General features: G+C 49.5%; 1 protein-coding gene across 1 annotated transcript; it reads right to left on the reverse strand.

The window, feature by feature from the left end:
* Window positions 1-373: 373 nt before the first annotated feature.
* Window positions 374-21,181, reverse strand: neu1 (neuraminidase 1). The gene is made up of 6 exons (XM_041212136.1): window positions 20,890-21,181; window positions 10,504-10,693; window positions 6,889-7,151; window positions 4,083-4,265; window positions 2,876-3,095; window positions 374-1,848 (listed from the first exon to the last, which is right to left on the reverse strand). The coding sequence occupies exons 1-6, from the start codon at window positions 21,022-21,024 to the stop codon at window positions 1,643-1,645; spliced, it is 1,197 nt and encodes a 398-aa protein (XP_041068070.1). The 5' UTR covers window positions 21,025-21,181; the 3' UTR covers window positions 374-1,642.
* Window positions 21,182-72,089: the final 50,908 nt, after the last annotated feature.

The raw sequence follows: 72,089 nt of genomic DNA on the forward strand, positions 1-72,089 counted from the left end.
GAACAATTGCTGGCTACAGTAAACAGAATACAGAAGTAAAATGTGTATTGAAACTCATTTATATTTGCATCATTGAAGAGGGTATCTGAACTTAGATTTGGACAGGGTCCTCTATCTTTTAAGTCGGACCCATTCCCTGTCCCAATATTGATAAGGATGTTATCCCCATTTGGAACAATATATCTGGAACAATAATATAATTTTTTTCAGTGGACATGTTAAAAATATTGCCCTCTGATTAAATATAAAAATCTGAACTGCCTAGTCAAATAAAATGTCACTTTTCCTTATGGGTTATGTTTTCTTTTCCCCCTTTTGCCCTCAGATAGATTTTTGCTGAATGCATCGACGTGGTTGGGGGGGGGGGGGGGGGGGGGGGGGGGGGGGGGGGGTGGGGAGGTTGCACGGTGGGGGAGTATGGTACCTCAAGCACTGGCAACATCCTGATACCAAAATAGGTAATCATCACATGCAAGCTGAGACAGCAATGTCAGAAGATATACAAAATGGAGGTAAATGCAGCCTGAAACTCACTGCGCTATCATTTGGCCGCTGTACACATCTAGGCAAGAACTAATCGGCCTATAGTTTGGAGCAGAAACCATGGCTGATAATTTGTATCTCTTGCTAGCCTGGATGCACTGCAGCCCAGAACCTCTAACCATTGCCCTGAAGCTCATTTTGTTCAAGTATTTTCTCCGTCATATATACAGTACTGTATGTGCAAAAATACACCCCCACTCTTTGCCAAATATCCCTCCCCACATAGAGCTAAGAGGACAGGCACTAGCCAGAGTTGGAGATTTAAAATATACAAATATTTATTCTGAAGAGTCAGCCTGCTTAGCAGACCTTCACCTAAGGAGCCCAGCCTCACGTCTGTAGACCACAACAATAGGGAAATGAGAAAAGGTCACCTGATCCAACCAGCTGTTATTTAAGCTGTATAATGTAACCTTCCACTTTGATCTTTCTCCTACATAACTCAGAAGGATTGTCTTGAGACCAGATGATCCAAACATATTCTTCCTAAAAGAGCTCTCCTACTGGGCTTTCACTCATGACTCAACCTGGGCTCACCTTCAGTAGAAAAGACCAAACACCTCATTCTTATTAAGTCAGAGGCCACAATGATTCTCTCTCTCGCCTCAGATTTCGACATACTGACATGTTCACCCAGCTCAATTGAACAAATTCTTACAAATTTTACTTTTAAAAATATTTTAAAAAGTGCAGGTTTACCAGCAGCTTCAATACAGTCCACATGATGATGTACAAAAAAAGGGCAGGTTTTCGAAACCTGATTGAGATTAGGGCTGGCCACAAGTGCAAACATTTCATGCTGCAAATCCATTGCAGATGGTGACAAGTCTATGTCTCATGCTCACCATTAAGTTGAGGAATAAATACTTGTTGCACAGTGAGAGGATGGTAAAGAAATTTGGAGTTTTAACATGTTAATTTCAACTTAAAATACAGAAAACCTATTTTAAGTAATGGAAAACTATGAAATTGTGTAGTGGTATAAAAAAAGTGTTTCTTTTTCCCAATACGTTGGAGCCTGTGTTTCACTAAGACTTGGTTGGATCACACACCCATTATTCATGGATGTTTTAAGGCAACGAGAAAAGGAATCAGGCTCTTATTTGATACGAATCTTCACAAACGATATGGATTCTGTTATGGCTGTAAGCCCCTTCTCATAAACCAAGTAGATGTATTGTTCGTTGTTTGTATTGTTGGAGATAGTCATAGAGGAATAACCACTCGGGCCATGCCAGATCATCATTTTGTCCTTTACCCATGATCTTCCGTCATCATAACTCCATCTAAGTGTCAGATCTATACCTAGGGATTAAAAGAGGGGGGGGGAAATGTAAAATGAATTCAAAGTTGTGCATCCTATAATTACAACTGAGGTACAATATTGTTGACTATTTCCTAGATTTTGATGGAACAGCATGCTTTGGTGAATCTTTTCTCAAAAAAATTTTCCTTGTAAATTGCTGGAAGTGTGAGTGGCTAATGGTGAGGCGAAGGCATGGGAACGTTGTTGAACGATAGTCTATTGGTCCTATCTCCGTGCAAATTAGACTTAAAAGATAGAGAGAAACAAACAGAGGAAATAGTGTAAATTAGAATTAAATCAAGTACAAAAAAAGGAAAGGTTGGATTGACAATGTGAGAGAAGGGAGATAGAAAAGTGGGGCAAGAAACTCACTTTAAACTAAAAAGTCAACAATTCACCATGTATAGGAATGATACTCCACTATTTAAAATTAGTTCCCCCTCAACCAACATCATTAAAAATAGATTATCTCATTGTCTGTTGGATCTCACTGTTTGCAAATTGGCTACTGTGCTTCCTACATTACAGCAGTGATTCTGTTTCAACAGTGCATCATTGGTTGTAAGGTGCTTTGGGATGTCCTGAAATCATAAAAGACGCTCTAGAAATGCAAGTTCTTTCCTTTGCATTGATGTGGGGAAGCAAGACATTCATTATTTTGTATGGTTACATGATAAGTTGTACCGAATGGATTAAGTGAATCTAATTGCAACTGTGGCTTTAAGTTCACGCTATGAATTGGAGCAGCTCAATGATTACCATGTGGCTTCACTTTGACAGATGTTTCCTTGATCCACTTTCAGAAGGTTGGAGAATTGCACAGGGACACAAGCAAGAAACATGTATATCACAAGAGAAAGATCATTCAATTTAATTTCAATCAATACGGGATCCTTTATCCCATTAATCTGGGCTGGATCTGTGTGCTTTCCATGTACGATAGGATGCACTTATCCCCATGAGAACATACAAATAGAATCGCATCCACAACATCAATATCCCCAGTGTCAGAAGTATGGAACTCACGTTTGGATGGGTTTGCAGGATTACTGAAGAAAACAATGTTGTCTTTGGCTAAAGCTCCAGCGGCTACAGCTGGGTCTATCAGAGTCTCGTCAAAGGTCACATTTTCTATTGGCAGGGACTCACATGCATCATAGCTCTTAACTATTATCCTGCAGCGACAGTGGTAGAAATTCTGATTCCTTGCGTTAATCACCACAGAACCATCCGACAATTCATAGGGCTTTAAAAAGAGCACATGCACATGATATTTGATTAAAGTAAAAAAAAACAAAGGATCACCATTGGAAGGAGAGCAGTATCCAATTAACCCTATGTTGTGAAACTGAGTAATTGTCAATCAGAAGAAATATGAACAGTAGTCTGTGCAACCCTTGTGTCTGCTCTATGTGAGGCACACTCAAGCTTTTTGATGCAATAAAAACTACATTAAAGAAAATATTGGAATCATAAAAGGAACAAGGCATCATTATCCAACAATATTGGGATGGGCTTTTTGCTTCAATGGGTACTAATGCGAACAAAGAACATACAGCAGCTTACTCCTTTTATACGCCCTTTAAGGCAGGTTCATGCACAATATTTCTTTAAGGATAAAATGACAGGACCCATTTCAGGCCTGCTGTTCCAGGAATATGTGCAGCAGAGTCTAGGCAATGCTTTACAAAGAAATACTTATTGCGTTTGGTTTACTCCTGGCATCTTGCATTATCTGATTACAGAGAGACATTGCCTTCAGACCAAGAACCCATTAGTGGACTCTAGCCTTCCTGTTGATCTGAAGCACACTACAATTCGCTGGTGTATCTCTGTATGGTATAACTGTATACAGTTATGGCTAATCTGATCTTGGCCTCAACTCCATTTTACCTGCCTGCCCCCCAAAACCCCTGATTCTCTTGTAGGTCAAAAATTTGTCAAATTCAGCCTTGAATATATTCAATGATGCCCCTGCTCTCTGGGATAGAGAATTGCAAAGGTTAATGAACTTCTGAGAGAAGAGATTCCGCCTCGTCTTCATCTTAAATGGGTGACCCCTTATTCTGAAAAAGCCCTCTAGTTCTAGATTCCGCTTTACTCTCGGGCTCAATATTTTAAGGTTGTATTTTCCAGGGAAGGCCACATGCATTGCTCCCTTCCCTCACTCTCACAGTGTTTCCCACTCTATCTTTATGAGAAACCATCAGACCGACTGAAAGAAGGTTATTACCTGGTTTTCATCTGGATTGAAGTCAAAGAACTTTTTTGGCTGACTGTACGGAATTCCTTTCAGACTCCCTCCATTCCTCCAGGTCTTGCCGTGGTCGTCGCTGAAAAGACAGAATATCCCATCTTCCTCAATCGTCCCATGCCCACAGACAATCAAACGGCCTTTCTTTGGATTGTACTTTTTCTATGGAAAGTTACCAGAACTTTAGGGATATGCAAGCTTTGCTTACTGGGATAGAAATTAGTCCTGGGCAATAGCACAAAAGGCATGGGATTTTATGAAAAGGCTGTAATGAAACCAAATGTCAAGCAGTTTGCAAACTGTTAGTTGACACCATATCACCTGACTAACCACCCCCCACCCCAAGGTGAACTTCTAGCCCACAAATTTTAGCACAGTCTAGCAATTGCTGCTGGGAATATTGGTAAATGAACACAATTCATTTGGATGTTTCTTTGTCTACTATCGTCACTGAGGTGTTTTATTATTTCTACGCTGTAGTTGCATCTTAACTCATCTTCCAGGTGATTGTTTGATCAGACCATTACGCTTTTCACAGTGAGTACTGCAGCATTTTTGAGAATTTCTTTTCATTGATGAATTTTTGTGTTCATTAGTTGAGGGATGTGAGTAGTGTGCAAAGGACCACCTTTCAAAGTTTGGCATGTTATGAGCCTAAACAATTCTCTCTGCTCTTATCTAATGTTCACATGAGCGAGCAGTTAAATGCAAGTTTTCATTCCCAGTACTAGACCCCTTACTAATCTTGGGTATAAATCATTAATTTATTGCCAATTTGCACAGAAGTGTACCTACTAAGATTTGGGTTCAATTATTTAGTATCTTTACAGTTAGCAGACATTCAGCATCAGATTCTAATAGAGTTAAGATTAAAGGAAAGTCTGGTTGAGTTTCGCTTATCCCTGCTAGTTATATCAGAGACCAATCAGGACAGGATTGACTGAACCAGTGCAAAGGCTTTGACAAATTTTAACCGTTGAGCAAGTTACACCCAAAACCACTTGCACTCATGTTTTTTGCAATGTTTGACACTAGTTCAAGATTCAATTTGCCCACAAAACTGGGCATCAGGTCAAAATTGCACAATCCCACCAATTGCGCTGTTTCAGGAAGTAATATCAGGCATAACAGCAGGCATAGGCCATTTGGCTCTTTGATCATATCTATTATTCAATGTGAGATGGTGACCTTCTCCTCAACTCCACTATCCCCATATTCCTCAATTCTCTTAGTATCCAAAAACCTGTCAATAACTCCATGACTTGAGTACCTACAGATCTCTTGGGTATCAGAGATCCACAACATTATTGAGTGAAGAAATTTCTTATCTCAGTCCTAAATGGCAGACCCTTTATTCTAAGCTGTGATCCTTAATTCTTGATTCCTCTGGCAGAGGAATAATCCACCCAGCATCTATCCCATCAAGCCCCTTAAAAATTTTAGACATTTCAGTTAAATCACCTATAATTTTTCCAAATTCCAGTGAATAGAATCTACTCAATCTCTCTTCATAAGATAAAACCCCTCATCCCATGAATCAGTCTAGTATGCCTTTGTTGCACTCCAAGGCAGGAATATCCTTCCTTAGGTAAGAAGTCCAAAATTATGCACAGTAGACCAGGTGTGGTCTTACCAAGGCCCTAAAAAACTTCAATAAGTCTTCTTCCCTCTTATACACCAATCTCTTAAAAGGCCAACAAACTGTTTGCTTCTTAATTGCTTGCTGTACCTACATGTTAAGTTCGTGATTCTTGCACAAGGAATACCAACATTTCCTGGTCTCTCACCATTGAAAAAAAATATTTTTTTCTTCTAAATTTAACACTTCCTCATTATATTCCATCCATCATGTTCCTACCCACTCAATCAATTCAAACCCCTTTTCAGCATGTGTGTGTCCTCCTCACACTTTATTTTCCTAACTTTCTATCATCTGCAAACTTAGATATATTACAGTCTGTCTCCAAATCTAAACCATCAATATTGATTATAAATTAATAGTGTTAGGGATTGAAATACACTCACTCCAAGTAATATCCCATATAGATTAACACAGATTATAAATAGCTAAGGCTTAAGCATTTAGCTTTGCAGTACCCCACTAGTTGGAGCCTGCCAACCTGAAAAAGACCTGTTTATTCCAAATCTGTTTACTATCCTTGAACTAATCCTCAATCCATGCTGATATATTACCCCAATCCTGTGAGCTCTAATAACCTCTTAGGTGACATCTCTTCAAATTGCACTCATTGCTTAGGAAATGGGCATATTTTAAAAGCTCTCTCATCTCAGAAAAATTTAATTAACTAACAAACTGACCAGTATGCATTGAACTAATGAATGGTTCAGTATAGCTTTTTAATAATGTTTTCAGTGATTTTAAAATCAGGTTGCTCACAGGTGGCGGACTGGACATCCCTGTTAAAAAAAAAATGCTTATTTTTGCTGCTAAACCCCATTTTTAGCTGCATCAATAAAACTATACTAGGTTACCACTCTTAAGTACATTAAGGAATTTAACAGGAAGAAAATTAGAGATTACATTTTAGTACACTGCCAGGTTGCATTGGCTCATGGAAGATTTTACATTTGTGATTATGCAAATACATTTCAAACCTCCACTAAAATGTAACTTAACCAGTGCAAATTCAACTGTATTGTCAGTGTGAATTTCATGATTGAGCTCAGTGAAAGTTTTACTTCATGTGCTTATCCAAGGTCTACTGATTCTCGTTCTAATTCAAAGTATTCGAAGGCTCTACATTTCTCCTCCTATTTCTCTCACCTGGATTCCAGATCCAGGGCCAGGTGCGAACATCTTGGTACCAGTCATTTTGGACAGGTTTCTCGGTTGGCTCCAGGTCCTTCCGTCATCCTCGCTCTCAATCAGGAGCGTGCTGGAAACATTACAATGATAGTGATGGGCACATGTTGTGTACATGATAAAAATCAGATCCTTCTCTTCATCGACCAATAACACCCCCAAATTCAGGCCATCAATCTTTGAACCATCATTATCAATGAAGGTGGTGGGGCTCCAGGTTTCACCTGAAAGATGACAATTATGAAGCAAGCTGGTAAATGTCGGTGTTAGGGATTGAAATACACTCACTCCAAGCATATGGCATCACATTTTCTATTCCCAAGCCATGGACTTGACCTTAATACAATACCTTAACCTTGGGCCTTCTTCTGCACCAAGGTGACATTTCCACTTTCCACATTAGCAACTGTTACAGGTACTTGCGGGAACTGATCACTTAAGCTGTGGTGTGGGAATTGTGTGTAATAAGCCTGTACCCACTGAGGTCCTGAGACGGTCACAGCAGGCCTCATTAATAACTGTGGAGTTCAACTTCAGGCTGTTGATCACATTTATTTACAACAGTTAATTTTACTTTTCAACTGTCCGGTCACTGGCTATAACCATGTATGGTATGCTGAACTAACCCAGTAGATGGGTGAGAAAACTCACTACCTCATCATGAATTGAAATACCACTCGACCAAGGTGACTTTAAAGATTGTGGAATGTTTACTCATTATTTTTTCATCAACCATTACATGCTGCAGTATGTTTATTCACAAATATGGGAAATTAAAATGGTTTGAAGAACTGCATCTGAACAGATGATTTTGATTAAGCTTGTCCAATTGGGCACCCCATGACTTAGAAACAAAGATTCCCATCTGTAAGCCATATCTGGTATGGGCCGTTTGAAAGAACAGTGGAAGCAGATTCAATAATAACTTGCAAAAAGGAATTAGATAAATATTAACAGAGAAAGTTTTGCAAGACCGAGTAGAAAAAGTAGGAGGAATGGGAATAATTTGGTAGTTATACTTATAACGTGCTGACACTGGTATGATGGGCCAAATGGCATCATTCTGTGTTGCATGATTCTATGATTGCCCGACAAGACCTTGGTTTCCATCCTCGTCTGTTTGGTATCCTTAGAGAAGGGAAAATCATTGGAGATGCAGGATGCATGCTCTGCTGCAAGTGATTATGGTTAAATTAGTAAATTATTCAAAATGAGGAATTAGGTGGGCACAGACTACAAGTCAGCAAAGGAACTTAGGGACTTCAATGGTTAATGAATCACCAAGTTTCAACAATTAATAAATGAGCAAGTCAGAGGCTGGGAATTCTGCAGTGAGTAACATCTCCTGACTCTCCAAACCCTGTCCACCATCTACAACTCTCAAGTCAGGAGTGAGATAGAATACTGCCCACTTGATTGGCACCCCATCCATCACCTTCAACATTCACTCCCTCCATCATCAATGCACAGTGGCTGCAGTGTGTATCATATACAAGATGAACTTCTATTACCTAGAAAAAGGGCAGCAGATGCTGGGTCAAAATCCTGGAGCTCCCTTCCTAATAGCACTATGGGTGTATCTACAGCACATGGCCTGCAGTGTTTCAACGAGATGCCTCACCACCATGTTCTCAAGGGGAATTAGGGACGGGCAATACAGGCTTATCCAGTGATACTCACATCCCATGAAAGAATTTTAAAAAAGTGGTTGCCAGGGGTGGTGGTGTGCACAAGATGAAGGAGATTCCCTCAGGACACGATTTGCAATTAATTTGCAAACCGGTCTTTGACTTTGCTTTACAAAGCACAGCAGAGGAAACCTTAATCCACAACCATCCTAACATGGAGATTCTTGCAAAGGAGTAGTGTCGGGAGTGTGGGGTCAAAGTATGGCGATTGGCAACAAACAGTCCTTAGCCACTGCTGTTGCAGCACAATTGGGGGTGGGCGGGGGGGTGGGAATTGGGGTGCTGTCTGAAGTTGGGATCGTCCTAGTCTGCTTGGCTCAGTTCCACACTGAACTGTTTAGCAATTGCGCACTGAAGCCCGTGTCATTTAAGTTACTGATTCTTTCTATGGTGCTAAATTAATTTAAGAGCATATGACTTTATCAAAGACAATTGGTTACCAGAGAAGAGCTCTAAACTGTGGTATTAACCAGATTACAGTCACGAATGGTGACTGTAGAATTATGTTCAGCACAGCGAGAAGAAGAAACAATTTGTAAAGTTAGGAAAGACATTCTGTTGTATGCAAGCAGTGAGAAAGCAGTGAGGTACATATGTGATTGTTGTTTGCCGATTCTGTAGCTTTTTTGAGACATCTGTCCTCTCAGGTGAACATAGAAGATTCCGTGACACTATTTAAGAGGAGTCAAGGAGTCCTTCCTGGTGTCCTTGCCCATATTTACACCTCAACTAAACATCCCTACTGTTCATGGGAGCTTTCTGTGTGCAAATTGGTGGCCACATTTCCTATATGATAACACAGTGATTACACTTCAAAAATACTTTTTTGGCTGTAAAGCACTTAGGACACCCTGAGTTTGTGAAAGGCACCAGGTAAATGCAGGGTCATTCTTTGTTTAAAGTAGGCACCAGAAAAGACTTGAGATTATGAATCATGGAAAGTTATGGAAACTTGAAGAGTCTAACCCTCATGAGTTTAAAAAAATAATAATTTGGCATCTCACACAAGAGCACTGCATATCTCCTATATGTAACCCAGAGAGCACCAACAGGTTTGTTCATAATCAGCATATATGAACCACATCCAAACATCTTTATGTGAAAAAAATGAGTGCACAAATTGTAAACTTAATGAATATCATGTAGGCCTTGTAAAGAAAGGAGAAGATAGATTAATATGGCCACATTTAGCTCTACAACTGGAATCTGTTTAAGTGAAAATGCACTTTTACCTTTGCAGGGTATCAAGGCTCAATCTGCACTATTGCTTCATGGCAGTTTACCTGCTGTTTAAGCAAATTGGAGGAGAAAAAAAAAACTTATCCCTTCCCCCATATTAAGATAGAAGAGCTTACAGCAGCCAGTATTTACAATAATACAACCCTTGGTCAGTGCAAAGGTCGGATTTTCACCTTTCACAGTTTGTTCTATTGCCCCTACTATTCTCTGGTTTGAAGTGCCTCGATCAGCAACTTGCTTCAGTACCACATCACTTAAAAATTCAGATTCACTGGGGAGTTGGTGATCCAGTGTTTTGAATTCCTTTTGTATTCCCTGAGCACAAACCCAGTGGTTTGACTGTAAACCAGGATCAGATCAGACAGCAGTTGCTTTATGAGTGGCCTGTTCTCAAAAGGCAAGAGCATTTGTTTGTGCTACTATGGGAAATAATTCTGTAAGCTAGAGGAGTGAAAATTTCACCCAGTTTGATTAGTCAACCACATCTCCGGCTTTAAATATAATTATTTGCCAATTTTCTTCAGCGTTTGAATAGTTCAACTGTCAGAACAAAAAACTGACCATGGAATTGTGGAGCATAATTGAGGAGCTCCCTTGTTGTCAGAAATCCAAGATTAATTCTTTACTGAAGCTAAAGTTAATCAATCACCTTTATCACTAGACGTGCGGACAGCAATGAACTTAGCACCAATATCCTTCGGTGAATGCTTTCTGGCCTCTGCCACAGCAATGAGGTTATTGTGGGGGGTGACTGCAATGAGGGGGATCCTGAAGGTGTCAACATGGCCAATGATGCCACTTATCCACAGCAACTGTTCACTTTCAACTAATGGCTTGATCTGGAAAGAGAAGAAAAGGATGGAATGCATTATACAAAGTGCTAGTTTTCAATCATCCACATGACCTCCTTCAATGGGCCAAGCCTAATGGTTAAGTTGTGAGGACACATTGCACAGACTGGGCTTTTATTCCCTTGAGTATAGAAGATTAAGGGTGATCTCACTGAGCTGTTTAAGCTGATTGAAGGATTTGAGCGTATAGACATGCTATTTCCACTTGTGGGAGAATCCAGAAGAAGAAGCATTTCTTTTCGAAAAGGGTCCTGGAAATTCGGAAACTCTCTGTCCCAAAAAGTTGTCGAGGCTGGGAGTCAATTGTAAATTTCAAAATGTAGTTTAATAGATTTTTGTTTGGCAAGCGTATCAAGTGATACGGAATCAAGGCAAGGAAAAAGGAATTTAGATACAGATAAGCCATGATTTAATGGAATGGCAGAACAGTCTCTACGGGCTGAATGACAAATGCCTGTTCCAATCTGCATAAGAATTTAAAAAAAAACTTCGTATCAAGAAACAATATTTCCTAATAAAATCAGTTCAAAAAAGGTACATAGACAGATATGACCAAAAATTGTTAAAACTCTATCTTGATTGTAACTCAGTTTTGATCTTACAATGGTGGCGGAGGTGGGACCAGAAAACATCATCCTGAGATGGTTCTTTATCAGTGAGTTGGGATAAGACATAAGACAGAGGCTGAGTCAAGGGTCCTTCATTCTTCATCTAACGTGTACTACATCTGATTTGGATGTACACATGCTGATACCTTAAATCTGTTTTTCAGATGCTCTCTGACTCGCTGAACATTTACAGCATTTTCTACTTGCGTAACATGAAAGCAGCCAGCATTTCAGTCCAATGGGTGGGTAATTTTAACTTAACTTGCCAGATAGAAATCCCATGGGATCAGGCGCAATGCTGGTTTTATATCCCCATCCGAAAATACTCAGTGAACATTAATGAACAATAAAATTTGGCAGAGTGTGAAAATATTATTGTACTTGGATCCCAAGGTGGGCAGCTGGGGCAAAAAAAATTCCCCATTATTTCAACCAATCTTGCTCATGGCATTTTACAAAATTGACAAAAGCAGTTTTACCTCTAATGTGAAGGTTATTCAACATGATCTACCTCCAAGAGTCATCAGAGTAGAAAAAGATATTATCGATCAAGAATCAGATACTGTAAAGATGATCATCATTTTATTTCTCAAAAGACTCATGTTTTGAAGATTATCTCAAGTCATTTGTTGAGTTAATTGCCATAGGTTGGCAATGACACAATTACTTGTGCAGATCCTTATCTATAATGGGCTATGTGATGAATGGATTTACTGGCAAATGCTGCTGCACTGTGATTGAATCTTACATCTGTCGATGTGATTTTCATGGCAACAATTATTTCTCAATGCTTCAATTGTTAATCCCACAAGTCTGGAACCAAACTTTTCTATGATGAGATCAGCATCAGAGCAGAGATGAGCTCCGATAGTTATTGCAGGGCTGGAGCTGATTGCAGAGTTTGGGAGAGGTGAGATTTGAAAACAAGGATGATTTTTTAAAATCACGGTGTTAACTGAATGGCAGCAAATGTAGTAAGCATAGTGGTAATGATTGCTTGAGTAGGTATCGAAAGGAGAGCTGGTAATTGTGAAACTGAAATCCAGAAAGATTTGTCATATTCAAAATAGGAGGAGAGAAATTTGTGTTAATTTTTTAAAAAAGAATTATAAGTTAATGATCAATTATAAGGTAATGATCAATACTAAGTGAATTTCAGGCAGTTGTCATGCAGTAACTAAACAAATGTTGGATTTTGTCTGAAATCAAGTGACCCCTTTTTCTCCACTCAACGCACATTGCATGCATTCATTTCACCATACACAATTATCATCACCTATGTCAGTGTAGAACTGATGGAAGTGCTGCACTGTCTGAGGCACCCTTATTTGGATGAGATGAGATGTTAAGTTAGGGTCATGCCTACCCTTTCAGCTGGATATAAAAGATCCCATAGCACTATTTTGAAAAACAGCAGGGATATATTCCACAGTGTCCTGACCAATATTTAAAGCCTTAACCATCATTGCTAGAAAGAAATTATCCCATCACTCTTTGAGGGATCTTGCATTGTCATACATTGATAGGGGTTTGACAGGATGGATGCCAAAAAAAATGATTTAAACATAGGGTCACGTTCTCCAAATAAAAGGAGCTGCCCATTTAGAACTAAGATGAGGAAATTTCTTTATTCAGTTATGAATCTTTCGAATTTTCTTTAATAAAAGCAAAATACTGCGGGTGCTGGAAATCTGAAACAAAAACAAAAAATGCTAGAAACTCAGCAGGTCTGACAGCAGCTGTGGAGAGAAGGTCAGAGTTTACATTTCAAGTCCATATGACTCTTCTTCAGAGCTAAGCAAAAATGGGGTGAAATTTATACTGTTAAGAGGGGGGAGGGGGTGGAGCAGGTGAAGCTGGATAGAAGGCCAGCGACAGGTGGAGGCAAAGGAGAGATTGCGAAAGATGTCATGGACAAAAGGTCAAAGGGGTGTTGATAGTGGTAGTACTGGCTAAAGGAGGTGCTAATGGTGACATTAAGGGTAGAAAGCAGGATGTGATACCAGCAGGACAAGGGTAAGCACTCTGGAAAGAACAACAAGTGACAAATGGCCCTAGTGGGGGGGTGGGGTGGGGTGGGGAAGGACAGAGGTGGGGAAAAAGATTTCTCTGGTTACACCCCCAGTGAAGGGTCTTGTGGATGTTTTAGACATCATAGAAATGCAACAAAAACAAAAATTGCTGGAAAAACTCAGCAGGTCTGACAGCATCTGTGGGGAGAAAGAGTTAATGTTTTGAGACCAGATGACTCAACATCTGGACTTGAAACATTCATTGTTTTATCCCCACCTTTTACCCTATTTTCAAACTTTTTTCCCACCACTGTCCCCTCCCCCCACTAGGGCCATCTGTCACTTCCTCAGGTTGTTCTTCCCAGAGTGCTTACCCTTGTCTGGCTATTATTACATTCTACTTTCTACCCATAATGTCACAATTAGCACCTCCTTTAGCCAGTACCACCACCATCAACAGCCCTTTGACCTTTTGTCCATGACATCTTTTGCAATCTCTCCTTTGCCTCCACCTATCGCTGGCCTTCTATCCAGCTTCACCTGCTCCACCCCCCCTTAAACAGTATAAATTTCACCACATTTTTACTTCTCTTAGCTCTGAAGAAGAGTCATACGGACTCGAAACCTTAACTGTCTTTTTCTCCACTGCATTGTTAGACCTGCTGAGTTTTTCCAGCATTTTTTGTTTTAGAATTTTCTACTCCACAGAGCTACGGGCGTTTAGTCATTAAGTAGATTTAAGATAGAGGTTGATAGATTTTCGGGTTTTTAAGGAATTAAGGGCACGGAGATAGTGCAGGAAGGTGAAGTTGAGGTTAAAGATCAGCCATGATCTTGTTGAATGGCAGAGTAGGCTTGAGGGCCAAATAGTCTACTCCAAATCCTATTTATGTTTTCTTTGACTGTAATTAAACTACTTTTTATAGCCATACAACAACAAAATGAAAGGGGAACAAATATTTTCTAGAGATTCTGCTATCAGAAACAACTTAAAAAGAAACTGTTTCTCTTCCTCAGCTTAGAAGTGATTTATGCTCAAAAAAAAAATCAAGATTTTGTATTATACCTAGATATGTCTCAAAGCATTTTAAAGTGCCATTATTTTAAAATTCAGTAATTCCCTCACTGACAAATACAAAAACCATTTTGCACATCAAATCCAACATTGAAGTAATGTTATAAAAACAAAAAAACTGCGGATGCTGGAAATCCAAAACAAAAACAGAATTACCTGGAAAAACTCAGCAGGTCTGGCAGCATCGGCGGAGAAGAAAAGAGTTGACGTTTCGAGTCCTCATGACCCTTCGACAGAACTTGAGTTCGAGTCCAGGAAAGAGCTGAAATATAAGCTGGTTTAAGGTGTGTGTGTGGGGGGCGGAGAGATAGAGAGACAGAGAGGTGGAGGGGGTTGGTGTGGTTGTAGGGACAAACAAGCAGTGATAGAAGCAGATCATCAAAAGATGTCAACGACAATAGTACAATAGAACACATAGGTGTTAAAGTTAAAGTTGGTGATATTATCTAAACGAATGTGCTAATTAAGAATGGATGGTAGGGCACTCAAGGTATAGCTCTAGTGGGTTTTTTTTAATAATGGAAATAGGTGGGAAAAGGAAAATCTTTATAATTTATTGGAAAAAAAAAAGAAGGGGGAAACAGAAAGGGGGTGGGGATGGGGGAGGGAGATCATGACCTAAAGTTGTTGAATTCCATATGTAATGTTGTCTGGAACACTGGGGCAACTCTCTGCACTTCAAATAGTATCACACAGTTTTTACTATCCATCTAAGCCAAATGAGGAGACAGATGGGGAGATTAACTATCTCAACTAAATCCCAGAACATCATTACCCGTGTTAAAAAAGGGACTTGCATCCTAGCTGCAAGTTGGTGAGCAATACATGCGCCAACCCAAACTAGAAAAGAAGATACAATTACAAATTGTGTGAAATAAGCAGACAAGTACGAATTTGAAGGGGAGATAGATCTGTGAAAATTGGCTGTATCTATATCAAATCTGACTCATTAGTAAGCTGAAAGTCACAACCCTATTAATGTAACCAAATTGAACTGCTTCCCCAAGGAAGAGTGTGTTGTTAAAATCATCATTCTATGAGAAACTTCTCAGCAGGGATAATTGTACAAGAGTGAAGGGAATTGCTAGGCTCCCTTTGTAAATTTCCAATTACTATAGCTCTTGGGGTCCTGGGAGCCTTTTTGTAAGATTACATCAGTCACCTCTATCTGTAACTGTGGTGAAATGTCAGAAGAAAAAAATATTTACAGTAGTGGTAACAACCTGCCTGTGGTATCCTGCTTGTCCTGGTAAGGAGGCTGTGTGTGTGTCCTTAACATTCTCCAATGCTCAACACTTAGCTAATTTCCTGCCAGGATGTGGTAATTGGAGAACTAGAGAGAAGCTCCTATTGCCACTGTACTTTGAAACCAAACTTGATCCTGTCAAAATGCTAGCAACTTGCATTTATATGGTTCCTAAAACACCTACAAGACCCTTCACTGGGGTGTAATTAGACAAAAAAAATTGACATGAGCCAAAGAAGCAAACTTTTAAGCTTTTTTTATTCATTCATGGAATATGGGTGTCGCTTGCTAGTCCAGCATTTATTGCCCATACCTAATTGCCCTCGAGAAGGTGGTGGTGAGCTGCCTTCTTCACCACTGCAGTCCATGTGGTGTAGCTACATCCATAGTGCTGTTAGGGAGCAAGTTCCAGGATTTTGACCCAGTGACAGCGAAGGAACGGTGATATATTTGGTCTGAATAGCACTTAAAAAGGGGAAAGGTACAAGAGGCTTTTGTAGAAATTCCAGAGCTTAAGGGCTAATCAGCTGAAGGTGTAGCCACCAATGGTGGGGTGAAGGAAATGTAGGATGCACAACAGGTCAAAATTGGAGGAATGCAGGGATTTCAGAAGGTTGTGGGGCTGGAGAAGATTAGAAAGAGAAGAAAGGGCGAGGCCATGCATGGATTTGAACACGAGAATTTTAAAATTGAGGCTTTTTTTGACTGGGATGTGCTTAACCAACTGGATATCACACAGCTATTCCAGGGTACTTCACCAGCAGAATTATTACCCCTGTTTTACAGAGTTTTAAACTCAAAATGCAAAAAGCAGATGTTAGTAACAATATAAGGACATAAGAAATAGCAGCAGCAGACCATTCGCCCCTTGAACCTGCTCTGCCATTCGATATGGTGGCTGATCATCTTGTACCTCAACTCCACTTGCCTGCCTGCTCCCTATATCCCTAGATTTTTGATTTCAGTCTTGAATATACTCAATGATGGAGCATCCACAAACCTCTGGAGTGAACAGACAATTCCAAAGATTCATAACCCTTTGAGTGAAGAAATTTCTCCTCATCTCAGTCCTAAATAATTATCCCCTTCTCCCAAGGCTGTATTCTATATTCCCCACCCAGGGAGAAACAACCTCTGTCTACCCCACCAAAACCCTTCAGAATCTGTGCTTCAAAGAGATGACTTCTCATTCTTCTAAACTCCAGACAGCATAGGCCAATTTACTCAGCCCCTCATCACAGGACAACCATTTCATCCCAGAAATCAATCTAGTGAACCTTTGCTGTACCCCTCCAAGGCAAGTATATCATTCCTTAGATATGGAGGCCAAAACTGCACACAGTATTCCAGGTTTAGTCTTAGCAAAACTCAGCAATTGTAGCAGGACTTTCTTATTTTTGTACTCCAATCTCTTTGTAATTAAAGCCAAAGTGCCATGTGCCTTCCTAATTTCATGCTAACTTTCTGTGTTTCTTGTATAAGTATACATAAGTCTTTCTGAATGTCAACATTTTAAGAAGTGTTGCACGTTACAAAAAATGATTCTACTTGTCTAACTGGTTACAGATGCTGTAGCGTGCAGCATTACAAACTACCAGAATCTCCCAGTAATGTGGACTATTTCCTATTAATGCTTCAGGGTAGATTCTATAACAACGGATCATAACTCTTGCAGAAGTACACAGTGGTTTTACAGTCTGAGACCATTTTATAGTCCCACAGATTCTCTCCAGTGTTAGCGAAGGTACAAAGAAACCAGTAACAAAAAAAAAACCAGACAATACCAGAAACACTCAGCAAGTCAGGCAGCACCTGTGGTAATAACAGAGGAGTTAATATGTCAGTTATGGACTCTGTGTTGAAATGAGCACAGGGATAATTCCAAGGGGTTTCATGAAATTTAAAAATCCCATATTGCCCCCTCCCCAAAAATATGCTGCACTTAACTTACTTTGGCTTAGTGTCACACTTTTGTAGCCTCTGACTCAGAAGTTGTTGGTTCAAGACACACCAGAAACTTGAGTACATAATCTAGGCTGAGACTCCCTGAGGGAGTGCTGCATTGTCAGTGGTGCGCCTTTCAGATAAGACATTACACCCAGGTCCTCTCTATGTTTATTCTGGCTCATAGCTGTACCTACAGCCCTGTCTAACTCCCACTTCTACAGGAACTTCAATCAGCATTATTGATAAGAGAGGTTTTAATCTGGTTAAAATAGTCAGATTTTTGTAATGAAACAAAAGGTTGCTTAACAGCGAGATATTAGGAGCAATGGCTCCTGACTAAATCTGATAATGTGTGGACAGGTCACATTGCACAGACAGAATGATTGATGAATCCATCAGATTTCCTGGGAAATCCATTTTCTCCCATTTGAAACATTTCAGTATTTCCAAGATCTTCCATTAGTTTAAAATACATAAAAAAGTATTACGAGGAGCCCCTCAGGAACTCCATGATTGCTAGCTATATTTCTTTACATGTTGCAATCCACACTAATGATGAGCTGAAAACACATTGCCTAAAATTTGAGGTTGTTGATGGCAAACTGTCAACGATTGCCATCATTACCCCTTTGAATCTGACAGCAGCATTAGGATTCAGCATAAGCACAGCTAGTGAAACTCCTGGAGGCTGACATTCACTGCTTTGTCACAGGCTGTGCTATAGACCTTATCCAAACCTCCCCAGCCCACTCACCGAAAACAGCACAGACAAGTTCTATCAGCAGTTGTTTTCATAATACACACCAGAATTTGTAATAAATTCACAGCGTTTTCCACTCTCATATCACTGTGAGAAACCTCAGGAATAGCAAAACCTTGTTCAATGAGGGATACTGGATTTTTAAACAGTGTTCTGAGTAGCTGTTGCTGAACAGCCGATCAAGCATTGGAAAAAATATTTGTGGAATGTTGTTAAACATTTCCCTTTTGATTTAAAAAAAATAAAAAATCTGGTAAGTTTTTGTGATATTCCAGCTTCTACCTTAACCCCACGTGCACGTTGCAACCTTTATATTGCTCTGTAAAATTTTTAAAAAGTGACTTGATTATTAAGTCTTTTCATTCCTAGTTGGTTGTCTATGAGAATTCTTTAACGTCTTTGGCTGCTGATTGCAACTAAATGCTGGAAATCCCTATTAAACATCGCTATAATCAATTACATGTCAAGAGGTAAAGTTTTCATGACAAAGATCAGTAGATCTCACAAGGAAGCTTTCTTCGAAGTCAGCAGCGAGCACCCTTGCATTGATGCTGACTGCAAAATCCAGGTCATTAATGGCTCAGATCTTGCTGGAGTAGGGAATTTACTCTTGCTGAAGTATGAGCCAAATGCAGCATGACGAGGGCAACAGGACACCTGGGACCCCGGTGAACAGAAAGACAACCGTCTATCTCCTTAAAACAGTTAGAGTTAAAGGCAGGGAAGAAATAGAATGAATGACAGAAAAGGGAGTCAGCTGAACTAGCCAAAGTAGGTACAGAGTGAAATAAAAAGAGGAAACAAAAAATTGGATAAAGGAGAGAGGAGAGACAGAAAAATGATTGAAACATTTTAAATTTAACAGACCCCAGGACCAATTTACTACCTGCAGAAATGAGACTGCAGTTTCAATTGTTCCGTTTTCTGGGTGTCCAACTAGTGCAAATGTAAGTACATAAATCCTGTCATTAAGTGTCCTCACATAATTTAACTACTAAATATAACTTTCTGCAGCTGGTTTAATTCATATTGCAAATGCAACAATATCCTGAAACTCAGGGGAGGTTAACACCGAGTTCTGGTGCTCATGAAGCTAATGGTGGAGTCATGCAAATTGTTTAGTAACATGCCAATTTGCATCGATCAGCAAGTCTTGCCCTTGCCACAAATTGCTGTTTGTGCTTACACACTGAAAATGGCGTGAGCCTTTAATTTGTAAATATTTTCCCAGCAACTTTGGTGGGTGTCTGTACAAATGAGGTTTAAGGTTGAAATGAAGTTCCTAGAACAAGTCCAACCCACGTGTAACTCGTTTTGGCAATTGAATACTTCGCTGATTCAAAGCCCTCCAGAGCCATTCTGCACTAAGTGGTTGTACGAACATACATACGAAGCAGGAGCAAACCATCAGCCCCTTGAGTCTGATGCGCCATTCAATAAGTTCATGGATGATCTGATTGTGACCTCAACTCCATATACCCACCTAACCCCGATATCCTTTGACTCCCTTGTTAGTCAAGAATCTATCTCTGCCTTAAAAATATTCAATGACCCTGCCTCCACCACTCTTTGGGGAAGAGGGTTTCAAAGACCAACGACCCTCAGAAAAATCTCTCCTCATCTCAGTTTTAAAAGGGGAGACCCCTTATTTTTAAACAGTCACTCCTAGTTCCAGTCTCTCCCCAAGGGATCTTATATGTTTCAATTAGATAACCTCTCATTCTTCTAAACTCCAATGGATAAAAGGCCCAGCCTGTTCAACCTTTGCTCATAAGATACCTTGAATGTGGGGAAGGTTATAAGTCAAGCAAACCTTCCCTGAACTGCTTCTAACACATTTATATCCTTTCTTAAATAATGGAGACCAAAAATATACAGAGTTCTCCAGATGTGGTCTCTTCAATGCCCTGTTGCAGGCACAGATGTCAATTCAGCAAACTACATCTAGCCATTGATTTTAACGGGTCTGGTGGACCGATGATCATGAGGCACTTAACATTTCCTCAAAGGTTTCTGCAGCAGTGCATAAATCTCAGTAACATTAGGATGTCCAGGTTCACAAAAGGCATAAGCCATTAATGCCACATTTTTCGTCTAGCAGCAATGGATACAGCCTTAGCACTGCTCAAGTTTTCAGCCAATTCAAACTGGGAAACCTCCACAGGTAAGTCAGTTCATCTGATGTTTGCCGAGCCGCAGACCCTATCCCCAGCTCCAGTGTCCAGTTTTCTCAACCACTGCCCTCCCCCAGACTCTCTAGTCCCCAGGCACCTAATTCCGGTCCCCGGTTCAAGCCCATACAGTTTCTGTCCCCAGAACAATCTCCCGCCTCCCTGTCCTCCAGTCCCCCAGTGCCCGAGACCTCTCTGTGGGCCAGACACCACAGACCCTGTGCCCCAAGCCCTCAGGCCGTGACCACCTCCCCTAATTTCAAGCCCCGTCACATAAGGCCCTGTTCCCCCAGTCCCAGTCTCCCAGATCATTATACAACACCCCCACTCCCCGCCCCCAGCCCGGGATAAGTGTGTGGGCTTACCTGAGCCGGTAGCGCAGTGCCGCGCAGCAGGAACAAGAAAAAGAGGATCAGGCCAGTGAGCAGCAGCGGCAGGGCGCCGGCCGCTTTCGGCGCCGTGCTATTCCCGTGGAAGCAAGAGGAAGCCGGCGGAGCCATCCTCAGCCTCCTCCTTTTCCTGGGCTGCCGTGTCACGGTTGCTGCGAGCCCATCAGCCGATCACCGGTCACTCAGAGTCGGCCGTCTTTTAAGTTGCTGCGCTCCCGTCACTCGCTCCACCCCACACCCGGTGCTGGGGCCGGATTGTTACGTCGTATGAGCGCCTTACTGAGGGGGTGGAGAATGCGTTCCTTTCACGCCCGGCCGCAGATAGCGTGGGTGCTTTGATGTATCCTGATTTGAGATGTTAATTAGGTAAACGTAAGTTGAAAGATAAAGTACAATTTGCATTTGTTGAATAAGCCATTCAAAAGAATGGGTAAAATTTTGCACCTAGCTGGGAGATGCCAAGCAATGTGTTTATATTACTAATAACATTGGTGGAATGAAATGATTATTGTTAGGAGAGGTAAAATTAAATAAAACCTAGTAATACGATGGAAAATTTACATTCATAGAGGAAGCTAGGTATAAACAGAAAGGAAAACAGAATTACCTGGAAAAACTCAGCAGGTCTGGCAGCATCGGTTGAGAAGAAAAGAGTTGACGTTTCGAGTCCTCATGACCCTTCAACAGAACTGATTGAATATTAGAAGAGGGGTGAAATATAAGCTGGTTTAAGGTGGGGGGGGGGTGGGGGGTGGTGGGGAGAGAAGTGGGGGGGTGGTTGGTTGTAGGGACAAGCAAGCAGTGATAGGAGCAGCTAATCAAAAGATGTCACAGACAAAGGAACAAAGAAGTGTGGAAGTTGGTGATATTATCTAAAAGAATGTGCTAATTAAGAATGGATGGCAGGGTACTCAAGGTACAGCTCTAGTGGGGGTGGGGTGGAATGACAAGCAGGGCATACAAGATTTAAAAATAATGGAAATAGGTGGGAAAAGAAAAATCTATATAAATTATTGGAAAAAACAAAAGGAAGGGGGAAGAAACAGAAAAGGAGTGGGGATGGAGGAGGGGGTTCAAGATCTAAAGTTGTTGAATTCAATATTCAGTCTGGAAGGCTGTAAAGTGCCTAGTCGGAAGATGAGGTGTTATTCCTCCAGTTTGCTTTGGGCTTTTTTTTTTTGTTTTTATCTCTGTGTTTAATTGACTGCCACTGCTCTTCAAGAAATGCCTACCTCCTTGAAGAAGTTCTGTTCCTCTCTGCGACAAGATTTCCGGATTTCTCTGTTGCCTTGTTCACCTTCATTGCTTTCCATTTCTCTCCTAGTGTTTGACAAGGTGTTTACTAAAACCCGCTTTCACAGCCATATCTCCTTTCTCAGTGACTGTCTCCGTCTCCGACTTACCCCACATGGATTTCAACTGAAATTCCACCCCTCATGTTTCGAACCCACCCAGGATTACAGGTATCTCCGGGACATAAAACGTTTCTCGGACTGCTGTTCCCGTCACATTCTGAAATCCACTCTCAGTGCCATGCGCCGCCATATGAACACACTCGACCTCTCCCTCCAGCAGCACCGCCGTACCCTTTTTCAAAGCTGCGCGTGCCCCCAGTTTCATTTTATCCTTCGGCTCATCCGACGCCTCAACAAGAAACTTTTTCTCTTTCTCTCAAGTGCTAAGGAATGCAAGCTGCAACAACTCATCGACACCAACACCCATCTAGGACCCTCCACCCCTGCCTGTCCCTCCGTCCCCACCCCATCTTCCAATCCCAGCCCCAGCCGTGTATTCACTATACCCCCTGACCTTCCCCTCTCCGATGCTGAACGTTCAGTGCTCAGCAAAGGACTTAGTTTCATACCCTTACGCCCTCACCTCAATGAATTTCGGGCTCGGCATGATACTGAACTCTTCTTCCGCCGTCTTCGTCTCCGGGCTCACTTCTTTGGGCAGGAGTCCTCTCCCAGTTCAACGGATCCTTTTACCCATCTTCAATATTCTCCCTCCACCTGGACCCCTCCCTCTGGATTCTTACCTTCTCTCGATCTTTTCATTGAGAACTGTCGGCGCGACATTAGTCGTCTCAATTTCTCTGCTCCTCTCACCCATTCTAACCTGTCTCTCTCTGAACTTACTGCACTCCATTCTCTCAGGTCCAACCCTGACATTGTCATCAAACCCGCTGACAAGGGTGGTGCTGTTGTTGTCTGGCGCACTGACCTCTACCACTCGGAGGCTGAGCGTCAACTCGCAGACACTTCCTCCTACCTCTCCCTGGACCATGACCCCACCACTGAACATCAAGCCATTGTTTCCAGGACTGTCACTGACCTCATCTCCTCTGGGGATCTCCCTCCCACAGCTTCCAACCTGATAGTTGCCCAACCTCGGACGGCCCGCTTCTATCTCCTACCCAAAATCCACAAACAGAACTGCCCCGGTAGACCGATCGTCTCAGCTTGCTCCTGCCCCACAGAACTCATTTCTCGTTATCTTGACTCCCTTCTCTCTCCCCTTGTCCAGTCCCTTCCCACCTACATCCGTGATTCCTCTGACACCTTACGTCACATCAACAATTTCCAGTTCCCTGGCCCCTACCGCTTCCTCTTCACCATGGACGTCCAATCCCTCTACACCTCCATCCCCCACCAGGATGGTCTGAGGGCCCTTAGCTTCTTCCTCGAACAGAGGCCCGAACAATCCCCATCCACCACTACTCTCCTCCGTCTGGCTGAACTTGTTCTCACGCTGAACAATTTCTCCTTCAACTCCTCTCACTTCCTCCAAATAAAAGGTGTGGCTATGGGTACCCGCATGGGCCCCAGCTATGCCTGTCTCTTTATGGGGTATGTGGAACATTCCTTGTTGCAGTCCTACTCCGGCCCCCTTCCACAACTCTTTCTCCGGTACATCGATGATTATTTCGGTGCTGCTTCATGCTCTCGTCAGGACTTGGAAAAATTTATTAATTTTGCTTCCAATCTCCACCCCTCCATCATTTTCACGTGGTCCATCTCTGACACTTCCCTTCCCTTCCTTGACCTCTCTGTCTCAATCTCTGGTGATAGACTGTCCACCAATATCCATTACAAACCCTCCGACACCCACAGCTATCTCGACTACAGCTCCTCACACCCCACTTCCTGTAAGGACTCCATCCCATTCTCTCAGTTCCTTCGCCTCCGTCGCATCTGTTCCGATGATGCTACATTCAAAAACAGTTCCTCTGACATGTCCTCCTTCTTCCTTAACCGAGGTTTTCCACCCACGGTCGTTGACAGGGCCCTCAACCGTGTCCGGCCCATCTCCCGCGCATCCGCCCTCACTCCTTCTCCTCCCTCCCAGAAACATGATAGGGTCCCCCTTGTCCTCACTTATCACCCCACCAGCCTCCGCATTCAAAGGATCATCCTCCGCCATTTCCGCCAACTCCAGCATGATGCCACTACCAAACACATCTTCCCTTCACCCCCCTTATCGGCATTCCGTAGGGATCGCTCCCTCCAGGACACCCTGGTCCACTCCTCCATCACCCCCTACTCCTCAACCCCCTCCTATGGCACAACCCCTTGCCCACGCAAAAGATGCAACACCTGCCCCTTCACTTCCTCTCTCCTCACCGTCCAAGGACCCAAACACTCCTTTCAAGTGAAGCAGCATTTCACTTGCATTTCCCCCAACTTAGTCTACTGCATTCGTTGCTCCCAATGTGGTCTCCTCTACATTGGAGAGACCAAACGTAAACTGGGCGACCGCTTTGCAGAACACCTGCGGTCTGTCCGCAAGAATGACCCAAACCTCCCTGTCGCTTGCCATTTTAACACTCCACCCTGCTCTCTTGCCCACATGTTTGTCCTTGGCTTGCTGCATTGTTCCAGTGAAGCCCAACGCAAACTGGAGGAACAACACCTCATCTTCCGACTAGGGACTTTACAGCCTTCCGGACTGAATATTGAATTCAACAACTTTAGGTCGTGAGTCCCCTCCCCCATCCCCACCCCCTTTCTGTTTCCCCCTTCTTTTTTTTTTCCCAATAAATTATAAAGATTTTCCTTTTCCCACCTATTTCCATTATATAAAAAAAAAAACCCACTAGAGCTATACCTTGAGTGCCCTACCATCCATTCTTAATTAGCACATTCGTTTAGATAATATCACCAACTTTAAATTTAACACCTATGTGTTCTATTGTACTATTGTTGTTGACATCTTTTGATGATCTGCTTCTATCACTGCTTGTTTGTCGCTACAACCACACCAACCCCCTCCACCTCTCTGTCTCTCTATCTCTCCGCCCCCCACACACACACCTTAAACCAGCTTATATTTCAGCTCTTTCCTGGACTCGAACTCAAGTTCTGTCGAAGGGTCATGAGGACTCGAAACGTCAACTCTTTTCTTCTCCGCCGATGCTGCCAGACCTGCTGAGTTTTTCCAGGTAATTCTGTTTTTGTTTTTGCTTTGGGCTTCACTGGAACAATGCAGCAAGTCAAGGACAGACATGTGGGTAAGAGAGCAGGGTGGAGTGTTAAAATGGCAAGCGACAGGGAGGTTTGGGTCATTCTTGCGGACAGACTGCAGGTGTTCTGCAAAGTGGTTGCCCAGTTTACGTTTGGTCTCTCCAATGTAGAGGAGACCGCATTGGGAGCAACAAATGCAGTAGACTAAGTTGGGGGAAATGCAAGTGAAATGCTGCTTCACTTGAAAGGAGTGTTTGGGCCCTTGGATGGTGAGGAGAGAGGAAGTGAAGGGGCAGGTGTTACATCTTTTGCGTGGGCATGGGGAGGTGCCATAGGTAGGGGAACCAACCAACCTGCCAACCAGAAATAGACCCATTTATGCCAACTCTCTGCTTCCTGATAACTATCTTCTATCAATGCCAATATGTTACCCCTACACCATGGGCAGAACATTAAATTCGGCGTGTGGGTGCAGGCCCAACATGCTGGAATGTAAAATGATACGTAATGATGTCGGGCGTGTGTGCTGATTGCGCACCGTTGCGATATTTCGCTAGACAGGCAGGTGATGAGGATGGAGCTGTGCCTGCCATTAATTAACGGGCCAGTTAAGGCCCTTGAGACTCCAATTGTTTTTGATTTTTCGCAGCCCGTATGATTTTCAGGGCGTTACATGGGCAAAACGGGCAGACGGGTAGGCCACATTTTTGAAAACCTCATCCAAGGGTGGGATAAGAGGGGTGAGTCTTGCTAATGCGAGTTGTTAGTACTTTAGCTTGTAAGTTGCTGCTGCGTGCTTATGTGAACAGGGCAACTTGATTTCGCTTCAGAGCTGCTTTGACAGAAAAAGCAGGCTTCATTTCAGGACTCCGGGCCTTCCAGGTGTCAAACAACCTTCCCTTATGCTGGGAATGGGGATTGTGGTCTCTGCTGGAGGCCCCTCCTCCTCTGAGGAAGAGAAGGCCAGAAGGGGGAGGAGGCCAGCTGCCCCTATTCAGCCTCCAGGGGAGCCACCTGTGGGAGGCCAGGTACAGGCACAAGGGGTACAGGGCCAACAGGAAGACCAAGGCAGGAGGGGCTGCAGAAGACAGCACTATTCTGCTGCAAGGGTTTGCAGGCAGTGATATTGAGCTACCTCAGTATGTCCAAGGTGCCGAAAAAGGCTCCGCCTCTCAAGCAAGACGGTGACCTCCTTCAGTCACATGACTGGCCCTGAGATTAGCTCCAACAGTGTGGGCGGACACCCCATGCCAGTGGTGCTGATGGGTGATCTTTGTGGAGTCTCCCAATCAGCTGTCCATAGTTGTGTCAAGCCGGTGACAGATGCTTTGTTCAGGTGTGCATTGACTTTCATCCACTACTGCACAGACGGGGCCAGCCAGACATAGCAAGCCAGAGGCTTTGCGGCCATTGCTGGGTTCCCCCGTGTCCAAGGTGCAATCAACTGCACAAATGTGGCCATCAAGGTGCCAGCAGGTGAGCTCGGTGCCTTTGTCACTCCATGAACGTGCAGATAGTGTGTGATCACAGGATGCTGATTCTGCAAGTCTGTGCAAGGTACCCAGGCAGCTCCCACGACGCCCACATCCTCAGACACTCCCAGATGCCGGGGCTCTTCAGTGTTCTAGCCTGGCTAGATGGATGGCTGCTGGGTGACAAGGGCTATCCCCTCAAAAGGTGGCTCATGACACCTCTCCGCCATCCAGGAACAGAGGCCGAGCAATGGTACAATAGGAGCCATGCCTCCTATTGTACCATCCCAAGGGCGGTGGTAGAGAGAACCATTGGCCTTCTCAAGATGTGCTTCTGATGCTAGGACCATTCAGGGGCGCACTCCAGTACCCTCCAGATCGCGTCTCTCTGATAGTGGTCGCGTGCTGTGATCTCCACAATCTGGCACTGGAAAGGGCAGTAGAGGAAGAAGATGTTGATGCAGCTGATCTGGCAGCAGACAATGAGTCCAGTCGTGAGCCCAAGGACGAGCACGATCAGGAGAACGCTGAGGGGATAGACGCTGACCTAGGCCGGGACACCTAGGAGGCTTTGATCCAGCACTCCTTCAGCTAGCCTACCAAAGATGAACCACCACCACATGCCAGGGCTGCAGGCTCCATACTCCATGACAGGAACATTTGCTTGATGAGCAACATTCACTATGTGTCATTTCAATAAAGTTCAATGACAAACAAGTCACTCATAACATCATGGGTTACCCTGCACCTGCAGAACTAATGAAGCACCCTGAGGCTTGTTGAACACAAACACATTTAATGGTATGGTGCCTGGCATACATAAAACAAATTAAGTGGAAAGGTGTTATCCATCACACCTACTAATAATTAACATAAAGCGGGGGAAAAAATATCACCAGTGATAAGCCCATGTTGTGCTTAAGGTGCATTAAGTTTTCATTTGCTGGTGCTATGTTTTGGTGCTCCGCCCTCGCTGACACTGACATTGGAGACAGCCTGATCATTCTGCTGTCCTTTTGGCCTTGGTGATCTTGGCAGGCATCCTTTGGCCCATGGAGCCTGTGATGGCCCCGCCTGGGAGGGAGCGGCCAGTGCCACGGCTGGCATCTCCCAGTCGCCACAGCCTCATTGGATGCCACAGTCACTGGCAGAGGGGCGGAGGAGCTGCTGCCATCATCCAGAGCGCCCTGAGATGAGCCCGCAGAGACGACAAGCAGTTCGAGTGCCAACATCAGGTTACTTTGGACCTCCCTGCTCACCATTGATGGATGGGCACCTAGCTGGGATACTGGGTGCCCAATCCATCTCCCACACTGACAGTGACCACCTGAGGTCATTACCGGTGTGAGGGCTTGCAGGTCCAAGCGCATTCTCAGGAAGCCCTGATTCAGATCCTGGAGCAGCCTCTCCATGAGAGTTGCCACTCTCTCCAAGGAGGAGGCAGTGCGCTCGGCCATGAGGGTCATTGCATTGCTCATAGTCCGCATGGACTCCTCCACAACGGAGGCCATGGTAAGCATTCCCTCACGTATCTCCGCCAGATCCTCCCGCACACCCTGCTGGACTTCCAGCATCTGCGACCTTAGGGACGACCCCAGTGGTACATCATCAGCTACTGACTGAGCATGTTCCTCGTCCCCAGCGTGTTGACTCTGCCTGATTACCTTGAATTTTTTCTAACTGCCCTGCTATAACATCATTAATAATAGCTTCTAACATTTCCCTGTGACAGATGTTAGACTAACTGGCCTATAGTTTCCTGATTTCTGTTTTCCTCCCTTTTTGAGTAAAGGAGTTATATTTGCTATATTCCAATCTAATGGAACCTTCCTTGAATCTAGGGAATTATGGAAAATTAAAACCAGTGCATAACTATCTCACTAATCACTTCTTTCAAGATCTCGGGGTGAAGTACATCTAGACCTGGGGATTTGTCAGCCCACAGCCCCAACAGTTTGCTCAATACCACTTCCCTTGTGATTGTAATTTTCCCGAGTTGCTCCCTCCCTTCTCTTCCCTGATTAGCAGCTATTTCTGGGATGTTACTTGTGTACTCTTTAGTGAAGACCAAGCAAAATACCTGTTTAATTTGTCTGCGATCTCCTTATTTTCCATTATCAATTCCCCAGATGCACTCTCTATAGGACCGACACTGACTTTGTTAACACTTTTCTTATTTAAATAGCTATAGAAAATCTTACTATCCATCTTTATATTACTAGCTAGCTTTCTCTCATACTCTATTTTTCCCTCCTTATTCATCCTTTTGTCATTCTTTCCAATCTTCTGTCCTGCCACCCGTCCTTGCATAATTATATGCTTTGCCTTTAAGTTTGATACTGTCTTTAACTTTTTAGTTAACCACGGATGGTGGGCCCTCCCCTTTAAATTTTTCTTTCTTATTTCAACGTATATATTCTGTGTATTCTGAAATAACCCTTTAAATTTCTGCCTCTGAACCTCTATTGACCTATCCCTTAACCTCATTTGCCAGTTCACTTTAGCTAACTCTGCTTACACGCCCTCATAATTGTCCTTATTGAAGTTTAAAATACTAGTCTTGGATGCACTGTTTCTCCCTCAAAATGAATGTAAAATTTAATCATATTGTGTCACTGCTACCTAGGGGTGCCTTTACTATGAGGTTATCAATTAATCCTATCTTAGAATTGTATTCTCTGTCCCTTCCTGTCATGTGCTGTTTATCATTTCCTATATTAATAGCTGTCTCTCTTGCCTTGTCTTTACTCTTTGGTTTACCACATCTTCCCAAATTTGATCCCCGGGGAGACCAAATGCAGACTGGGTGCTCACTTTGTAGAACACCTCCAGTTCCAAGTGCCTGTCATTTTAATTCCCCACCTTACTCTTTCTGACCTCTTGTCCTAGGCCTCCTACAATGTTCCAATGAAGCTCATCGCAAGTTCAAGGAACAGCATCTCATATGAACATACAAACAAGGAGCAGGAGAAGGCCATTCGGCCCCTCGAGCCTGCTCCGCCATTTAATAAGATCATGGCTGATCTGATAGTAACCTAAAATCTGCATCCCGCCGATCCCCGATAACCTATCACCCCCTTGCTTAGCAAGAACCTATCCACTTCTGCCTTAAAAATTTTCAAAGACTCAGTTTCTGCCACCTTTTCAGGAAGAGAGTTCCAAAGACTCACGACCCCGAGTGAAAAAAATTTGCCTCATTTCCATTTTAAATGGGCAACCCCTTATTTTTAAACAGTGACCCCTAGTTCTAGACTCTCCCACAAGAGGAAACATCCGCTCCATATTCCCCTTGCTAAGACCCCTTCCAACACATTTACAGATTTGAATTTCAATGCTATTTAAAAATTATTGATTAAACCTCGATAAATCTGAAGCAGCCCATGGAAAATCAAATGAAAAGTGAGACTAAACACTGGTGTCAGTGATGGTATCTCTGACATCTGAATCAGAAGGTTTTGGGTTCAAGTCACACTCCAGAGACTTGAGCAGATGATCTGACTAACATGCTAGTGGAATGCTGCACTGTCAAATGTGCTGCCTTTCAGATGAGATATTAAACCGAGACCCCTGTCAGCTCTCTTCTTTGGATGTGGAAAATAATCCCTTGTACGATCTAATGAAGAACAGGGGAGCTTTCCTTGTTGCCCTGGTCATTATTCGTCCCTCAATCAGCACCACTAAAACAGGTTATCTAGTCATATGTTATGCTGATTGTAGGAACTTGCTGTGTACTTTGTGAAAATTTGGCTGCTGTGTTTCCCTAAGCCGTAACAGTGCCCACACTTCAAAGGAACTTCATTTGTTGTAAAGCACTTTACTTCTAACCTGTGCTCAAGAAATAATTAGTGTCCAAAAGTAGTGACATTTATAGGAAAAATACACTATTCATGAAATCAACTTTATTCTTCCATAGACAATGAAACAACTAAAATATTCATTAACTAACACTTCCTGTTTAATAAAAGTACATCAAATCTGCTCAAGTTTGAGGCTGTAGTTCCTCTGGACAAAAAAAGTAATGGCGCCACCATCTGTTCACATCGTGTTTCTGCATGAGAAACCATTGGGCCAAACACATGGGATGTAAACATGCAAAAACTTGATAACAAATCTTTCAATGATTTCTGCTGCTTGGAAAAGTGAGTTCATTTCCATGATTTAAAATAATTATGAAACATTGCTTGCCTTCCTCTCCTGTTTAAATTCCCCAACGTTAGAACTGGCCTTTTCTGACGGTGTCATTGGTTCAGAAAGCTGAAAGACAAGGTGGAATGTATGCTGGGTACCTTCAAATAAAGGTTCCAGTTCTTTACCCAAATACTGTACGTGCTGAGCCAGAAAACTAGCAAACGCGGATCAACAGCAAAATTAAATCTCAACAAAACCCCATAAATGCTCACAACTTCAAAACAAACCTAGAATATAGAATTACAGAGGTGACAGCAGAGGAAGAGATCATCTTAATGTCCATTAACCATTTAAACTGTAACTATCTATTCTTAAGCTATTTGGCCATGCTTTCTCTATCCTATTCTTTCTTTTAAGTACTTGTATGTTTCCCCTTTCAGGTGATGTTACCAAGGCTGAATATCTACCACCACAATTCCTTTATTCATTTTTTTTTGTTCTCAATGAATTTTCTTTTAACCATCATCTTTATTACTCCCATTAATCTAACAATTATAATAAAGGAAATGAGAATAAACAAATTCTTGTCAAGCAAAAATGCTAAGGCCAGAAATCCAAGCACTGGTTACTAATCTCTCAATAACTTTGTCACTTATTGTCAGCATCCTTTCATCTACATAAGATGATGGACAAGCAGCAAATCCATTGGGAATGCAATGGATGTATATGGTGCACTTTTGTTTATGGTTGAAGAGACCAATGCATGAGAGGTAGGTTCTGCCACAAGGGCCACATATGAACCAGTTATCAGATGTCATTATGGGTTGTCCCTTTCAGTGTTGGTACCTGTTCCCAAGCCATTGTAGACACTGATTGTCATGGTGATGCAAGCCAGGCCACAGATGATGTCACCATTTTCCTCTGTCATTGGTATCTCCCAGGTGTGAAAATTAATGTTTAGGGACTTCATGTGGCATCTGCAAGCATCCTTTAAGTTGTGCTTTGGGCATTCTGCTGGTCTTCTAGCTCCCGCTATCCTTCCAAATGAAAAATTAACAACATAAAGTTGTTGTTTTCCCTGATATGGGTATTCTTGCAATTGTCCTGATGAGTGCAAGACAAAAAGCTTTGACAAAATGCCTTCTTTCAGCAATACTCAAGTTCTGTACTACCAAATGAATATATGAAAAATTCTTGAGAATGTGCTCATCTTCGATCCTGCAAATGTACCAGAGCCAGTGAAGTTACCTCTGCTTGATGAATGTTTACATACCTGGGATATTTGCCTTTGAGGGGACTGCTGCATTTATGATTTTGTCCTTCCACGAGATGCCCAAAATGCATCGCAAACAGTGAAGATGAAAATGGTTGAGCTTCCTTTCTTGATAGCTCTGAGTCATTCATGATTCACTGCTGTACAAGGTGCTGAGAATATAGGTCTCTTTTCTGTTGATGTTATTCCATGCAGTTTTAGTGAGTCAGCCAAATGTAGTAGCTGCTTTCTTTATGCATGTATTGTGTTCTGCATCAGGAGATAGATTGTCTCTCAACATGGACTCAAGGTAGCACAATTTGCTAAACACTTCCAGTGATGTGTTGTTTAAAGCGGATGGAAATGTGAAAGTCTGTTCCAAAACTATATTTTCTTGATGCTTATTGTAAGGGAGAACAGGTTACAAGCATGGGAGAGACAATCCATGAGCCTTGCTTGCTGAGTTTCACTGCAATATCACAGCAGACATTTATAAATGCAAGCCCAATTATTGGGTTCTGGTCAAATTGCAACATTGGCTAGCTATGGACAGCACTCGACAACCTATAATTATGGCCACTACTTTTATTAATTTAACTTATTTTCTCTTTCTATTATGGCAACTAACCATGTTGGAAAATTAGTGAGGTTACAACAAACATCTGCAAAGAGAATGAATTAACTTCTGACATGATGGGCCTTTTTTTAATCTAATGAATACAGACCTTTGCTCACATGGAGTGTGTTCTGTATGCAAAAAATGTAGCAGAATAATGCATTCCCAAATCGGGAGCGTTCCCTGCACCTGGAAACGTACATAAAATAAGGGTGAACTTTTGAAGGGGGTTCAGGAGCAGAAGGACCTATGTGTATATGTGCTTAGGCCATTGAAGATGGCAGGAGAGGTGGAGAGAACAGTTAATGAAACAAATAGTATCCTGGGCTTTATTAATAGGGGCATAGAATGCAAGAGCAAGGAGGTTATGCTGAATTAATATAAGACACTCTTTAGACCTCAGCTGGAGAATTGTGTACAGTTCTGGGTGCCACATTATTGGAAGGATGTTGGAGAGAGTGCAGAAGAGGTTTACAAGAATGGTTCCATGGATGAGAGACTTCAGCTATGAGAACAGATTGGAGAGGTTGGGACTGTTCTCCTTGGGAAGAAGGAGTCTAAGAGGACATTTGATAGAGATGTTCAAAATCATAAGGGAGCTGGACACTGTAGATAGGGAGCTATTCCCACTCGTAAAAGGGTCAAGAACAAGAGAGCATAGATTTAAAGTGATTTGCAAAAGAAGCAAATGTGACATGAGAAAAATGTTTTCACACAATGAGTGTTTAGGGCCCGGAATGCACTGTCTGGAAGTGTGGTGGAGGCAGGTTCAAATGAGGCATTCAAGAGGGCATTAGATAATTATTTGAATAGAACCAATGTGCAGGGATATGGGGAAAAGGCAGGGCAATGGCACTAGGTCATAATGCTTGTTCGTAGAACCAGGGGCCGAATGGCTTCCTTCTGTGTCAGTAAAATTCTGTGATGCTTATTGTGATTTTACGATGACATCAGGCAGTGTTTCCGACATCATCAAGCCAGTTTTGTATAATACAGTGGTCTTAAAAATTGGAACCCCATCCCCATTAAGTAAATGCCAATGAATAGTGTATTTAATGTCGTTAATGACCCAGTTGACTGCCATAATACGGTGTGATCACTATCAGACACCTTTAGAGTACGATTCACGCCATGTGTGCTTCAAGTATTTTTTAAGGGGAAGCTAGTAGGGTGGGTTTAAAAGTTGGCTGCTGAGCACTGAGTCTCAGTTTAGCAATAAATAGGTCAATAATTGCTGGCAATGCTTAGTTGAATAAGCAGATGATCAACTTTAAAATCATACGAGTTAGAGGCCACTTCTTGGCTGCAGAGTGCTATAACTTGTTCCTGGCCTCCTCCAAGGGCTAAAAAGTGAGAGAGAGAGATGGCCATTGCCAAACCACTTCTCCGAACAAGATGTGTAAGAGACCAGCCAAACTGACTTTCCTCCACTATTTAAGAAGGGTTGTAGAGATAAGCCAGGGAACTACAGGCCAGTGAGTCTCACATCACTGGTAGGGAAACAATTGGAGAAAATTCTGAAGGAGAGAATCTATCCTTACTTGGAGAGGCAATGTTTGATCAGCAATAGTCAGCATGGCTTTGTCAGAGGAGGTCATGCCTAACATGTTTGATTAAATTTTTTGAGGAGGTGGCTAGGTGTGTAAGTGAGGGTAGTGTAGTTGATGTAGTTTATATGGATTTCAGCAAAGCCTTTGACAAGGTCCCACATGGGAAACTTATAAAGAAGGCAAATGCACATGGGATACAGAGTAATTTGATAAGGTGGATTCAAAATTGGCTTAATCGTAGGAGACAGAGGTGGATGACAGAAGGATGTTTTAGTGACTGGAAACCAATGTCCAGTGGCGAATCACAGGAATCTGTGCTGGGTCCCCTATTATTTGTCATTTATATAAATGACATAGCTGACTATGTGGGGGGGTAGGATTAGTAAGTTTGCGGATAACACAAAGATTGGCGATTAATGGTGTGGTTGAGTGTCTTGGGCTACAGGAAGATATAGACGGGATGGTCAAATGGGCAGATAAATGGCAGATGGAATTTAGCCCTAAAAAGTGTATGGTGATACACTTTGGAAGGAGTAATTTGACAAGGGAGTATTCAATGAATGGCATGACACTAGGAAGTTCTGAGGAACAAAGGGACCTCGGCGTGTGTGTTCATAGATCTCTAAAGACGGAGGGGCATGTTAGTGGGGTGGTGAAAAAGGCATACGGGACACTTGCCTTTATCAATCGAGGCACAGATTACAAAAGTAGGCAGGTTATGTTGGAGTTGTATAGAACCTTGGTGAGGCCACAGCTGGAGTATAGCGTGCAGTTCTGGTCGCCACATTATAGGAAAGATGTGATTACACTGGAGGGGGTGCAGAGGAGATTCACCAGGATGTTGCCTGGGATGAAACATTTAAGTTATGAAGAGACGTTGGATAGACTTAGGTTGTTTTTGTTGGAGCAGGGAAGACCGAGGGGTGACCTGATCGAGGCGTGCAAGGTTATGAGGGGCAAGGACTGGGTGGATAGGGAGCAGCTGTTCACCTTAGTTGAAGGGTCAGTCACAAGAGGACATATGTTCAAGGTGAGGGGCAGGAGGTTTAGGGGGGATGTGAGGAAAAACCTTTCAACCCTGAGGGTGGTGACAGTCTTGAATACGCTGCCAGGGAGGGTGGTGGTGAAGGGATGCTTCACATACATTAAAAAGTACCTGGATGGGCACTTGGCACATCACAACATATAAGGCTAAGGGCCAAGGGCTGGTAGAATGGGTTTAGGTAGGTAGGACAAATGGTTCACACGTGTGGGCGCAGAATCGATGGGCCGAAGGGCCTATTTGGCACTGTGAGATTCTGTGATACAGTGATTCTCCAGTGTGCCCTTCAGCATTAACTTTCCTCCTAAATTCTCCAGCTCGCCCTGCAACACTGACTTTCCTCCTACATTCTCCAGCTTGCCTTGCAGCACTGACTCTCCTCCTACATTCTCCAGCGTGTCCTGCAGCACTGACTCTCCTCCTACATTCTCCAGCGTGCCCTGCAGCACTGAGTCTCCTCCTACATTCTCCAGCGTGCCCTGCAGCACTGAATCTCCTCCTACATTCTCCAGCGCACCCTGCAGCACTGACTCTCCTCCTAAATTCTCCAGCGCTCCCTGCAGCACTGACTCTCCTCCTACATTCTCCAGCGCGCCCTGCAGCACTGACTCACCTCCTACATTCTCCAGCGCACCCTGCAGCACTGACTTTCCTCCTACATTCTCCAACGCGCCCTGCAGCACTGACTTTCCTTCTAGATTCTCCAGCGCGCTCTGCAGCACTGACTTTCCTCCTACATTCTCCAGCACTCCCTGTAGCACTGACTCTCCTCCTACATTCTCCAGCACTCCCTGTAGCACTGACTCTCCTCCTACATTCTCCAGTGCGCCCTGAAGCACTGGCTTTCCTTCTACATTCTCCAGCGCGCTCTGCAGCACTGACTTTCCTCCTACATTCTCCAGCGCTCCCTGCAGCACTTACTTTCATCCTGCATTCTCCAGCATTCCCTGAAGCACTGACTTTCCTCCTACATTCTCCAGTGCGCCCTGCAGCACTGACTCTCCTCCTACATTCTCCAGCGTTCCCTGCAGCACTGACCTTCCTCCTAAATTCTCCATCACGCCCTGTAGCACTGACTTTCCTCCCACATTCTCCAGCGCGCCCTGCAGCACTGACTTTCCTCCTACATTCTCCAGCGCGGCCTGCAGCACTGACTCTCCTCCTACATTCTCCAGCGTTCCCTGCAGCACTGACTATCCTCCTACATTCTCCAGCGCGCCCTGCAGCACTGACTTTCCTCCTACATTCTCCAGCTTGCCCTGCAGCACTGACTTTCATCCTACATTCTCCAGCGCTCCCAGCAGCACTGACTTTCCTCCTACATTCTCCAGCTCGCCCTGCAGCACTGACTTTCCTCCTACATTCTCCAGCGGGCCCTGCAGCACTGACTTTCCTCCTACATTCTCCAGCGGGCCCTGCAGCACTGACTTTCCTCCTACATTCTCCAGCGGGCCCTGCAGCACTGACTTTCCTCCTACATTCTCCAGTGCGCCCTGCAGCACTGACTCACCTCCTACATTCTCCAGCGGGCCCTGCAGCACTGACTTTCTTTCTACATTCTCCAGCACGCCCTGCAGCACTGACTTTCCTTCTACATTCTCCAGCGCACCCTGCAGCACTGACTTTCCTCCTACATTCTCCAGCACTCCCTGTAGCACTGACTCTCCTCCTGCATTCTCCAGCACTCCCTGTAGCACTGACTCTCCTCCTACATTCTCCAATGCGCCCTGCAGCACGGACTTTCTTTCTACATTCTCCAGCGCGCTCTGCAGCACTGACTTTCCTCCTACATTCTCCAGCGGGCCCTGCAGCACTGACTTTCCTCCTACATTCTCCAGCGGGCCCTGCAGCACTGACTTTCCTCCTACATTCTCCAGTGCGCCCTGCAGCACTGACTCACCTCCTACATTCTCCAGCGGGCCCTGCAGCACTGACTTTCCTTCTACATTCTCCAGCGCACCCTGCAGCACTGACTTTCCTCCTACATTCTCCAGCACTCCCTGTAGCACTGACTCTCCTCCTGCATTCTCCAGCACTCCCTGTAGCACTGACTCTCCACCTACATTCTCCAGCGCGCTCTGCAGCACTGACTTTCCTCCTACATTCTCCAGCGCTCCCTGCAGCACTGACTTTCATCCTGCATTCTCCAGCATTCCCTGCAGCACTGACTCTCCTCCTACATTCTCCAGCGCGCTCTGCAGCACTGACTTTCCTCCTACATTCTCCAGCGCTCCCTGCAGCACTGACTTTCATCCTGCATTCTCCAGCATTCCCTGCAGCACTGACTTTCCTCCTACATTCTCCAGTGCGCCCTGCAGCACTGACTCTCCTCCTACATTCTCCAGCGTTCCCTGCAGCACTGACCTTCCTCCTACATTCTCCATCACGCCCTGCAGCACTGACTTTCCTCCCACATTCTCCATCGCGCCCTGCAGCACTGACTTTCCTCCTACATTCTCCAGCGCGGCCTGCAGCACTGACTCACCTCCTACATTCTCCAGCGGGCCCTGCAGCACTGACTTTCCTTCTACATTCTCCAGCACGCCCTGCAGCACTTACTTTCCTTCTACATTCTCCAGCGCACCCTGCAGCACTGACTCTCCTCGTACATTCTCCAGCGTTCCCTGCAGCACTGACCCACCTCCTACATTCTCCAGCGCGTCCTGCAGCACTGACTTTCCTCCTACATTCTCCAGCGTGCCCTGCAGCACTGACTCTCCTCCTACATTCTCCAGCGCGCCCTGCAGCACTGACTCACCTCCTACATTCTCCAGCGCTCCCTGCAGCACTGACTTTCCTCCTACATTCTCCAGCGTGCCCTGCAGCACTGACTCACCTCCTACATTCTCCAACACTCCCTGCAGCACTGACTCTCCTCTTACATTCTCCAGCGCGCCCTGCAGCACTGACTTTCCTCCTACATTCTCCAGCGCGCCCTGCAGCACTGACTCTCCTCCTACATTCTCCAGCAAACCCTGCAGCACTGACTCTCCTCCTACATTCTCCAGCACTCCCTGCAGCACTGACTCTCCTCCTACATTCTCCAGCGCGCTCTGCAGCACTGACTCTCCTCCTACATACTCCAGCGCTCCCTGCAGCACTGACTTTCCTCCTACATTCTCCAGCGTGCCCTGCAGCACTGACTCTCCTCCTACATTCTCCAGCGCACCCTGCAGCACTGACTTTCCTCCTACATTCTCCAGCATGCCCTGCAGCACTGACACTCCTCCTACATTCTCCAGCACTCCCTGCAGCACTGACTCTCCTCCTACATTCTCCAGCGCGCCCTGCAGCACTGACTCTCCTCCTACATTCTCCAGCGCGCCCTGCAGCACTGACTCTCCTCCTCCATTCTCCAGCGTGCCCTGCAGCACTGACTCTCCTCCTACATTCTCCAGCTCGCCCTGCAGCACTGATTCTCCACCTACATTCTCCAGCGTTCCCTGCAGCACTGTCTCTCCTCCTACATTCTCCAGCGTGCCCTGCAGCACTGACTCTCCTCCTACATTCCCCAGCATTCCCTGCAGCACTGACTCACCTCCTACATTCTCCAGCACTCCCTGCAGCACTGACTTTCCTCCTACATTCTCCAGCACTCCCTGTAGCACTGACTCTCCTCCTACATTCTCCAGTGCGCCCTGCAGCACTGACTTTCCTTCTACATTCTCCAGCGCGCTCTGCAGCACTGACATTCCTCCTACATTCTCCAGCACTCCCTGTAGCACTGACTCTCCTCCTACATTCTCCAGCACTCCTTGTAGCACTGACTCTCCTCCTACATTCTCCAGCACTCCCTGTAGCACTGACTCTCCTCCTACATTCTCCAGTGCGCCCTGCAGCACTGACATTCCTTCTACATTCTCCAGCGCGCTCTGCAGCACTGACTTTCCTCCTACATTCTCCAGCGTTCCCTGCAGCACTGACTTTCATCCTGCATTCGCCAGCATTCCCTGCAGCACTGACTTTCCTCCTACATCCTCCAGTGCGCCCTACAGCTCTGACTCTTCTCCTACATTCTCCAGCGTTCCCTGCAGCACTGACCTTCCTCCTACATTCTCCATGACGCCCTGCAGCACTGACTCTCCTCCTACATTCTCCAGCTCGGCCTGCAGTACTGACTCTCCTCCTACATTCTCCAGCGTTTCCTGCAGCACTGACTCTCCTCCTACATTCTCCAGCGTTCGCTGCAGCACTGACCTTCCTCCTATATTCTCCATCACGCCCTGCAGCACTGACTTTCCTCCCACATTCTCCAGCGCGCCCTGCAGCACTGACTCTCCTCCTACATTCTCCAGCGTGCCCTGCAGCACTGACTCTCCTCCTACATTCTCCAGCGTGCCCTGCAGCACTGAATCTCCTCCTACATTCTCCAGCGCACCCTGCAGCACTGACTCTCCTCCTAAATTCTCCAGCGCTCCCTGCAGCACTGACTCTCCTCCTACATTCTCCAGGGCGCCCTGCAGCACTGACTTTCCTTCTACATTCTCCAGCGCGCCCTGCAGCACTGACTCTCCTCCTACGTTCTCCAGCGTGCCCTGCAGCACTGAATCTCCTCCTACATTCTCCAGCGCACCCTGCAGCACTGACTCTCCTCCTAAATTCTCCAGCGCTCCCTGCAGCACTGACTCTCCTCCTACATTCTCCAGGGCGCCCTGCAGCACTGACTTTCCTTCTACATTCTCCAGTGTGCCCTGCAGCACTGAGTATTCTCCTACATTCTCCAGCGCGCCCTGCAGCACTGACTCACCTCCTACATTCTCCAGTGCACCCTGCAGAACTGACTTTCCTCCTATATTCTCCAGCGTGCCCTGCAGCACTGACTCACCTCCTACATTCTCCAGCGCACCCTGCAGCACTGACTTTCCTCCTACATTCTCCAACGCGCCCTGCAGCACTGACTCTCCTCCTACATTCTCCAGCACGCCCTGCAGCACTGACTCACCTCCTACATTCTCCAGCACTCCCTGCAGCACTGACTTTCCTCCTACATTCTCCAGTGTTCCCTGCAGCACTGACTTTCCTCCTACATTCGCCAGCACTCCCTGCAGCACTGACTTTCCTCCTACATTCTCCAGCACTCCCTGTAGCACTGACTCTCCTCCTACATTCTCCAGTGCGCCCTGCAGCACTGACTCTCCTCCTACATTCCCCAGTGCGCCCGGCAGCACTGACTTTCCTTCTACATTCTCCAGTGCGCCCTGCAGCACTGAGTCTCCTCCTACATTCTCCAGCGTGCCCTGCAGCACTGACTCACCTCCTACATTCTCCAGCGCGCCCTGCAGCACTGACTAACCTCCTACATTCTCCAGCATGCCCTGCAGCACTGACTTTCCTCCTACATTCTCCAGCGTGCCCTGCAGCACTGACTCACCTCCTACATTCTCCAGCACGCCCTGCAGCACTGACTCACCTCCTACATTCTCCAGCACTCCCTGCAGCACTGACTTTGCTCCTACATTCTCCGGCGTTCGCTGCAGCACTGACTTTCCTCCTACATTCTCCAGCACTCCCTGTAGCACTGACTCTCCTCCTACATTCTCCAGTGCGCCCTGCAGCACTGACTTTCCTTCTACATTCTCCAGCGCGCTCTGCAGCACAGACTTTCCTCCTACATTCTCCAGCACTCCCTGTAGCACTGACTCTCCTCCTACATTCTCCAGCACTCCCTGTAGCACTGACTCTCCTCCTACATTCTCCAGTGCGCCCTGCAGGACTGACTTTCCTTCTACATTCTCCACCGCGCTCTGCAGCACTGATTTTCCTCCTACATTCTCCAGCGCTCCCTGCAGCACTGACTTTCATCCTGCATTCTCCAGCATTCCCTGCAGCACTGACTTTCCTCCTACATTCTCCAGTGCGCCCTGCAGCACTGACTCTCCTCCTACATTCTCCAGCGTTCCCTGCAGCACTGACCTTCCTCCTACATTCTCCATCACGCCCTGCAGCACTGACTTTCCTCCCACATTCTCCAGCGCGCCCTGCAGCACTGACTATCCTCCTACATTCTCCAGCGCGCCCTGGGGCACTGACTTTCCTCCTACATTCTCCAAATCGCCCTGCAGCACTGACTTTCCTCCTACATTCTCCAGCGCTCCCTGCAGCACTGACTTTCCTCCTACATTCTCCAGCACGCCCTGCAGCACTGACTTTCCTCCTACATTCTCCAGCGGCACTGCAGCACTGAACTTTTCCTCCTACATTCTCACAGCACTCCCTGTAGCACTGACTCTGCTTCCTACATTTCTCCAGCACTCCCTGTAGCACTGACTCTCCTCCTACTCTCCAGCGCGCCCTGAATGCACTGACTTTCCATCTACCTTCTCCAGGAGCGGTGCGCTCTGCAGCACTGACTTCCTCCTACATTCTCCAGCGCTCCCTTCCGTACATTCTCCAGCGTTCCCTGCAGCACTGACCCACCTCCTACATTCTCCAGCGCGCCCTGCAGCACTGACTTTCCTCCTGCATTCTCCAGAGTGCCCTGCAGCACTGACTTTCCTCCTACATTCTCCAGCGCGCCCTGCAGCACTGACTCACCTCCTACATTCTCCAGCGCTCCCTGCAGCACTGACTTTCCTCCTACATTCTCCAGCGTGCCCTGCAGCACTGACTCTCCTCCTACATTCTCCAGCACGCCCTGCAGCACTGACTCACCTCCTACATTCTCCAGCACTCCCTGCAGCACTGACTTTCCTCCTACATTCTCCGGCGTTCGCTGCAGCACTGATTTTCCTCCTACATTCTCCAGCACTCCCTGTAGCACTGACTCTCCTCCTACATTCTCCAGTGCGCCCTGCAACACTGACTTTCCTTCTACATTCTCCAGCGCGCTCTGCAGCACTGACTTTCCTCCTACATTCTCCAGCGCGCTCTGCAGCACTGACTTTCCTCTTACATTCTCCAGCGCATCCTGCAGCACTGACTCTCTTCCTACATTCTCCAGTGCTCCCTGCAGCACTGACTTTCCTCCTGCATTCTCCAGCGTTTCCTGCAGCACTGACTTTCCTCCTACATTCTCCAGCGCTCCCTGCAGCACTGACTTTCCTCCTGCATTCTCCAGCATTCCCTGCAGCACTGACTTTCCTCCTACATTCTCCAGTGCGCCCTGCAGCACTGACTCTACTCCTACATTCTCCAGCGTTCGCTGCAGCACTGACCTTCCTCCTACATTCTCCATCACGCCCTGCAGCACTGACTTTCCTCCCACATTCTCCAGCGCGCCCTGCAGCACTGACTCTCCACCTACATTCTCCAGCGCGCCCTGCAGCACTGACTCTCCTCCTACATTCTCCAGCGCGCCCTGCAGCACTGACTCTCCACCTACATTCTCCAGCGTTCCTTGCAGCACTGACTCTCCTCCTACATTCTCCAGCGCGCCCTGCAGCACTGACTCTCCGCCTACATTCTCCAGCGCGCCCTGCAGCACTGACTCTCCTCCTACATTCTCCAGCGTGCCCTGCAGCACTGACTCTCCGCCTACATTCTCCAGCGCGCCCTGCAGCACTGACTTTCCTCCTACATTCTCCAGCACGCCCTGCAGCACTGACTTTCCTCCTACATTCTCCAGCACTCCCTGCAGCACTGACTTTCCTCCTACATTCTCCAGCGTGCCCTGCAGCACTGACTTTCCACCTACATTCTCCAGCGCGCCCTGCAGCACTGACTTTCCTCCTACATTCTCCAGCACTCCCTGCAGCACTGACTCTCCTCCTACATTCTCCAGCACTCCCTGTAGCACTGACTCTCCTCCTACATTCTCCAGTGCGCCCTGCAGCACTGACTTTCCTTCTACATTCTCCAGCGCGCTCTGCAGCACTGACTTTCCTCCTACATTCTCCAGCGCTCCCTGCAGCACTGACTTTCCTCCTACATTCTCCAGCATGCCCTGCAGCACTGACATTCCTCCTACATTCTCCAGCGCTCCCTGCAGCACTGACTCTCCTACATTCTCCAGCGTCCCTGCAGCACTGACCTTCCTCCTACATTCTCCATCACGCCTGCAGCACTGACTTTCCTCCTACATTCTCCAGCGGCCCTGCAGCACTGACTCTCCTCCTACATTCTCCAGCGCGCCCTGCAGCACTGACTCTCCTCCTACATTCTCCAGCGCTCCCTGCAGCACTGACTCTCCTCCTACATTCTCCAGCGCGCCCTGCAGCACTGACTCTCCTCCTACATTCTCCAGCGCGCCCTGAAGCACTGACTTTCCTTCTACATTCTCCAGCGCGCTCTGCAGCACTGACTTTCCTCCTACATTCTCCAGCGCTCCCTGCAGCACTGACTTTCATCCTGCATTCTCCAGCATTCCCTGCAGCACTGACCTTCCTCCTACATTCTCCAGTGCGCCCTGCAGCACTGACTCTCCTCCTACATTCTCCAGCGTTCCCTGCAGCACTGACCTTCCTCCTACATTCTCCAGCACGCCATGTAGCACTGACTTTCCTCCTACATTCTCCAGCGTGCCCTGCAGCACTGACTCTCCTCCAACATTCTCCAGCACTCCCTGCAGCACTGACTCTCCTCCTACATTCTCCAGCGCGCTCTGCAGCACTGACTCTCCTCCTACATTCTCCAGCGCTCCCTGCAGCACTGACTTTACTCCTACATTCTCCAGCGTGCCCTGCAGCACTGACTCTCCTCCTACATTCTCCAGCGCACCCTGCAGCACTGAATTCCTCCTACATTCTCCAGCATGCCCTGCAGCACTGACTTTCCTCCTACATTCTCCAGCGTGCCCTGCAGCACTGACTCTCTCCTACATTCTCCAGCGCGCTCTGCAGCACTGACTTTCCTCTACATTCTCCAGCGCATCCTGCAGCACTGACTCTCTTCCTACATTCTCCAGGTCTCCCTGCAGCACTGACTTTCCTCCTGCATTCTCCAGCGTTTCCTGCAGCACTGACCTTCCTCCTACATTCTCCATCACGCCCTACAGCACTGACTTTCCTCCTACATTCTCCAGCACTCCCTGCAGCACTGACTTTCCTCCTGCATTCTCCAGCATTCCCTGCAGCACTCACTTTCCTCCTACATTCTCCAGTGCGCCCTGCAGCACTGACTCTCCTCCTACATTCTCCAGCGTTCGCTGCAGCACTGACCTTCCTCATACATTCTCCATCACGCCCTGCAGCACTGACTTTCCTCCCACATTCTCCAGCGCGCCCTCTAGGACTGACTCTCCACCTACATTCTCCAGCGTTCCTTGCAGCACTGACTCTCCTCCTACATTCTCCAGCGCGCCCTGCAGCACTGACTCTCCTCCTACATTCTCCAGCGTGCCCTGCAGCACTGTCTCTCGTCCTAGATTCTCCTGCGAGCCCTGCAGCACTGACTTTCCTCCTACATTCTCCAGCACGCCCTGCAGCACTGACTTTCCTCCTACATTCTCCAGCACGCCCTGCAGCACTGACTTTGCTCCTACATTCTCCAGCGTGCCCTGCAGCACTGACTCTCTCCCTACATTCTCCAGGGCGCCCTGCAGCACTGACTTTCCTCTTACATTCTCCAGCGCATCCTGCAGCACTGACTCTCTTCCTACATTCTCCAGTGCTCCCTGCAGCACTGACTTTCCTCCTGCATTCTCCAGCTTTGCCTGCAGCACTGACTTTCCTCCTACATTCTCCAGCGCTCCCTGCAGCACTGACTTTCCTCCTGCATTCTCCAGCATTCCCTGCAGCACTGACTTTCCTCCTACATTCTCCAGTGCGCCCTGCAGCACTGACTCTCCTCCTACATTCTCCAGCGTTCGCTGCAGCACTGACCTTCCTCCTACATTCTCCATCACGCCCTGCAGCACTGACTTTCCTCCCACATTCTCCAGCGCGCCCTGCAGCACTGACTCTCCTCCTACATTCTCCAGCGCGCCCTGCAGCACTGACTCTCCTCCTACATTCTCCAGCGCGCCCTGCAGCACTGACTCTCCTCCTACATTCTCCAGCACTCCCTGTAGCACTGACTCTCCTCCTACATTCTCCAGTGAGCTCTGCAGCACTGACTTTCCTTCTAGATTCTCCAGCGCGCTCTGCAGCACTGACTTTCCTCCTACATTCTCCAGCACTCCCTGTAGCACTGACTCTCCTCCTACATTCTCCAGCACTCCCTGTAGCACTGACTCTCCTCCTACATTCTCCAGCGCGCCCTGAAGCACTGACTTTCCTTCTACATTCTCCAGCGCGCTCTGCAGCACTGACTTTCCTCCTACATTCTCCAGCGCTCCCTGCAGCACTGACTTTCATCCTGCATTCTCCAGCATTCCCTGAAGCACTGACCTTCCTCCTACATTCTCCAGTGCGCCCTGCAGCACTGACTCTCCTCCTACATTCTCCAGCGTTCCCTGCAGCACTGACCTTCCTCCTACATTCTCCATCACGCCATGTAGCACTGACTTTCCTCCCAAATTCTCCAGCGTGCCCTGCAGCACTGACTCTCCTCCAACATTCTCCAGCACTCCCTGCAGCACTGACTCTCCTCCTACATTCTCCAGCGCGCTCTGCAGCACTGACTCTCCTCCTACATTCTCCAGCGCTCCCTGCAGCACTGACTTTACTCCTACATTCTCCAGCGTGCCCTGCAGCACTGACTCTCCTCCTACATTCTCCAGAGCACCCTGCAGCACTGAATTTCCTCCTACATTCTCCAGCATGCCCTGCAGCACTGACTTTCCTCCTACATTCTCCAGCGTGCCCTGAGCACAGACTCTCTTCCTACATTCTCCAGCGCGCTCTGCAGCACTGACTTTCCTCTTACATTCTCCAGCGCATCCTGCAGCACTGACTCTCTTCCTACATTCTCCAGTGCTCCCTGCAGCACTGACTTTCCTCCTGCATTCTCCAGCGTTTCCTGCAGCACTGACTTTCCTCCTACATTCTCCAGCGCTCCCTGCAGCACTGACTTTCCTCCTGCATTCTCCAGCATTCCCTGCAGCACTGACTTTCCTCCTACAATCTCCAGTGCGCCCTGCAGCACTGACTCTACTCCTACATTCTCCAGCTTTCGCTGCAGCACTGACCTTCCTCCTACATTCTCCATCACGCCCTGCAGCACTGACTTTCCTCCCATATTCTCCAGTGCGCCCTGCAGCACTGACTCTCCACCTACATTCTCCAGCGCGCCCTGCAGCACTGACTCTCCTACTACATTCTCCAGCGCGCCCTGCAGCACTGACTCTCCACCTACATTCTCCAGCGTTCCTTGCAGCACTGACTCTCCTCCTACATTCTCCAGAGCACCCTGCAGCACTGACTCTCCGCCTACATTCTCCAGCGCGCCCTGCAGCACTGACTCTCCTCCTACACTCTCCAGCGTGCCCTGCAGCACTGTCTCTCGTCCTAGATTCTCCTGCCTGCCCTGCAGCACTGACTTTCCTCCTACATTCTCCAGCACGCCCTGCAGCACTGACTTTCCTCCTACATTCTCCAGCACTCCCTGCAGCACTGACTTTCCTCCTACATTCTCCAGCGTGCCCTGCAGCACTGACTCTCTTCCTACATTCTCCAGCGCGCTCTGCAGCACTGACTTTCCTCCTACATTCTCCAGCACTCCCTGTAGCACTGACTCTCCTTCTACATTCTCCAGCACTCCCTGTAGCACTGACTCTCCTCCTACATTCTCCAGTGCGCCCTGCAGCACTGACTTTCCTTCTAGATTCTCCAGCGCGCTCTGCAGCACTGACTTTCCTCCTACATTCTCCAGCGCTCCCTGCAGCACTGACTTTCATCCTGCATTCGCCAGCATTCCCTGCAGCACTGACTTTCGTCCTACATTCTCCAGTGCGCCCTGCAGCACTGACTCTCCTCCTACATTCTCCAGCGTTCCCTGCAGCACTGACATTCCTCCTACAATCTCCATCACGCCTTGCAGCACTGACTTTCCTCCCACATTCTCCAGCACGCCCTGCAGCACTGACTCTCCTCCTACATTCTCCAGCGCGGCCTGCAGCACTGACTCACCTCCTACATTCTCCAGCGTTCCCTGCAGCACTGACTATCCTCCTACATTCTCCAGCGCGCCCTGCAGCACTGACTCTCCTCCTACATTCTCCAGCGCGCCCTGAAGCACTGACTTTCCTTCTACATTCTCCAGCGCGCTCTGCAGCACTGACTTTCCTCCTACATTCTCCAGCGCTCCCTGCAGCACTGACTTTCATCCTGCATTCTCCAGCATTCCCTGCAGCACTGACTTTCCTCCTACATTCTCCAGTGCGCCCTGCAGCACTGACTCTCCTCCTACATTCTCCAGCGTTCCCTGCAGCACTGACCTTCCTCCTACATTCTCCAGCACGCCATGTAGCACTGACTTTCCTCCCTACATTCTCCAGCGTGCCCTGCAGCACTGACTCTCCTCCAACATTCTCCAGCACTCCCTGCAGCACTGACTCTCCTCCTACATTCTCCAGCGCGCTCTGCAGCACTGACTCTCCTCCTACATTCTCCAGCGCTCCCTGCAGCACTGACTTTACTCCTACATTCTCCAGCGTGCCCTGCAGCACTGACTCTCCTCCTACATTCTCCAGCGCACCCTGCAGCACTGAATTTCCTCCTACATTCTCCAGCATGCCCTGCAGCACTGACTTTCCTCCTACATTCTCCAGCGTGCCCTGCAGCACTGACTCTTCCCACATTCTCCAGCGCGACCTGCAGCACTGACTTTCCTCTTACATTCTCCAGCGTGCCCTGCAGCACAGACTCTCTTCCTACATTCTGCAGTGCTCCCTGCAGCACTGACTTTCCTCCTGCATTCTCCAGCGTTCCCTGCAGCACTGACCTTCCTCCTACATTCTCCATCACGCCCTGCAGCACTGACTTTCCTCCTACATTCTCCAGCACTCCCTGCAGCACTGACTTTCCTCCTGCATTCTCCAGCATTCCCTGCAGCACTCACTTTCCTCCTACATTCTCCAGTGCGCCCTGCAGCACTGACTCTCCTCCTACATTCTCCAGCGTTCGCTGCAGCACTGACCTTCCTCATACATTCTCCATCACGCCCTGCAGTACTGACTTTCCTCCCACATTCTCCAGCGCGCCCTCTAGGACTGACTCTCCACCTACATTCTCCAGCGTTCCTTGCAGCACTGACTCTCCTCCTACATTCTCCAGCGCACCCTGCAGCACTGACTCTCCTCCTACATTCTCCAGCGTGCCCTGCAGCACTGTCTCTCGTCCTAGATTCTCCTGCGAGCCCTGAAGCACTGACTTTCCTCCTACATTCTCCAGCACGCCCTGCAGCACTGACTTTCCTCCTACATTCTCCAGCACGCCCTGCAGCACTGACTTTGCTCCTACATTCTCCAGCGTGCCCTGCAGCAATGACTCTCTCCCTACATTCTCCAGCGCGCCCTGCAGCACTGACTTTCCTCTTACATTCTCCAGCGCATCCTGCAGCACTGACTCTCTTCCTACATTCTCCAGTGCTCCCTGCAGCACTGACTTTCCTCCTGCATTCTCCAGCTTTGCCTGCAGCACTGACTTTCCTCCTACATTCTCCACCGCTGCCTGCAGCACTGACTTTCCTCCTGCATTCTCCAGCATTCCCTGCAGCACTGACTTTCCTCCGACATTCTCCAGTGCGCCCTGCAGCACTGACTCTCCTCCTACATTCTCCAGCGTTCGCTGCAGCACTGACCTTCCTCATACATTCTCCATCACGCCCTGCAGCACAGACTTTCCTCCCACATTCTCCAGCGCGCCCTGCAGCACTGACTCTCCTCCTACATTCTCCAGCGCGCCCTGCAGCACTGACTCTCCTCCTACATTCTCCAGCACGCCCTGCAGCACTGACTCTCCTCCTACATTCTCCAGCACTCCCTGTAGCACTGACTCTCCTCCTACATTTTCCAGTGAGCTCTGCAGCACTGACTTTCCTTCTAGATTCTCCAGCGCGCTCTGCAGCACTGACTTTCCTCCTACATTCTCCAGCACTCCCTGTAGCACTGACTCTCCTCCTACATTCTCCAGCACTCCCTGTAGCACTGACTCTCCTCCTACATTCTCCAGCGCGCCCTGAAGCACTGACTTTCCTTCTACATTCTCCAGCGCGCTCTGCAGCACTGACTTTCCTCCTACATTCTCCAGCGCTCCCTGCAGCACTGACTTTCATCCTGCATTCTCCAGCATTCCCTGAAGCACTGACCTTCCTCCTACATTCTCCAGTGCGCCCTGCAGCACTGACTCTCCTCCTACATTCTCCAGCGTTCCCTGCAGCACTGACCTTCCTCCTACATTCTCCATCACGCCATGTAGCACTGACTTTCCTCCCAAATTCTCCAGCGTGCCCTGCAGCACTGACTCTCCTCCAACATTCTCCAGCACTCCCTGCAGCACTGACTCTCCTCCTACATTCTCCAGCGCGCTCTGCAGCACTGACTCTCCTCCTACATTCTCCAGCGCTCCCTGCAGCACTGACTTTACTCCTACATTCTCCAGCGTGCCCTGCAGCACTGACTCTCCTCCTACATTCTCCAGCGCACCCTGCAGCACTGAATTTCCTCCTACATTCTCCAGCATGCCCTGCAGCACTGACTTTCCTCCTACATTCTCCAGCGTGCCCTGCAGCACAGACTCTCTTCCTACATTCTCCAGCGCGCTCTGCAGCACTGACTTTCCTCTTACATTCTCCAGCGCATCCTGCAGCACTGACTTTCCTCTTACATTCTCCAGTGCTCCCTGCAGCACTGACTTTCCTCCTGCATTCTCCAGCGTTTCCTGCAGCACTGACTTTCCTCCTACATTCTCCAGCGCTCCCTGCAGCACTGACTTTCCTCCTGCATTCTCCAGCATTCCCTGCAGCACTGACTTTCCTCCTACATTCTCCAGTGCGCCCTGCAGCACTGACTCTACTCCTACATTCTCCAGCGTTCGCTGCAGCACTGACCTTCCTCCTACATTCTCCATCACGCCCTGCAGCACTGACTTTCCTGCTACATTCTCCAGCACGCCCTGCAGCACTTACTTTCCTTCTACATTCTCCAGCGCGCCCTGCAGCACTGACTCTCCTCCTACATTCTCCAGCGCGCCCTGCAGCACTGACTCTCCACCTACATTCTCCAGCGTTCCTTGCAGCACTGACTCTCCTCCTACATTCTACAGAGCACCCTGCAGCACTGACTCTCCGCCTACATTCTCCAGCGCGCCCTGCAGCACTGACTCTCCTCCTACATTCTCCAGCGTGCCCTGCAGCACTGTCTCTCGTCCTAGATTCTCCTGCCTGCCCTGCAGCACTGACTTTCCTCCTACATTCTCCAGCACGCCCTGCAGCACTGACTTTCCTCCTACATTCTCCAGCACTCCCTGCAGCACTGACTTTCCTCCTACATTCTCCAGCGTGCCCTGCAGCACTGACTCTCTTCCTACATTCTCCAGCACACTCTGCAGCACTGACTTTCCTCCTACATTCTCCAGCACTCCCTGTAGCACTGACTCTCCTTCTACATTCTCCAGCACTCCCTGTAGCACTGACACTCCTCCTACATTCTCCAGTGCGCCCTGCAGCACTGACATTCCTTCTAGATTCTCCAGCGCGCTCTGCAGCACTGACTTTCCTCCTACATTCTCCAGCGCTCCCTGCAGCACTGACTTTCATCCTGCATTCGCCAGCATTCCCTGCAGCACTGACTTTCGTCCTACATTCTCCAGTGCGCCCTGCAGCACTGACTCTCCTCCTACATTCTCCAGCGTTCCCTGCAGCACTGACCTTCCTCCTACAATCTCCATCACGCCTTGCAGCACTGACTTTCCTCCCACATTCTCCAGCGCGCCCTGCAGCACTGACTTTACTCCTACATTCTCCAGCGTGCCCTGCAGCACTGACTCTCCTCCTACATTCTCCAGCGCTCCCTGCAGCACTGACTTTCCTCCTACATTCTCCAGCATGCCCTGCAGCACTGACTTTCCTCCTACATTCTCCAGCGTGCCCTGCAGCACAGACTCTCTTCCTACATTCTCCAGCGCGCTCTGCAGCACTGACTTTCCTCTTACATTCTCCAGCGCATCCTGCAGCACTGACTCTCTTCCTACATTCTCCAGTGCTCCCTGCAGCACTGACTTTCCTCCTGCATTCTCCAGCGTTTCCTGCAGCACTGACTTTCCTCCTACATTCTCCAGCGCTCCCTGCAGCACTGACTTTCCTCCTGCATTCTCCAGCATTCCCTGCAGCACTGACTTTCCTCCTACATTCTCCAGTGCGCCCTGCAGCACTGACTCTACTCCTACATTCTCCAGCGTTCGCTGCAGCACTGACCTTCCTCCTACATTCTCCATCACGCCCTGCAGCACTGACTTTCCTCCCACATTCTCCACTGCGCCCTGAAGCACTGACTCTCCACCTACATTCTCCAGCGCGCCCTGCAGCACTGACTCTCCTACTACATTCTCCAGCGCGCCCTGCAGCACTGACTCTCCACCTACATTCTCCAGCGTTCCTTGCAGCACTGACTCTCCTCCTACATTCTACAGAGCACCCTGCAGCACTGACTCTCCGCCTACATTCTCCAGCGCGCCCTGCAGCACTGACTCTCCTCCTACATTCTCCAGCGTGCCCTGCAGCACTGTCTCTCGTCCTAGATTCTCCTGCCTGCCCTGCAGCACTGACTTTCCTCCTACATTCTCCAGCACGCCCTGCAGCACTGACTTTCCTCCTACATTCTCCAGCACTCCCTGCAGCACTGACTTTCCTCCTACATTCTCCAGCGTGCCCTGCAGCACTGACTCTCTTCCTACATTCTCCAGCACACTCTGCAGCACTAACTTTCCTCCTACATTCTCCAGCACTCCCTGTAGCACTGACTCTCCTTCTACATTCTCCAGCACTCCCTGTAGCACTGACACTCCTCCTACATTCTCCAGTGCGCCCTGCAGCACTGACATTCCTTCTAGATTCTCCAGCGCGCTCTGCAGCACTGACTTTCCTCCTACATTCTCCAGCGCTCCCTGCAGCACTGACTTTCATCCTGCATTCGCCAGCATTCCCTGCAGCACTGACTTTCGTCCTACATTCTCCAGTGCGCCCTGCAGCACTGACTCTCCTCCTACATTCTCCAGCGTTCCCTGCAGCACTGACCTTCCTCCTACAATCTCCATCACGCCTTGCAGCACTGACTTTCCTCCCACATTCTCCAGCGCGCCCTGCAGCACTGACTCTCCTCCTACATTCTCCAGCGCGGCCTGCAGCACTGACTCACCTCCTACATTCTCCAGCGTTCCCTGCAGCACTGACTATCCTCCTACATTCTCCAGCGCGCCCTGCAGCACTGACTCTCCTCCTACATTCTCCAGCACGCCCTGAAGCACTGACTTTCCTCCTACATTCTCCAGCGCGCTCTGCAGCACTGACTTTCCTCCTACATTCTCCAGCGCTCCCTGCAGCACTGACTTTCATCCTGCATTCTCCAGCATTCCCTGAAGCACTGACCTTCCTCCTACATTCTCCAGTGCGCCCTGCAGCACTGACTCTCCTCCTACATTCTCCAGCGTTCCCTGCAGCACTGACCTTCCTCCTACATTCTCCATCACGCCATGTAGCACTGACTTTCCTCCCAAATTCTCCAGCGTGCCCTGCAGCACTGACTCTCCTCCAACATTCTCCAGCACTCCCTGCAGCACTGACTCTCCTCCTACATTCTCCAGCGCGCTCTGCAGCACTGACTCTCCTCCTACATTCTCCAGCGCTCCCTGCAGCACTGACTTTACTCCTACATTCTCCAGCGTGCCCTGCAGCACTGACTCTCCTCCTACATTCTCCAGCGCACCCTGCAGCACTGAATTTCCTCCTACATTCTCCAGCATGCCCTGCAGCACTGACTTTCCTCCTACATTCTCCAGCGTGCCCTGCAGCACAGACTCTCTTCCTACATTCTCCAGCGCGCTCTGCAGCACTGACTTTCCTCTTACATTCTCCAGCGCATCCTGCAGCACTGACTCTCTTCCTACATTCTGCAGTGCTCCCTGCAGCACTGACTTTCCTCCTGCATTCTCCAGCGTTTCCTGCAGCACTGACCTTCCTCCTACATTCTCCATCTCGCCCTACAGCACTGACTTTCCTCCTACATTCTCCAGCACTCCCTGCAGCACTGACTTTCCTCCTGCATTCTCCAGCATTCCCTGCAGCACTCACTTTCCTCCTACATTCTCCAGCGTGCCCTGCAGCACTGACTCTCCTCCTACATTCTCCAGCGTTCGCTGCAGCACTGACCTTCCTCATACATTCTCCATCACGCCCTGCAGAACTGACTTTCCTCCCACATTCTCCAGCGCGCCCTCTAGGACTGACTCTCCACCTACATTCTCCAGCGTTCCTTGCAGCACTGAATCTCCTCCTACATTCTCCAGCGCGCCCTGCAGCACTGACTCTCCTCCTACATTCTCCAGCGTGCCCTGCAGCACTGACTCTCGTCCTACATTCTCCAGCGAGCCCTGAAGCACTGACTTTCCTCCTACATTCTCCAGCACGCCCTGCAGCACTGACTTTCCTCCTACATTCTCCAGCGCGCCCTGCAGCACTGACTTTCCTCTTACATTCTCCAGCGCATCCTGCAGCACTGACTCTCTTCCTACATTCTCCAGTGCTCCCTGCAGCACTGACTTTCCTCCTGCATTCTCCAGCTTTGCCTGCAGCACTGACTTTCCTCCTACATTCTCCACCGCTCCCTGCAGCACTGACTTTCCTCCTGCATTCTCCAGCATTCCCTGCAGCACTGACTTTCCTCCGACATTCTCCAGTGCGCCCTGCAGCACTGACTCTCCTCCTACATTCTCCAGCGTTCGCTGCAGCACTGACCTTCCTCATACATTCTCCATCACGCCCTGCAGCACTGACTTTCCTCCCACATTCTCCAGCGCGCCCTGCAGCACTGACTCTCCTCCTACATTCTCCAGCGCGCCCTGCAGCACTGACTCTCCTCCTACATTCTCCAGCACGTCCTGCAGCACTGACTCTCCTCCTACATTCTCCAGCACTCCCTGTAGCACTGACTCTCCTCCTACATTCTCCAGTGAGCTCTGCAGCACTGACTTTCCTTCTAGATTCTCCAGCGCGCTCTGCAGCACTGACTTTCCTCCTACATTCTCCAGCACTCCCTGTAGCACTGACTCTCCTCCTACATTCTCCAGCACTCCCTGTAGCACTGACTCTCCTCCTACATTCTCCAGCGCGCCCTGAAGCACTGACTTTCCTTCTACATTCTCCAGCGCTCCCTGCAGCACTGACTTTCATCCTGCATTCTCCAGCATTCCCTGAAGCACTGACCTTCCTCCTACATTCTCCAGTGCGCCCTGCAGCACTGACTCTCCTCCTACATTCTCCAGCGTTCCCTGCAGCACTGACCTTCCTCCTACATTCTCCATCACGCCATGTAGCACTGACTTTCCTCCCAAATTCTCCAGCGTGCCCTGCAGCACTGACTCTCCTCCAACATTCTCCAGCACTCCCTGCAGCACTGACTCTCCTCCTACATTCTCCAGCGCGCTCTGCAGCACTGACTCTCCTCCTACATTCTCCAGCGCTCCCTGCAGCACTGACTTTACTCCTACATTCTCCAGCGTGCCCTGCAGCACTGACTCTCCTCCTACATTCTCCAGCGCACCCTGCAGCACTGAATTTCCTCCTACATTCTCCAGCATGCCCTGCAGCACTGACTTTCCTCCTACATTCTCCAGCGTGCCCTGCAGCACAGACTCTCTTCCTACATTCTCCAGCGCGCTCTGCAGCACTGACTTTCCTCTTACATTCTCCAGCGCATCCTGCAGCACTGACTCTCTTCCTACATTCTCCAGTGCTCCCTGCAGCACTGACTTTCCTCCTGCATTCTCCAGCGTTTCCTGCAGCACTGACTTTCCTCCTACATTCTCCAGCGCTCCCTGCAGCACTGACTTTCCTCCTGCATTCTCCAGCATTCCCTGCAGCACTGACTTTCCTCCTACAATCTCCAGTGCGCCCTGCAGCACTGACTCTACTCCTACATTCTCCAGCGTTCGCTGCAGCACTGACCTTCCTCCTACATTCTCCATCACGCCCTGCAGCACTGACTTTCCTCCCACATTCTCCAGTGCGCCCTGCAGCACTGACTCTCCACCTACATTCTCCAGCGCGCCCTGCAGCACTGACTCTCCTACTACATTCTCCAGCGCGCCCTGCAGCACTGACTCTCCACCTACATTCTCCAGCGTTCCTTGCAGCACTGACTCTCCTCCTACATTCTCCAGAGCACCCTGCAGCACTGACTCTCCGCCTACATTCTCCAGCGCGCCCTGCAGCACTGACTCTCCTCCTACATTCTCCAGCGTGCCCTGCAGCACTGTCTCTCGTCCTAGATTCTCCTGCCTGCCCTGCAGCACTGACTTTCCTCCTACATTCTCCAGCACGCCCTGCAGCACTGACTTTCCTCCTACATTCTCCAGCACTCCCTGCAGCACTGACTTTCCTCCTACATTCTCCAGCGTGCCCTGCAGCACTGACTCTCTTCCTACATTCTCCAGCGCGCTCTGCAGCACTGACTTTCCTCCTACATTCTCCAGCACTCCCTGTAGCACTGACTCTCCTTCTACATTCTCCAGCACTCCCTGTAGCACTGACACTCCTCCTACATTCTCCAGTGCGCCCTGCAGCACTGACATTCCTTCTAGATTCTCCAGCGCGCTCTGCAGCACTGACTTTCCTCCTACATTCTCCAGCGCTCCCTGCAGCACTGACTTTCATCCTGCATTCGCCAGCATTCCCTGCAGCACTGACTTTCGTCCTACATTCTCCAGTGCGCCCTGCAGCACTGACTCTCCTCCTACATTCTCCAACGTTCCCTGCAGCACTGACCTTCCTCCTACAATCTCCATCACGCCTTGCAGCACTGACTTTCCTCCCACATTCTCCAGCACGCCCTGCAGCACTGACTCTCCTCCTACATTCTCCAGCGCGGCCTGCAGCACTGACTCACCTCCTACATTCTCCAGCGTTCCCTGCAGCACTGACTATCCTCCTACATTCTCCAGCGCGCCCTGCAGCACTGACTCTCCTCCTACATTCTCCAGCGCGCCCTGAAGCACTGACTTTCCTTCTACATTCTCCAGCACGCTCTGCAGCACTGACTTTCCTCCTACATTCTCCAGCGCTCCCTGCAGCACTGACTTTCATCCTGCATTCTCCAGCATTCCCTGAAGCACTGACCTTCCTCCTACATTCTGCAGTGCGCCCTGCAGCACTGACTCTCCTCCTACATTCTCCAGCGTTCCCTGCAGCACTGACCTTCCTCCTACATTCTCCATCACGCCATGTAGCACTGACTTTCCTCCCAAATTCTCCAGCGTGCCCTGCAGCACTGACTCTCCTCCAACATTCTCCAGCACTCCCTGCAGCACTGACTCTCCTCCTACATTCTCCAGCGCGCTCTGCAGCACTGACTCTCCTCCTACATTCTCCAGCGCTCCCTGCAGCACTGACTTTACTCCTACATTCTCCAGCGTGCCCTGCAGCACTGACTCTCCTCCTACATTCTCCAGCGCACCCTGCAGCACTGAATTTCCTCCTACATTCTCCAGCATGCCCTGCAGCACTGACTTTCCTCCTACATTCTCCAGCGTGCCCTGCAGCACAGACTCTCTTCCTACATTCTCCAGCGCGCTCTGCAGCACTGACTTTCCTCTTACATTCTCCAGCGCATCCTGCAGCACTGACTCTCTTCCTACATTCTGCAGTGCTCCCTGCAGCACTGACTTTCCTCCTGCATTCTCCAGCGTTTCCTGCAGCACTGACCTTCCTCCTACATTCTCCATCACGCCCTACAGCACTGACTTTCCTCCTACATTCTCCAGCACTCCCTGCAGCACTGACTTTCCTCCTGCATTCTCCAGCATTCCCTGCAGCACTGACTTTCCTCCTACATTCTCCAGTGCGCCCTGCAGCACTGACTCTCCTCCTACATTCTCCAGCGTTCGCTGCAGCACTGACCTTCCTCATACATTCTCCATCACGCCCTGCAGTACTGACTTTCCTCCCACATTCTCCAGCGCGCCCTCTAGGACTGACTCTCCACCTACATTCTCCAGCGTTCCTTGCAGCACTGACTCTCCTCCTACATTCTCCAGCGCACCCTGCAGCACTGACTCTCCTCCTACATTCTCCAGCGTGCCCTGCAGCACTGTCTCTCGTCCTAGATTCTCCTGCGAGCCCTGAAGCACTGACTTTCCTCCTACATTCTCCAGCACGCCCTGCAGCACTGACTTTCCTCCTACATTCTCCAGCACGCCCTGCAGCACTGACTTTGCTCCTACATTCTCCAGCGTGCCCTGCAGCAATGACTCTCTCCCTACATTCTCCAGCGCGCCCTGCAACACTGACTTTCCTCTTACATTCTCCAGCGCATCCTGCAGCACTGACTCTCTTCCTACATTCTCCAGTGCTCCCTGCAGCACTGACTTTCCTCCTGCATTCTCCAGCTTTGCCTGCAGCACTGACTTTCCTCCTACATTCTCCACCGCTCCCTGCAGCACTGACTTTCCTCCTGCATTCTCCAGCATTCCCTGCAGCACTGACTTTCCTCCGACATTCTCCAGTGCGCCCTGCAGCACTGACTCTCCTCCTACATTCTCCAGCGTTCGCTGCAGCACTGACCTTCCTCATACATTCTCCATCACGCCCTGCAGCACTGACTTTCCTCCCACATTCTCCAGCGCGCCCTGCAGCACTGACTCTCCTCCTACATTCTCCAGCGCGCCCTGCAGCACTGACTCTCCTCCTACATTCTCCAGCACGCCCTGCAGCACTGACTCTCCTCCTACATTCTCCAGCACTCCCTGTAGCACTGACTCTCCTCCTACATTTTCCAGTGAGCTCTGCAGCACTGACTTTCCTTCTAGATTCTCCAACGCGCTCTGCAGCACTGACTTTCCTCCTACATTCTCCAGCACTCCCTGTAGCACTGACTCTCCTCCTACATTCTCCAGCACTCCCTGTAGCACTGACTCTCCTCCTACATTCTCCAGCGCGCCCTGAAGCACTGACTTTCCTTCTACATTCTCCAGCGCGCTCTGCAGCACTGACTTTCCTCCTACATTCTCCAGCGCTCCCTGCAGCACTGACTTTCATCCTGCATTCTCCAGCATTCCCTGAAGCACTGACCTTCCTCCTACATTCTCCAGTGCGCCCTGCAGCACTGACTCTCCTCCTACATTCTCCAGCGTTCCCTGCAGCACTGACCTTCCTCCTACATTCTCCATCACGCCATGTAGCACTGACTTTCCTCCCAAATTCTCCAGCGTGCCCTGCAGCACTGACTCTCCTCCAACATTCTCCAGCACTCCCTGCAGCACTGACTCTCCTCCTACATTCTCCAGCGCGCTCTGCAGCACTGACTCTCCTCCTACATTCTCCAGCGCTCCCTGCAGCACTGACTTTACTCCTACATTCTCCAGCGTGCCCTGCAGCACTGACTCTCCTCCTACATTCTCCAGCGCACCCTGCAGCACTGAATTTCCTCCTACATTCTCCAGCAAGCCCTGCAGCACTGACTTTCCTCCTACATTCTCCAGCGTGCCCTGCAGCACAGACTCTCTTCCTACATTCTCCAGCGCGCCCTGCAGCACTGACTTTCCTCGTACATTCTCCAGCGCATCCTGCGGCACTGACTCTCTTCCTACATTCTCCAGTGCTCCCTGCAGCACTGACTTTCCTCCTGCATTCTCCAGCGTTTCCTGCAGCACTGACTTTCCTCCTACATTCTCCAGCGCTCCCTGCAGCACTGACTTTCCTCCTGCATTCTCCAGCATTCCCTGCAGCACTGACTTTCCTCCTACAATCTCCAGTGCGCCCTGCAGCACTGACTCTACTCCTACATTCTCCAGCGTTCGCTGCAGCACTGACCTTCCTCCTACATTCTCCATCACGCCCTGCAGCACTGACTTTCCTCCCACATTCTCCAGCGCGCCCTGCAGCACTGACTCTCCACCTACATTCTCCAGCGCGCCCTGCAGCACTGACTCTCCTACTACATTCTCCAGCGCGCCCTGCAGCACTGACTCTCCACCTACATTCTCCAGCGTTCCTTGCAGCACTGACTCTCCTCCTACATTCTCCAGAGCACCCTGCAGCACTGACTCTCCGCCTACATTCTCCAGCGCGCCCTGCAGCACTGACACTCCTCCTACATTCTCCAACGTTCCCTGCAGCACTGACCTTCCTCCTACAATCTCCATCACGCCTTGCAGCACTGACTTTCCTCCTACATTCTCCAGCGCGCCCTGCAGCACTGACTCTCCTCCTACATTCTCCAGCAAACCCAGCAGCACTGACTCTCCTCCTACATTCTCCAGCGTTCCCTGCAGCACTGACTATCCTCCTACATTCTCCAGCGCGCCCTGCAGCACTGACTCTCCTCCTACATTCTCCAGCGCGCCCTGAAGCACTGACTTTCCTTCTACATTCTCCAGCGCGCTCTGCAGCACTGACTTTCCTCCTACATTCTCCAGCGCTCCCTGCAGCACTGACTTTCATCCTGCATTCTCCAGCATTCCCTGAAGCACTGACCTTCCTCCTACATTCTCCAGTGCGCCCTGCAGCACTGACTCTCCTCCTACATTCTCCAGCGTTCCCTGCAGCACTGACCTTCCTCCTACATTCTCCATCACGCCATGTAGCACTGACTTTCCTCCCACATTCTCCAGCGTGCCCTGCAGCACTGACTCTCCTCCAACATTCTCCAGCACTCCCTGCAGCACTGACTCTCCTCCTACATTCTCCAGCGCGCTCTGCAGCACTGACTCTCCTCCTACATTCTCCAGCGCTCCCTGCAGCACTGACTTTACTCCTACATTCCCCAGCGTGCCCTGCAGCACTGACTCTCCTCCTACATTCTCCAGCGCACCCTGCAGCACTGACTTTCCTCCTACATTCTCCAGCATGCCCTGCAGCACTGACATTCCTCCTACATTCTCCAGCGTGCCCTGCAGCACAGACTCTCTTCCTACATTCTCCAGCGCGCTCTGCAGCACTGACTTTCCTCTTACATTCTCCAGCGCATCCTGCAGCACTGACTCTCTCCTACATTCTCCAGTGCTCCCTGCAGCACTGACTTTCCTCCTACATTCTCCAGCGTTCCCTGCAGCACTGACCTTCCTCCTACATTCTCCAGCACTCCCTGCAGCACTGACTTTCCTCCTACATTCTCCAGCGCTCCCTGCAGCACTGACTTTCCTCCTGCATTCTCCAGCATTCCCTGCAGCACTGACTTTCCTCCTACATTCTCCAGTGCGCCCTGCAGCACTGACTCTCCTCCTACATTCTCCAGCGCTTCCTGCAGCACTGACTCTCCTCCTACATTCTCCAGCGCGCCCTGCAGCACTGACTCTCCTCCTACATTCTCCAGCGCGCCCTGTAGCACTGACTCTCCACCTACATTCTCCAGCGTTCCTTGCAGCACTGACTCTCCTCCTACATTCTCCAGCGCGCCCTGCAGCACTGACTCTCCTCCTACATTCTCCAGCGTGCCCTGCAGCACTGTCTCTCGTCCTAGATTCTCCTGCGAGCCCTGAAGCACTGACTTTCCTCCTACATTCTCCAGCACGCCCTGCAGCACTGACTTTCCTCCTACATTCTCCAGCACGCCCTGCAGCACTGACTTTGCTCCTACATTCTCCAGCGTGCCCTGTAGCAATGACTCTCTCCCTACATTCTCCAGCGCGCCCTGCAGCACTGACTTTCCTCTTACATTCTCCAGCGCATCCTGCAGCACTGACTCTCTTCCTACATTCTCCAGTGCTCCCTGCAGCACTGACTTTCCTCCTGCATTCTCCAGCTTTGCCTGCAGCACTGACTTTCCTCCTACATTCTCCACCGCTCCCTGCAGCACTGACTTTCCTCCTGCATTCTCCAGCATTCCCTGCAGCACTGACTTTCCTCCGACATTCTCCAGTGCGCCCTGCAGCACTGACTCTCCTCCTACATTCTCCAGCGTTCGCTGCAGCACTGACCTTCCTCATACATTCTCCATCACGCCCTGCAGCACTGACTTTCCTCCCACATTCTCCAGCGCGCCCTGCAGCACTGACTCTCCTCCTACATTCTCCAGCGTGCCCTGCAGCACTGACTCTCCTCCTACATTCTCCAGCACGCCCTGCAGCACTGACTCTCCTCCTACATTCTCCAGCACTCCCTGTAGCACTGACTCTCCTCCTACATTTTCCAGTGAGCTCTGCAGCACTGACTTTCCTTCTAGATTCTCCAGCGCGCTCTGCAGCACTGACTTTCCTCCTACATTCTCCAGCACTCCCTGTAGCACTGACTCTCCTCCTACATTCTCCAGCACTCCCTGTAGCACTGACTCTCCTCCTACATTCTCCAGCGCGCCCTGAAGCACTGACTTTCCTTCTACATTCTCCAGCGCGCTCTGCAGCACTGACTTTCCTCCTACATTCTCCAGCGCTCCCTGCAGCACTGACTTTCATCCTGCATTCTCCAGCATTCCCTGAAGCACTGACCTTCCTCCTACATTCTCCAGTGCGCCCTGCAGCACTGACTCTCCTCCTACATTCTCCAGCGTTCCCTGCAGCACTGACCTTCCTCCTACATTCTCCATCACGCCATGTAGCACTGACTTTCCTCCCAAATTCTCCAGCGTGCCCTGCAGCACTGACTCTCCTCCAACATTCTCCAGCACTCCCTGCAGCACTGACTCTCCTCCTACATTCTCCAGCGCGCTCTGCAGCACTGACTCTCCTCCTACATTCTCCAGCGCTCCCTGCAGCACTGACTTTACTCCTACATTCTCCAGCGTGCCCTGCAGCACTGACTCTCCTCCTACATTCTCCAGCGCACCCTGCAGCACTGAATTTCCTCCTACATTCTCCAGCATGCCCTGCAGCACTGACTTTCCTCCTACATTCTCCAGCGTGCCCTGCAGCACAGACTCTCTTCCTACATTCTCCAGCGCGCTCTGCAGCACTGACTTTCCTCTTACATTCTCCAGCGCATCCTGCAGCACTGACTCTCTTCCTACATTCTCCAGTGCTCCCTGCAGCACTGACTTTCCTCCTGCATTCTCCAGCGTTTCCTGCAGCACTGACTTTCCTCCTACATTCTCCAGCGCTCCCTGCAGCACTGACTTTCCTCCTGCATTCTCCAGCATTCCCTGCAGCACTGACTTTCCTCCTACAATCTCCAGTGCGCCCTGCAGCACTGACTCTACTCCTACATTCTCCAGCGTTCGCTGCAGCACTGACCTTCCTCCTACATTCTCCATCACGCCCTGCAGCACTGACTTTCCTCCCACATTCTCCAGTGCGCCCTGCAGCACTGACTCTCCACCTACATTCTCCAGCGCGCCCTGCAGCACTGACTCTCCTACTACATTCTCCAGCGCGCCCTGCAGCACTGACTCTCCACCTACATTCTCCAGCGTTCCTTGCAGCACTGACTCTCCTCCTACATTCTCCAGAGCACCCTGCAGCACTGACTCTCCGCCTACATTCTCCAGCGCGCCCTGCAGCACTGACTCTCCTCCTACATTCTCCAGCGTGCCCTGCAGCACTGTCTCTCGTCCTAGATTCTCCTGCCTGCCCTGCAGCACTGACTTTCCTCCTACATTCTCCAGCACGCCCTGCAGCACTGACTTTCCTCCTACATTCTCCAGCACTCCCTGCAGCACTGACTTTCCTCCTACATTCTCCAGCGTGCCCTGCAGCACTGACTCTCTTCCTACATTCTCCAGCGCGCTCTGCAGCACTGACTTTCCTCCTACATTCTCCTGCACTCCCTGTAGCACTGACTCTCCTTCTACATTCTCCAGCTCTCCCTGTAGCACTGACACTCCTCCTACATTCTCCAGTGCGCCCTGCAGCACTGACATTCCTTCTAGATTCTCCAGCGCGCTCTGCAGCACTGACTTTCCTCCTACATTCTCCAGCGCTCCCTGCAGCACTGACTTTCATCCTGCATTCGCCAGCATTCCCTGCAGCACTGACTTTCGTCCTACATTCTCCAGTGCGCCCTGCAGCACTGACTCTCCTCCTACATTCTCCAGCGTTCCCTGCAGCACTGACCTTCCTCCTACAATCTCCATCACGCCTTGCAGCACTGACTTTCCTCCCACATTCTCCAGCGCGCCCTGCAGCACTGACTCTCCTCCTACATTCTCCAGCGCGGCCTGCAGCACTGACTCACCTCCTACATTCTCCAGCGTTCCCTGCAGCACTGACTATCCTCCTACATTCTCCAGCGCACCCTGCAGCACTGACTCTCCTCCTACATTCTCCAGCGCGCCCTGAAGCACTGACTTTCCTTCTACATTCTCCAGCGCGCTCTGCAGCACTGACTTTCCTCCTACATTCTCCAGCGCGCCCTGCAGCACTGACTTTCATCCTACATTCTCCAGCATTCCCTGCAGCACTGACTCTCCACCTACATTCTCCTGCGCGCCCTGCAGCACTGACTCTCCTCCTACATCTCCAGCGCACACTGCAGCATTGACTCTCCTCCTACATCTCCAGCGCTCCCTGCAGAACTGACTTTCCTCCTACATTCTCCAGCGCACCCTGCAGCACTGACTTTCCTCCTACATTCTCCAGCGTGCCCTGCAGCACTGACTCCCCTCCTACATTCTCCAGCGCACCATGCAGCACTGACTTTCCTCCTACATTCTCCAGCGTGCCCTGCAGCACTGACTCCCCTCCTACATTCTCCAGCGCGCCGTGCAGCACTGACTCTCCACCTACATTCTCCAGTGCGCCCTGCAGCACTGACTCTCCTACTACATTCTCCAGCGCGCCCTGCAGCACTGGCTCTCCACCTACATTCTCCAGGGTTCCTTGCAGCACTGACTCTCCTCCTACATTCTCCAGAGCACCCTGCAGCACTGACTCTCCTCCTACATTCTCCAGCGCGCCCTGCAGCACTGACTCTCCTCCTACATTCTCCAGCGTGCCCTGCAGCACTGTCTCTCGTCCTAGATTCTCCTGCCTGCCCTGCAGCACTGACTTTCCTCCTACATTCTCCAGCACGCCCTGCAGCACTGACTTTCCTCCTACATTCTCCAGCACTCCCTGCAGCACTGACTTTCCTCCTACATTCTCCAGCGTGCCCTGCAGCACTGACTCTCTTCCTACATTCTCCAGCGCGCTCTGCAGCACTGACTTTCCTCCTACATTCTCCAGCACTCCCTGTAGCACTGACTCACCTTCTACATTCTCCAGCACTCCCTGTAGCACTGACACTTCTCCTACATTCTCCAGTGCGCCCTGCAGCACTGACATTCCTTCTAGATTCTCCAGCGCGCTCTGCAGCACTGACTTTCCTCCTACATTCTCCAGCGCTCCCTGCAGCACTGACTTTCATCCTGCATTCGCCAGCATTCCCTGCAGCACTGACTTTCGTCCTACATTCTCCATCACGCCTTGCAGCACTGACGTTCCTCCCACATTCTCCAGCGCGCCCTGCAGCACTGACTTTCCTCCTACATTCTCCAGCATGCCCTGCAGCACTGACTTTCCTCCTACATTCTCCAGTGTGCCCTGCAGCACTGACTCTCTTCCCACATTCTCCAGCGCGCCCTGCAGCACTGACTTTCCTCTTACATTCTCCAGCGCATCCTGCAGCACTGACTCTCCTCCTACATTCTCCAGCGCACCCTGCAGCACTGAGTTTCCTCCTACATTCTCCAGCATGCCCTGCAGCACTGACTTTCCTCCTACATTCTCCAGCGTGCCCTGCAGCACTGACTCTCTTCCCACATTCTCCAGCGCGCCCTGCAGCACTGACTTTACTCTTACATTCTCCAGCGCATCCTGCAGCACTGACTCTCTTCCTACATTCTCCAGTGCTCCCTGCAGCACTGACTTTCCTCCTGCATTCTCCAGCGTTTCCTGCAGCACTGACTCTCTTCCTACATTCTCCAGCGCGCTCTGCAGCACTGACTTTCCTCCTACATTCTCCAGCACTCCCTGTAGCACTGACTCTCCTTCTACATTCTCCAGCACTCCCTGTAGCACTGACACTCCTCCTACATTCTCCAGTGCGCCCTGCAGCACTGACATTCCTTCTAGATTCTCCAGCGCGCTCTGCAGCACTGACTTTCCTCCTACATTCTCCAGCGCTCCCTGCAGCACTGACTTTCCTCCTACATTCTCCAGCACGCCCTGCAGCACTGACTTTCCTCCTACATTCTCCAGCACGCCCTGCAGCACTGACTTTCCTCCTACATTCTGCAGCGTGCCCTGCAGCACTGACTCTCTTCCTACATTCTCCAGCGCGCCCTGCAGCACTGACTTTCCTCTTACATTCTCCAGCGCATCCTGCAGCACTGACTCTCGTCCTACATTCTCCAGCGTTCCCTGCAGCACTGTCTCTCCTCCTACATTCTCCAGCACGCTCTGCAGCACTGACTCTCTTCCTACATTCTCCAGCGCATCCTGCAGCACTGACTCTCTTCCTACATTCTCCAGTGCTCCCTGCAGCACTGACTTTCCTCCTACATTCTCCAGCGCTCCCTGCAGCACTGACTTTCCTCCTGCATTCTCCAGCATTCCCTGCAGCACTGACTTTCCTCCTACATTCTCCAGTGCGCCCTGCAGCACTGACTCTACTCCTACATTCTCCAGTGCGCCCTGCAGCACTGACTTTCCTTCTACATTCTCCAGCGCGCTCTGCAGCACTGACTTTCCTCCTACATTCTCCAGCGCTCCCTGCAGCACTGATTTTCATCCTGCATTCTCCAGCGTTCCCTACAGCACTGACCTTCCTCCTACATTCTCCAGTGCGCCCTGCAGCACTGACTCTCCTCCTACATTCTCCAGCGTTCCCTGCAGCACTGACCTTCCTCCTACATTCTCCATCACGCTCTGCAGCACTGACTTTCCTCCTACATTCTCCAGCGCGCCCTGCAGCACTGACTCTCCTCCTACATTCTCCAGCGCGGCCTGCAGCACTGACTCCCCTCTTACATTCTCCACCGTTCCCTGCAGCACTGACTATCCTCCTACATTCTCCAGCGCGCCCTGCAGCACTGACTTTCCTCCTACATTCTCCAGCTCGCCCTGCAGCACTGACTTTCCTCCTACATTCTCCAGCGCTCCCTGCAGCACTGACTTTCCTCCTAAATTCTACAGCTCGCCCTGCAGCATTGACTTTCCTCCTACGTTCTCCAGCACGCCCTGCAGCACTGACTCACCTCCTACATTGTCCAGCGGGCCCTGCAGCACTGACTTTCCTTCTACATTCTCCAGCACGCCCTGCAGCACTTACTTTCCTTCTACATTCTCCAGCGCAGCCTGTAGCACTGACTCTCCTCGTACATTCTTCAGCGTTCCCTTCAGCACTGACCCACCTCCGACATTCTCCAGCGCGCCCTGCAGCACTGACTTTCCTCCAACATTCTCCAGCGTGCCCTGCAGCACGGACTTTCCTCCTACATTCTCCAGCGCGCCCTGCAGCACTGACTCACCTCCTACATTCTACAGCGCTCCCTGCAGCACTGACTTTCCTCCTACATTCTCCAGCATGCACTGCAGCACTGACTCACCTCCTACATTCTCCAACACTCCCTGCAGCACTGAATCTCCTCCTACATTCTCCAGCGCGCCCTGCAGCACTGACTTTCCTCCTACATTCTCCAGCACGCCCTGCAGCACTGACTCTCCTCCTACATTCTCCAGCACGCCCTGCAGCACTGACTAACCTCCTACATTCTCCAGCACTCCCTGCAGCACTGACTTTCCTCCTACATTCTCCGGCGTTCGCTGCAGCACTGACTCTCCTCCTACATTCTCCAGTGCGCCCTGCAGCACTGACTTTCGTTCTACATTCTCCAGCGCTCTGCAGCACTGACTTTCCTCCTACATTCTCCAGCACTCCCTGTAGCACTGACTATCCTCCTACATTCTCCAGCACTCCCTGTAGCACTGACTCTCCTCCTACATTCTCCAGTGCGCCCTGCAGCACTGACATTCCTTCTACATCCTCCAGCGCGCTCTGCAGCACTGACTTTCCTCCTACATTCTCCAGCGCTCCCTGCAGCACTGACTTTCATCCTGCATTCGCCCGCATTCCCTGCAGCACTGACTTTCCTCCTACAGTCTCCAGTGCGCCCTACAGCACTGACTCTCCTCCTACATTCTCCAGCGTTCCCTGCAGCACTGACCTTCCTCCTACATTCTCCATCACGCCTTGCAGCACTGACTCTCCTCCTATATTCTCCAGCGCGCCCTGCAGCTCTGACTCTCCTACATGCTCCAGCGCGCCCTGCAGCACTGACTCTCCTCCAACGTTCTCCAGCGTGCCTTGCAGCACTGACTTTCCTCCTACATTCTTCAGCGTTCCCTGCAGCACTGACCTTCTTCCCACATTCTCCAGCGCTCCCTGCAGCACTGACTTTCCTCCTGCATTCTCCAGGGTTTCCTGCAGAACTGATTTTCCTCCTACATTCTCCAGCGCTCCCTGCAGCACTGACTTTCCTCCTGCATTCTCCAGCATTCCCTGCAGCACTGACTTTCCTCCTACATTCTCCACCGCGCCCTGCAGCACTGACTCTCCTCCTACATTCACCAGCGTTCCCTGCAGCACTGAGCTTCCTCCTATATTCTCCATTACGCCCTGCAGCACTGACTTTCCTCCCACATTCTCCAGCGCGCCCTGCAGCAATGACTCTCCTCCTACATTCTCCAGCGCGGCCTGCAGCACTGACTTTCCTCCTACATTCTCCAGCGCACCCTGCAGCGCTCACTCTCCTCCAACAATCTCCAGCGCGCCCTGCAGCACTGACTTTCCTCCTACATTCTCCAGTGCACCCTGCAGCACTGACACTCCTCCTACATTCTCCAGCGCTCCCTGCAGCACTGACTTTCCTCCTACATTCTCCAGCGCGCCCTGCGGCCCTGACTTTCCTCCTACATTCTCCAGCGCACCCTGCAGCACTGACTTTCCTCCTACATTCTACAGTGCGCCCTGCAGCACTGACTTTCCTCCTACATTCTCCTGCGCGCCCTGCAGCACTGACTCTCCTCCTACATCTCCAGCGCACACTGCAGCATTGACTCTCCTCCTACATCTCCAGCGCTCCCTGCAGAACTGACTTTCCTCCTACATTCTCCAGCGCACCCTGCAGCACTGACTTTCCTCCTACATTCTCCAGCGTGCCCTGCAGCACTGACTCCCCTCCTACATTCTCCAGCGCACCATGCAGCACTGACTTTCCTCCTACATTCTCCAGCGTGCCCTGCAGCACTGACTCCCCTCCTACATTCTCCAGCGCGCCGTGCAGCACTGACTCTCCAACTACATTCTCCAGCGTTTCCTGCAGCACTGACTCTCCTCCTACATTCTCCAGAGCGCCATGCAGCACTTACTCTCCTGCTACATTCTCCAGCGTGCCCTGCAGCACTGACACTCCTCCTACATTGTCCAGTGTGCCCTGCAGCACTGTCTCTCGCCCTTGATTCTCCTGCGCGGCCTGCAGCACTGACTTTCCTCCTACATTCTCCAGCACGCCCTGCAGCACTGACTTTCCTCCTAAATTCTCCAGCGTGCCCTGCTGCACTGACTCTCTTCCTACATTCTCCAGCGCGCCCTGCAGCACTGACTTTCCTCTTACATTCTCCAGCGCATCCTGCAGCATTTTCTCTCTTCCTACTTTCTCCAGTGCTCCCTGCAGCACTGACTTTCCTCCTGCATTCTCCAGCGTTTCCTGCAGCACTGACTTTCCTCTTACATTCTCCAGCGCTCCCTGCAGCACTGACTTTCCTCCTGCATTCTCCAGCATTCCCTGCAGCACTGACTTTCCTCCTACATTCTCCAGTGTGCCCTGCAGCACTGACTCTCCTCCTACATTCTCCAGCGTTCGCTGCAGCACTGACCTTCCTCCTACATTTTCCATCACGCCCTGCAGCACTGACTTTCCTCCCACATTCTCCAGCGCGCCCTGCAGCACTGACTCTCCTCCTACATTCTCCAGCGCGTCCTGCAGCACTGAATCTCCTCCTACATTCTCCAGCGCGCCCTGCAGCACTGACTCTCCTCCTACATTCTCCAGCACGCCCTGCAGCTCTGACTCTCCTACATGCTCCAGCGCGCCCTGCAGCACTGACTCTCCTGCAACGTTCTCCAGCGTGCCTTGCAGCACTGACTTTCCTCCTACATTCTTCAGCGTTCCCTGCAGCACTGACCTTCTTCCCACATTCTCCAGCGTGCCCTGCAGCACTGACTTTCCTCCTACATTCTCCACCGCGCCCTGCAGCACTGACTCTCCTCCTACATTCTGCAGCGTTCCCTGCAGCACTGACCTTCCTCTTATTGTCTCCATCACGCCCTGCAGCACTGACTTTCCTCCCACATTCTCCAGCGCGCCCTGCAGCACTGACTCTCGCCCTACATTCTCCAGCGCGGCCTGCAGCACTGACTTGCCTCCTACATTCTCCAACTTGCCCTGCAGCACTGACTTTCCTCCTACTTTCTCCCGCGCGCCCTGCAGCACATACTTTCCTGTTACATTCTCCAGCGCACGCTGCAGCACTGACACTCCTCCTACAATCTCCAGCGCGCCCTGCAGCACTGACTTTCCTCCTACATTCTCCAGCGCACCCTGCAGCACTGTCTTTCCTCCTACATTCTCCAGCGCTCCCTGCAGCACTGACATTCCTCCTACATTCTCCAGCGCGCCCCGCGGCACTGACATTCCTCCTACATTCTCCAGCGCTCCCTCCAGCAATGACTTTCCTCCTACATTCTCCAGCGGCTCTGCAGCACTGATTTTCCTCCTACATTCTCCAGCGCACCCTGCAGCACTGACTCTCCTCCTAAATTCTCCAGCGCGCCCTGCAGCACTGACTTTCCTCCTACATTCTCCAGCACGCCCTGCAGCACTGACTTTCCTCCTACCTTCTGCAGCGTGCCCTGCAGCACTGACTCTCTTCCTACATTCTCCAGCGCGCCCTGCAGCACTGACTTTCCTCTTACATTCTCCAGCGCATCCTGCAGCACTGACTCTCTTCCTACATTCTCCAGTGCTCCATGCAGCACTGACTTTCCTCCTGCATTCTCCAGGGTTTCCTGCAGAACTGACTTTCCTCCTACATTCTCCAGCGCTCCCTGCAGCACTGACTTTCCTCCTGCATTCTCCAGCATTCCCTGCAGCACTGACTTTCCTCTCACATTCTCCAGCGCGCCCTGCAGCACTGACTCTCCTCCTACATTCTCCAGTGCCGCCTGCAGAACTGACTCTCCTCCTACATTCTCCTGCGCGCCCTGCAGCACTGACTCTCCTCCTACATTCTCCAGCACGCCCTGCAGCACTGACTCTCCTCCTACATTCTCCAGCACGCCCTGCAGCACTGACTCTCCTCCTACATTCTCCAGCACGCCCTGCAGCACTGACTCTCCTCGTACCTTCTCCAGCGTGCCCTGCAGCACTGACTTTCCTCCTACATTCTCCAGCGCGCCCTGCAGCACTGACTCTCCTCCTACATTCTCCAGCGTTCCCTGCAGCACTGACCTTCCTCCTACATTCTCCATCACGCCCTGCAGCACTGACTTTCCTCCCACATTCTCCAGCGCGCCCTGCAGCACTGACTCTCCTCCTACATTCTCCAGCGCGCCCTGCAGCACTGTCTCTCCTCCTGCATTCTCCAGCACGCCCTGCAGCACTGACTCTCCTCCTACATTCTCCAGCACGCCCTGCAGCACTGACTCTCCTCCTACGTTCTCCAGCGTGCCTTGCAGCACTGACTTTCCTCCTACATTCTCCAGCACACGCTGCAGCACTGACACTCCTCCTACATTCTCCAGCGCACGCTGCAGCACTGACTCTCCCCCTACAATCTCCAGCGCGCCCTGCAGCACTGACTTTCCTGATACATTCTCCAGCGCACGCTGCAGCACTGACACTCCTCCTACATTCTCCAGCGCACGCTGCAACACTGACTCTCCCCCTACAATCTCCAGCGCGCCCTGCAGCACTGACTTTCCTCCTACATTCTCCAGCGTTCGCTGCAGCACTGTCTTTCCTCCTACATTCTCCAGCGCTCCCTGCAGCACTGACTTTCCTCCTATATTCTCCAGCGCGCCCTGCGGCACTGACTTTCCTCCTACATTCTCCAGCGCGCCCTGCAGCCCTGACTTTCCTCCTACATTCTCCACCGCGCCCTGCAGCACTGACTCTCCTCCTACATTCTCCAGCATTCCCTGCAGCACTGACCTTCCTCCTATAGTCTCCATCACGCCCTGCAGCACTGACTTCCCTACCACATTCTCCAGCGCGCCCTGCAGCACTGACTCTCCTCCTACATTCTCCAGCGCGGCCTGCAGCACTGACTTTCCTCCTACATTCTCCAACGTGCCCTGCAGCACTGACTTTCCTCCTACTTTCTCCCGCGCGCCCTGCAGCACTGACTTTCCTGATACATTCTCCAGCGCTCGCTGCAGCACTGACTCTCCTCCTACATTCTCCAGCGCTCCCTGCAGCACTGACTTTCCTCCTACATTCTCCAGCGCGCCCTGCAGCACTGACTTTCCTCCTACATTCTCCAGCGCTTCCTGCAGCACTGACTTTCCTCCTACATTCTCCAGCTCGCCCTGCAGCACTGACTTTCCTCCTACATTCTCCAGCACGCCCTGCAGCACTGACTTTCCTCCTACATTCTCCAGCACGCCCTGCAGCACTGACTTTCCTCCTACATTCTCCAGCGCGCCCTGCAGCACTGACT

Source organism: Carcharodon carcharias, chromosome 19, assembly GCF_017639515.1.
Source record: "Carcharodon carcharias isolate sCarCar2 chromosome 19, sCarCar2.pri, whole genome shotgun sequence".
Classification (NCBI taxonomy): domain Eukaryota; kingdom Metazoa; phylum Chordata; class Chondrichthyes; order Lamniformes; family Lamnidae; genus Carcharodon; species Carcharodon carcharias.

Bases quoted from the DNA above. Each gene is read 5' to 3' on its own strand.
- neu1 (XM_041212136.1), bottom strand. From the start codon at position 21,024: ATGGCTCCGCCGGCTTCCTCTTGCTTCCACGGGAATAGCACGGCGCCG. The intron at 10,694-20,889 runs GTAAGCCCACAC...TTCTCTTTCCAG, and splicing joins GCACTGCGCTACCGGCTCAG to ATCAAGCCATTAGTTGAAAG. The intron at 3,096-4,082 runs GTAATAACCTTC...CTCTTTTTAAAG, and splicing joins TCAATCCAGATGAAAACCAG to CCCTATGAATTGTCGGATGG.